Source organism: Gigantopelta aegis, unplaced genomic scaffold, assembly GCF_016097555.1.
Source record: "Gigantopelta aegis isolate Gae_Host unplaced genomic scaffold, Gae_host_genome ctg1719_pilon_pilon:::debris, whole genome shotgun sequence".
NCBI lineage: Eukaryota > Metazoa > Mollusca > Gastropoda > Neomphalida > Peltospiridae > Gigantopelta > Gigantopelta aegis.
Genome location: NW_024532779.1, coordinates 83,390 through 155,478, shown reverse-complemented (window position 1 = coordinate 155,478; position 72,089 = coordinate 83,390). Strand labels below are relative to the sequence as shown.

General features: G+C 34.2%; 1 protein-coding gene and 1 pseudogene across 1 annotated transcript; one reads left to right on the top strand and one right to left on the bottom strand.

The window, feature by feature from the left end:
• Nucleotides 1–26,100: 26,100 nt before the first annotated feature.
• Nucleotides 26,101–29,032, bottom strand: LOC121391105 (U2 small nuclear ribonucleoprotein auxiliary factor 35 kDa subunit-related protein 2-like). The gene is given in 9 exon segments (XM_041522848.1): nucleotides 26,101–26,530; nucleotides 26,585–26,699; nucleotides 26,776–26,833; nucleotides 26,835–26,886; nucleotides 26,973–27,028; nucleotides 27,087–27,170; nucleotides 27,314–27,508; nucleotides 28,054–28,162; nucleotides 28,992–29,032. Coding segments are annotated over 9 exon segments (1,140 nt in total).
• Nucleotides 29,033–29,407: 375 nt separating this feature from the next.
• LOC121391104 lies at nucleotides 29,408–56,251 on the top strand (annotated as a pseudogene).
• Nucleotides 56,252–72,089: the final 15,838 nt, after the last annotated feature.

Sequence of the window (72,089 nt, the reverse complement as noted above, 5' to 3'; positions counted from 1 at the left end):
TTAGTTAACAATCACTGGTATCTAGGACTCAATAAAGCTATTATCAAATTCATTTGAAATTATCAAACATTAATGGTTTGTAAACACTGTTTGGTATAGACTAACTGGCACTACTTTGCTAACTTGATAATTGACATGGATTTTGACTTGAAACCATGTTCACACAAATCCAGCTGGATTTTTTAAAAAAAACAGCACTCACATTAAAATTACAAAAAGCATATGCTATAATCCTCCAGTGTCTATTGCAATAAACATAGAAGAATTATGCAATCGTTTGTAGACACATGTGACTGGACACTATAAATAGTAAACTATAACATGTTGCAAAATACGCCAGAGAGCTTAGAACCACTTACTAAATGAAAGAAACACTTTGAGGAGGAGTCAGAAAGCTATGTGACTTGGTGTCAAGGGTTGGGGTAAACCACTTAGGTTGATGTTCTAATTGGAACTCTGTCATTTTGAAATTTGAAACTATCAAAGTGCTATTGTTAGATAGTGCCACATCAGCACACAGAAGACCTGAGTCATCACTGTGAGAAAATCTAAAAATATTAATCTACATTTGCCTTTTACGTATTATGTATATTAATGACTTATGTATCATAGGGTACAAATTTGGTATTCTCTGAGAGAGGGAGGGACACAAACATTGTGGACTCCTCCAGTGTGAGGAGGGGTCTAATTCTACTAAGTAAACCAAGGCTAGTCAATGAGGACAATTAAAAAAACTGACAATATAAGTGAATACGCTTAAACAAAAAACTATAACTATCTACTTGAGACAAGGACACAGCTCTTAACTAACAATTATCCTCTTGTCTACATTTTCTTTCATTCCTGGGCTCCACCTACAGACAGTCCAGATGGGGGAGCCAGTTCCTTAAACCCTTCCCTTCCTCAACCACAAGTAATGCCTTAATTTCCAAGCATGAAAAAACAAGATTGTTTGTCTATAAGAGTCTTTATTAAACCATTTCCTGCCTACATACCACAAATCTGGAAGGTGGGCAGGGAGATTGAACCAAGAAAGTCATCACAAGATAAAAACTACTGACTCTACCTCTACAACAAACAAGAAATGTTCGTGAGAACAGAGAGAGCTTTCTCTGTACAACATGTTCAAAGTGCTCCTCCGACAGGAAACAATTAGGCATTGGGCTTAGCACATAATTGTATGATAATGAATAGATCTACCACTCTGAATAATTAGTGAAGTCAATTACAGTGCATAAGTAATATTATGTATATAATTATTATATTACCATAACACGTTAACTATGGGCTGCCATTTCCCAATGTAAGTGTGTTCAGTTAACATACCTTTTTGATGCACAGTAATACCATAAATTCCTGGGCTCGGTCACAAGAGATTGAATAATAAAATATTGCCTCGTCTGTAATTGAAAACAATTTTAAATACATTGTTATATTAATGGAGTTAGTTACCTTTGTAATGGTATGCTGGTGATTCTAAAATCACTCCTTCTTTTTTCAAGTTGAGAGTGAGAGAATTTATAATACTCTCGTCTTACGAAACATACTGGCTTGTTGCTAGAGAGAAGAGGTCACAAAAAAGGGTATAGTAATAATAGTATACATTAAAGGGTTAGTTAAATGACCACCTTCACACTTTAATTATAGCTAACACTATACTGTCTTGGACATATAAAAGCGTCCAACAATACAGAATACATTATTAGTATTATAACATGGAACTATGACTAGAAGTTATACTAAAGTTTCTATATATGAAGTTTGATCTCGACAACTTTCACTTCCACTCTGGCTATAGGACTGAGTATGTCCCAGTTGTTGCTATAGCAACCAATAAACAAACACACAGTTACTCTCATGGGTTACTATGTGACATGTTGCCAAATTTAGATGGAGTTGGATGTCAATGTATGTGCACAGGTAAATAGACTAGGATTTAGTACTTGTGTTTCTATGGCAATAAACTATATCAGATCTGTTGTTTTAACCTTCTCGTAAATTACTACCAATCATGTGTGCATTATTATAAACTAAGACATAGTTACTCGTGAGAGCTATGATAGATAAATCAAAATTGATGTTTTCTAAGCACATTTTTTGTACAGATCATTTCCTCCATTGTCTATAGCTATGGGGGAGATTTTATGAGTTTAGTTTACATAACTTGTGAACTCAAAGTATTTTGTAAGCTATTTTTCATTACCAAAACAAAAGAAAATATAGTAGTTATATTATCCTCAATAGGTCAACTAACAAACAATGATGGGGATTATGTTTACACTATGGGATATCAGGATGAGATTAGAGTTACGATACTAATGGCTTCCTGATAAAAATGTACAATGTAATTTAGAGCAGGAATAATACACTAGTTTCAAGAGAAAATCCCTCAGCCTCTTTATACATTACTGACTTACCACTTCACCAACTTTAGCCGCACAGCACTCACGTACGCTAATACAGAAAAAAATGAAAGAAAAAAAAATATATGTGTATCTCTCACAACACATGTGGCACATGTTAGAGATAAGTAATAGGTCTTTACCTCCAACACCGTATAGAAAGTTACAAAGATGACAAGAACTTTAACCACTTTATCTGTTTGTGTTTTGGAACATACCCGGCGAACTCATGCATTAAACAAAATCCGTGACTTTAAAAGTTTCTTTATTTTTCCGCATCCCGAAGAACCCTACAGCTCCTTGTTGTTTTGATTTGTTTTTCGTGACTGGTGCGATCTCAGCACATACAAGCCACCTCCCTGGTCACCCGATGCAGCTCTACAGCTGCACTGACATTCTAATCATCCCAGTTTCAAAATCGTCTCCTCTCTAACATCAGTTGCGTTTTTGATTTCTATAACTCACATTCCATTTCATAGCATTGGTTCAATAAGTTCATGTACTGCTATTCTCTTGTACTTAATTAGGATCCATTTCAAAGATGTGTTACAACTCCCTATACAATGGTTTGTCTTATTGTTCTGTGGAGTGATTGATGGTTTTATAGTTCTCGTTTGACAATAATGAAACTATTATGTTTGTAGGCTGAGCTACAAACAAAATGCTAATGTCTAAGTGTGGCTATGATACGTTCCTGTATTGTGTCGGGAAGTGGGACAATCTATTCTGTTAAGCTTAAATTGGCAAAGATTATTGAAGTATATGTGGTGACTTACAAGTAGATTAAAATGAGATAATCAATTTTAAATATCTTTTTATTTAACTCTTATATTAGAGGTATGATAATCAGCTTGTTGACTTATTGTATTTCTAGCAATGAGAATAACTGTGTATGTAGAACAGTGATCATTTAGCATACACCTGGATGAACAAAATAATGCATCTGTGTAAGATTGGACCTATGGAGTTGTCTGGTATCTCGTTAGAGACTTTGTTCAACCTAACCACATCTTTGTGTTATAAGAGGCACTTGGAGAGAGGTGAGAGCTACTAGGTGCTGAACAGCTGTGGCCGACAAGAGGACACACCTGCTATCACAAAGCGAAGGTGATAAGTTTCTTAGAATGGGTGCAGAAAAATGACATGTGTATAATTAAGCTTCAGGAAATGGATATTTTAAATATTTCTGATAGAATACTTTTCTAATAAGCTATCATAATTCAAAGTTATCAATAAAACACTTGCAATTGCTATTTGAAAAGTCAGCTATGTTACATTATGAAATACTATTAATAATTGAATTAGGAATAATTACCTCTATAAGCCTAAGTTGTTCTTCAAGAAAATTCTGAATGCTCTCCTATGTCTAGTGGTGTGTGGGGTGTGTGGGTGAGAGAGAGAGAGAGAGAGAGGAGAACGAGAGAGAGAGAGAGGAGGAGCGAGAGAGAGAGATTCACTTTACAATAATATCAATTAATACTAAAATAATTTATATCACCTAAGATATCTAATAACCAATGAACTAAGTTGAATGGAGGCGTTGATATAATTATAAGCTTTCTTGTAGATGGTGTGAAAAGTGCATTTGAAGCCTTCTACTCTTTGATGTGTTGTTAGAGTACCTCTCAACTCAGCTGATGAGGAGTATTGTAGTACACTTTAACTAACCAGCTGACTCCATTGTATTCTATAATTTACAGTTTCCCTTTAGAATCAAGTCTAAACACAACCATTAGTGACTGTATGAATAATACAATACAGCATAATACAGGATAAATTCAAAAAGTATTGATTTAATTGACCCAGTGCCTTTTAATGGACCCCTCTTCAAAGATAAGTTTGAAATGGAATCTATGCCATGTGTGTGTACATGTGAATTAATTCCTTTTTCGCTAATTATAAAAAAAGGGCTTCTTGGCACTTGCCATCACATCTCCACAGCAATTGAGATTTCAAACTATAATTAGATTACATACCACCACAGAGAATATGGACTATTTTCTGTGGTTAATGGGCTCAACAAACAACAAGATAGAAACTTCCTTCCAATGGTCACATCTTAAGAAGTCACACTGAGAACATGTGGTGACCACTCACTAATGGAGAGCACTCCCCTCCTAACTACCCTTTTAATTCAAGGAAGATAAGTGTTGCTAAGCTAGGGGCCAGGGTTAGAAAAGACGACCTATAAGCATATGCAAATTATATATCCACACCCTGCCAGGTGTCAAAGGTAAGGACAATGGTAGTCATTCCTCATGTAGATGACCACCTATATCAATAGATTGAAAGAATTGGCTGAATGGATGGTCAAACGCCTTTCATTTGTTCAAAAATGAGATGACCCCACCTCTCTTTACACCCCACATAGAAATAAAAAAAAAAAAGGGGGAGACCCTTAACAATTCAACTAAATAAGTTTCTCTAAACCCCTCCCCCTCCTTATGATGACAGACATAGCATTTAGACATAGACTAGTAACTAGTAAGTCTTTTAAGAATTTACAGAATATGTATATAATATTCTGGCCAACTATTATAGTAATTTATTTAAGTGAATGTTAAATTTTATTTACATAATTGAAATGACAAAATCCTATGCAAAACAAACATTAATATTTAGTAATAGATTGTATTATTATAATCCTAACACTGTCAAGTGATATCAGTACATAACAGCAACCTATTTGTTGTATATACAATAAACAACCAATACAAAACAAACATTATGCACTAACAAACATTAAAGCTGTTTACACATGTTAAGTAATGTGCAACAGGACCTCTTTCATATCTGTCATAAATGTGCCCCAATACTACTTACCAATGTATAATCTCTCCAATACAAAAATTATGATTTCATTGTTCATTGAAATTATATACCAATCTCTACAATACAACCATTACTATGGCAACACAAGGTTACAAGCTCAGCAAAAAGAAGGTACAGTCAACTAATGGAAAGAAACATGTTAACATCACCTAGAGCACTTGGTTGATTTTGTTCCAGGTGAATGAGTTGTACAATATGTCAACATGAAAGCTACAAGTGTACCAGACAATCGTCTTGAATCATATTATGAATAGGTTTAAAGAGTAAGGTCTGGTTTACCTACCATACATCATACACTAATTCGTTTGCTATGATCATGAGTTATTTACTAATATAAAAAAAATATATTTGAGCTGTTAATTTTAATGGTTGTAATTCAGGAGCAAGTTACTTTATCCCCTCCCTTTACCTCTTGGACGCATCGTAGACTCTCTAGTTCAGATTCTACTTTTTTAATAGCATTTTTCTGGTCAGGAAGTATCTGAAAAAATGAAAAGATACTGATATATCTCCTCCCTTAATCCTCCCTCCATTCATCAGTTTCAACCCATGTATACTATACTTTGTTGTCATGGTAACATTGTAAGGTCACCCCATTGGGATACCCTTTAAATTTGGTTAAAAATATTTAATCTATGTAACTAAAAGACTCTTCATAGTAGGGACAGTTTCAAGGCTTCAAAGAGTCAGTTATGGAAGGCTTCAAGTGTCCTCTATAGAAAGGTTTTATAGTACATATTATTTAAATTACAATGTAGTATTAATTATATAAACACTAGGAAAGTACCTATCTTAGAACAGACAAAAATGTAGTAAGAATGTACACCCTTAAAGAGGTGAGAAAATAACAAGTAAACACTTCTAATTCACTCAATATTACACTCATCAACTGCTCATCACTACTCAGTAGAAAAATAGGCTGTAAAATGTACAAAGTACTTCACTTGTAAGGAGGTAATTACACATATAAAGGGTTAGTGGAATCAGTTACTAGATAGCATTATCATTAAGCTACATTAATAGAGTATGCAACAGCAAATATTTGAAATTGTAAACTCAGTGTACACACACACCACATATATATATAGTGTATTCATACACAGTATATAACATCAAATAGTACCATTACTCTGTCCTGAACTTGTCTCACAAACAACTGACCAAGTGATCACAAACACACATAGTCCAGCTTATATAAAAAGAGTTAATGACACATATGGGAAATACTAAAAGAGTTCAATTCACTGGAATTGGTCTTGAAATACACTACTACTTCTTACAGTACTCCAGTTCACCCTTTCCCACAAAATCTCTAGTGGAGGTTGGATAAACAAAACTAACTATTTCCTAATCTAATAAACCACCCCTTTAAAATGTGAACTCTTCATTCATGTAGGTCATGATAGCTAGTACAACCTTCAACACTTAGGCATAATAATTTATACATAAGACAAGACTATTGGGCTGGAAAACACAGACAGCTTATCACAGTATCATCTAACCTTGTATGCATTATGCACTGCAATAACCACAATATCCAAATGTATGCTATAGAAACATACACACTACCCCCACTGAAACAGCTACACACATATGACAAGCATTCCATTACATTTGCTCACTTTCTAGTGCAAATATCACTTTAATATCAAAACATCATTATAGGCATGATATCATCAATATTATCATTAATAAGTATCCATTACTCTAGTGTATTATCACTACTGGGGGGTTATTTTCACAATGAGGGTTGTTAATAGGGCAAAGGGTGGATGAAAATAACTTTATAATATAGAGATAACAAAGTCAAATAACTTACAGCTTTAATCTCATCATATAAATCTTGTCCGCCATTGCTAAAAACCTCCGAGTTCTTCAATAGTCCTTTAGTTGTTCGGCTATGGACATCAGCGTGTGTCACTACCTCTTCAATAGGAGAAGACGAGGCCATTTGAAGGCTTCATGTAATGTAGCACCTTCCATACAATTAGGAGACTACAGAGAATGGAAACAGGAAAGACTGATTTCAAGGAATTGCTCGGATAAAACAGTAATAGATGACATCAGATTTAGTTTCAAGAGAAAAGGTGTTGGGTGGAAAACAGACCCATTCTAGAGACAATATATAGTTGATATATCGTGCTACAAAATACTACAGAGGTACGTGTATAGAATTACATGTACACAATAGTAGGAGGTTTTGATAAAGTACTTATAATAATAAAAATAGCATCGTTGTTCTTTTTGTATTGGCATCGCTACCAAATAAAGTAGTACAATATTATATTATTATATTACAGACAAAAACTTCACACACAATTGTATAGCAGTTCAAATCTTCTACTTGCTGTTATAAAAAGTCACGTTAATGATTACAATAAATTTTAATGCACAAATGGGCCTTTATCGTTACAGACCAGACATAATTACTCCTATGTCATCTATTACTATAGCAATAGTTTAAAACTATTAGAGGTCTAATAGTTTTAAGTAACAGATTGATGGAACCAATACATCAGTCATGACTAATTGTCTATAACATACAATGTAATAATGACTACATGGGCTTGTGCGTTATACCTCTCAACTCATCTATTATCCATCATCTAACCATTAACTCATTTTACCCACATCACACAACCAGATACCTTGCACATGTCAAAAACATACATCCATGTGTGCACGTGTGTAGTGTATGTGGATACAAGTTATGTTAGTCGTATATTAATTCACTTGCTCATAAAGTATTAATATAGTATTAATTAAAGGTCAGAAAACATCAAAGATGATAGTAGTGGGTGACATTTTAAAATCACACCAGTTAATTTGGAGGCATGTTGAAAACTATAATACAAACAGTTGATCATGTGTAATGGAAGTATGTATGTACTACAATGTCAATAGAATTTAGGCAATCTCAATAACAAACTTTCCCCATATTCTAAGAGCCATTACAACACATTAAATACATAGCATTATGTTACAAAGGTACACTGACCACTAAACTATAGAATATGAACACATTTAGAAAATATCGCTGTGGTGTTTTTGAAAACAGAAGGCCTCAAGAGAATGACACTACTTGTTACATGACCAAGTGTAGTGGGTGAAATGAAGACATCATAACTGACTAATCATTTTAATTGAGTGTGTTAAACTTACTTCAGTTTTTCATATCATAGGGATCTTTCCAAACAGAATTAGGTTAGAGTTTTGTTTTAGGAAAATAATAGTAGTCTGTATATAAACTTATGTTAAATGCTAATGCTTAATAATCCTAGGTTACTGTGGTAGTACTGATGTTCACTAGTCTAATTGTAGCTAATCTAGGTCACTGTGGTAAGTACTGATGTTTGCTAGTCAAGAGTTTACTAATGGTAGGTATCCTAGGTCACTGTGGTAAGTACTGATGTTCGCTAGTCTAGAGTTTACTAATGGTAGCTATCCGGTTACTGTGGTAAGTACTGATGTTCTCTAGTCTAGAGCTTACTAATGGTAGCTATCCTAAGTAACTGTGGTAAGTACTGATATTCACCAGTTTAGAGCTTACTAATGGTAGCTATTCTAGGCATAGTAAGTAATAATATGGTAGACAATTATTCTTAATATAATTTACTAACCCACTTATGATAGCTATCCTAATCAAATTATCAAGTACTAGAAAATGATATTTCATCCTATTTCTAAAAGACAAACACACCCTTCAAAATATTCTAAGAAAACATACAGACGTGGTTTGTAACAGTAAAAGTGGGTGTGAGAAGGAGTGGTAAATGATAAAATACCAAGAACATATAAATGGTGTGTCTAATCAGCTGAACATCAAAGAGAGATGATGAAATCAAATCATTAAAATTGCTGAAGGGTTGCATTTAAGATACAAGATGCAAATAAGTGATAGAGTTAAAATGACCAGCAAACACTTTATTTATATAATAGGATATACTGATATTAATATTAACACTGTTATATAGACTACTGACATTAATATTAACACTGTTATATAGACTACTGACATTAATATTAACACTGTTTTATATAGACTACTGACATAATATTAACACTGCTATACAAACTACTGACATTAATATTAACACTGTTATATAGACTACTGACATTAATATTAACACTGCTATACAAAACTACTGACATTAATATTAACACTGCTATACAAACTACTGACATTAATATTAACACTGCTATACAAACTACTGACATTATATTAACACTGTTATATAGACTACTGACATTAATATTAACACTGCTATACAAACCTACTGACATTAATATTAACACTGCTATACAAACTACTGACATTATATTAACACTGTTATATCGACTACTGACATTAATATTAACACTGCTATACAAACTACTGACCTTAATATTAACACTGTTATATAGACTACTGAGACATTAATATTAACACTGCTATACAAACTACAGATATTAATATTAACACGTTATACAGGATACTGCTTACTAAATGCTTAATAGTTTGGAACAACAGACAATAGTCACAGTTTAATTACAAACAGCTTAACAAGGTTTCCCTAAGTAACTTTGATCTTATATTCCAAACATATTAGTGGAAACCCAGTACACAGATGACATGACCACACAAAATATATCAGAAGAGGTCATATATCTCTGTTTTCACCACGTCTGATCAGGTAGATACAAATATATGAGGTATAGCACGATGGTTATGATATTAGACATGAATAAGCCTTGTAAGTGTGTGGTTTATAAGTAGATTAGTAGTGATCATAGTAATATGATATTACTGCCAGCTGATAAGTATGGCTGTTGGCATGCGTCATGCTATTAATATAGCATAACATTATATGTGGGATGTAAAAAAAAGAACTAAAAACATCAATACCATGTTTGAAGATATAAGTAATCCACAACACTCTAAAATAAGTAAGTTATCATCAAAAGTGATATATCGGAGCAAAGAAAGAGACTAAGTTACAAGAAAACTATGTACACAGGCACATAGAGGCATCACACACCCATATAAGGCAAAATTAGTATATATTTATTAAGGAAACAACAGCCAAATAATTTTATTTAGTAAAAAATTATATAGATAAGATAATAGATAGTGGATTGCATTATAAATACACAGAGTACTACTAGAGTTGACATTATAATTGATATATACACACAGCTGTGTGTGTGCATGTGATTTCATATAATCACATGAGTCAACTGACATGTCCATACTAAAAACGGATCTTATACTAAACAGGTTTATCAGTTATATATTATGTAGTTTGGTAGTTAAATTTATTATGTAATTTTATAATTACCTCAAAATCTATAATGTAGCATTTTCAATTTGTGATATGTATCAAATATTGCACTTCCATTTAGTCAGTGTTGCTGTGAATATTACAGTATTATATGATGTTTTCAGAATAAAATGTGTCAGAAGAGAGAGTGTGTGTGTTTGTGTGTGTGTTGTGTGTGTTTGTGTGTGTGTTGTACAATGGGAGTACATATTTAAGATTAAAAGTAATTAAACCGACAACGACGAAAAGAGGGAGAGACAAGGGGGAGAAGAAGGCCGTCAATAATTGGCTTAATTACTTTGAAATGGACTCCATAACAAAATATAAACAAATAGTTAATAATTGTAGATATAATAAACACATTTAATAGAATAAAGTAACAATATAAACATGTACCAACATGATACCATCTAAGTGACTACATTACATTAAAGCATAATTCACAATAGACCTTACCACATTTTATATAACCATAACTTGTATAAACAACACATCTGTTTTTTAAAATAAACCTCAGACATCAATGAATATACTATTAGATGAACCAAGAGAGTGTTAGAGGCAAGGCCTAGTCTGTCAAAGATAGCACAACATTTTAAGCCCATGGCTCTCATCTTATTAGAGATATGTTAACCACCACCAACCCATATGTATTGAAAAAAGGTAAACCTAAGTCAAAGAGGCCTCAACCCCTTGGGACTAAGGGGCTGGTCTAAGACTATTGACTTTTAATACCACATAACTGGTCAGTCAAAAAACACATCAAAGATTGTCAGTTATAGTTAAGTCTTCACTGTATAATGACAATAGAACACACTCTAGAAGAGTTGGTATGTGTAAGAGGAGGACAAAATGAAGCACTTAGAATGATATATAGAGATAAGTGTTAGTTTTTATAATAAGATTTTTATAAGGTAATTTAATAATAACAACACAAAGTAATGTTTATTGATGAATGGATAGATATTTTAATTAATGGATACATGAACATGTGTTGCATGATAAATAACTTGTAAATGGACACATGGCTATGGCTAAATGGATTGATGTTTCAGTCAATGGACACATGATAAGTTAAAGATTACATGGTCAATGGATGAATGTATTAGATACTACTAATGCAGAGTGTACATATCTATAATAGTAAGATCATTTATTGGAAGTGAAGAACATTAGAGTACCTAAAAACATTCTATTGTGAGACTCAAAAACATCACAATTATAACAAAGGGTGAAAAGAGGCCATTTCCCTCTGGGGAGCTAACTATTGACATCATGTTGACAATTAAATCAATTAGTGACATTTTAAAACAACAACAATATCCAAACAAAAGGACTATGTTATTAGAAATAAACTATATCAAAAAATATTGAAAATAAATAGTTACACGATATTGTCATATTATTGACAAAATACACGTTAATAGTCTTCATCTATCCATCTATCCATCCATCCATCTATCTATCTATCTATCTATCTATCTATCCCCTATCCATCCATCCATCCATCCATCCATCCATCCATCCATCCATCCATCCATTCATCCATCTATCATGTCCATCAAATCATTAAGTATTTATAAATATTAACAATATGTTCTACCAAAAACTCTATTCAAAAAGTAGTTGTCTCTATTGTATTGTATAACAATTGTATAAACCTTTCTAAGTATAAAGAGCAAATGTGAATTACAACTAAAAAAGATCACACAATACAATAAATTTAGCAGGTGTAATATAAAGCACCTGTCATTATTACATCATCAAAAAAAAAAATATTATACAAGCCAAAAGATATAACTAATAGATTACATAACCATCTAGGTATGTAACTGTAATTGTTAGTGGCTTTATGATAAAAATATCATTATTTACTTAATTTATAAGTAATACATGCATTTATTAAGTAATATATAATGTAATTATATATTAACAAAATGTCATAAGATTTAAATACTTATATTCTAGAGAAAGCTTCACATCCTATAACTATTGTGCACACATAAAATATTGTCATGGTAACCTTTAGTCAACAAAAGCAAAGTTTATAGTCAACAAAGACAGAGAGAGGAGGTAGGGATTAACACTTTTAAATTGGCTTTTACAGTGGCAAAAGGAAGGATGGCTTTAGGCTGTGTAAGGAGGCCATAAGCTTAGAGATGACTTTAAAAAGGAGAGGAGCTTACATCCATCACCTTATTGTCAGATTAGTCTTTGAAGTGACTCTTGTTCTGAGAAAACCAAATTTTGAAATTCAAACATCAAGCTTTTGATCACTGCCCTCAGGCATGGCTTTACAACCTTCTGTGGGAGGCCACTGAGACCCACAAACAAACAAACCTCTACCACATCCAGCCCTCCATGGAGACAAACAACAGAAGAGGAGGATGTGTCCCCTTGACCCATGGTCTATTAACCAGCTGTAGTCTATGTGAGATGAAGCAACAAACATTGTCTCCAATATAAAAGTTAAACTCATAAAGGAAATGTTTCTACCCCATCTACTAGAATCTGTTCCTAAATCTATGTTATCCTAATACCTGCTATTATCTATTATCTTAATAACTATTAACAATAATAAACTGTTACTGTTGCCTTAACAACTGTTGCCATATCACAGACATGAACAATATTTTTAATCACATTATATTACTTAGACTTAGAGGCTAGACATGCTATTAATAGGTATTCCAAAAATGTCGAGAATGACTATTTTTTCAATTTGACACAAAAATGCCCCCCACTTGTTTTACTTGAAAAAAACAACAACATTGACCATTATATGAAATAATGGAGCGAAGCCATTAAATTCTATAATCTATATCATGACAGATAATATGTCAAACAATAGGATATTATGTAATCATTGATAGAACAAAACTACTAATATTAACAGTGTCTTAACAATGAGTGTATACATTTACATGGATACTGCTGCCCTCAGATACTTGCTAACATAGACAACATTAGTAGTAGTAATATTACCCTCCATAAAAGTACTTCAAACTATCCTATACATGTCATTGACTAAGCTGAACCAACAACCACTATATTACAGCTGTTATAAATAGAGAACATAGCATTGTGCTATAACTTTGTTAAAGGCTTAACTGAACAAAACATTACCATTTTAAACAAGTGGATCAGAAGATGCTTGCACTTTCTTCTAGCAGAGGCAAGCTGATCTGCTACATTCATAGTATTATTGTTAACAACCAGAGGTGAACGAGATGGGACTAGAGAAATGTAATGAAAAATAATAACTATTTTAAAAGGATCATAACTATTTTAAAAGGATGTTATCTTAGACTGGCTTCATAGCAACAATACCATAATCCCTCCTTGTATTTTATTAATCTGGCTTCATCTTTGTTTTTGGTTCATGAACATTCTTATATGCAAATAGTGGCAGCGATAAAAGGCAACACCTAACATTAAATACATAAAATATCCAAGAGCCTGGTAACAACACAAGCAACATAACTACTTACTACAGCTTATTAGCTACTAATGATTAGTGTGTGGTATAATGTAAGTTTAATGTAAAGTCTTTCTATTACCTCCTGGATCAGCTAAACGTTGGCTGAGTTTTAGTCTGAAAGGCTGTTGATTTTTCTCAATATCTTCTGAGAATGGAGCCATTTTAGTGAGGATACTACACAGCTTGTCAGTGGAAGAGGTAACCTATATAACAAAAATTATCATTATATTAAAAACAAAACACTACAATTAATACAATATAATAAATTGTAAATAGAATAGAAAAAATAATATTCTATTGTATTTTTGATCTAACTGATTGGTTTATCCCATTAATTATAACAATAATTAAATTATTTGTTAAAGTAATTGTTATATTACAACAATAGACTCACCACTTCATCTTTATACTTGAAAAGTAAATTCTGCAAAGTGGCTATTTCAGAGGGAGAAATCTCAATAGCAATATCCTTTCTACTGACAGCAATGTATTCCTCTAATTGTAACTGCTCATGGAAGTCAGATACTTCGCATAAATTGCTAAGAAATGTCTATAATGTATAGAACAAAGCAAACAATAAGTATTAATAGTTGAATAAGAGATTGAATACAAATATGAATAGAATATAATATAATTGAAAAGTCATCCCGCCTTTTAATGACTTGTATTGATTTATAGTAGTGGGTGTGGGTAAATACATTAGCGATTGGATGGTTGGATGTAGTGTGCGAATTGAACAAGGGAGCAACAACAGTGTGTTGAGGGAGGAGAGTGGAAAGTGGATATTATGACAAGGTGAGAGACGAAAGGAGGTTTAATTGGAGATGATAAGTAAAAAGTATGAATGGGATCAATGAATAGAGGGTGGTTATAACTGACACAATAATAGGCAATGGTTTTATTTAACAACTAGTGACCGCCTTCCTTTTGTATGTATGTGTGTGTGTGTGTGTGTGTCTATAATTTAAGTTGTGGTTAATATTATCTAATAATATATAAGGTGTACAATCAGACAATAAACAAGTTCTAATTATAATTAATACATTAATATTAATAGTATTCATATTATCTTCATGTTGAAGTAATGGACCATCTCTACATCATACAATTTCTCACTATTAACACACACAGACAATACTATTCAAGTTATTGTAATGTTTCCTTAATACTATATACATAATACTAACCTTCAATTCTTCATTATGTCTCTTCACAAATGGTTCTAGAGGAAGCATATAACTTTCTCGTACACTTGATGTATTTGCAAGTTTCTGTATTAACTTGGCAACCTACAGAATACATTTGATCAAATAAATTAATTAAAGTAAATATTGGATATATATTACTAAAGTAAAATTTCTTCTTGCTCGTTGTGTGGGTGTATTGGGAAGAAGACGATATGCTAGAGAGAGACAGAGAGAGACAGAGAGAGAGACAGACAGAGAGACAGAGAGATACAGAGAGAGACAGACAGAGAGAGAGACAGACGAGAGAGACAGAGAGAGAGAGAGAGAGAGACAGAGAGAGAGAGACAGAGAGACAGACAGAGAGACAGAAAGAGAGAGACAGACAGAGAGACAGAGACAGAGACAGAGAGACAGAGAAAAATGTTGGTAAGGCTGTTATATTGCATAGCAAAAGAATCAAATGTTATTAAAATGATTACAATAATTATATTTAGTATTATAGCAGATAATAATACAGTTCAAAATAATATGAAATGACTTTTACCATTCACAATGGTTTAGCTAATTATATTGTACAATATTTATTATATCAAAGATATCCATTCTACATATTATTTTAAAAAGTTATACTGTGTTCTGTCAATATAGAATTAGCATGCAAGATGTTAAAAGAGATGTGTGTGTGTGTGTGATAACTTACCATGAGGGGTGGCAATAATAGGATTGATGTACCTCAAGAAGAAAAATCCACCAATAAAAGAATTGATTCGATCAGATAAGGCATCCGGAAACTTCTCCTGTAATTTTTTTAAAATTTATAATTTGTTGAATATACCATTTATTTACAAGTATATTACAATACGTACTGATAAATTACAGCTGTATATACCTGTACTAAGACTTTGGTAGCTTTACATAGCCATCTTATACCATATGGTACTTTATCAATTGACATCTTAAGTTGCTCAAGTATTTTTAAAACAAAGTCTTCTAAAACTGGAGCTCTTAAAAAGACAACAAGTTAAGAAAAACAATAACAACAATCATAATAATTATTGTAGTTTGTAAATTTTCAAGGATATTTTCTTGTATTCTTGTCTGAACAACTGTGTTACTTTCAGCTTCATCCAAATATATACTAGACTCCTCAGTACGTATCACCTCTCCGTCCTCTATCATTTTCTGGTATATCTATAACATTCAAGTGTATATATATATATATATATTATAGACCAGAATTGAAGGACAAAAGAACAGAGCTCTTGCTTTGTTGCTGTTACTCCAAGTTTCACGCGTTATGCGATCATCAGACAGCTCTGATGATCGCATAACGCATGAAACTCGGAGTAACAGCAACAAAGCGAGAGCTCTGTTCTTTTGTCCTTCAATTCTGGTCTAACCCGCTCTGTCTAAATGATATCGAGCACTCTTCAACAGACTTAGATACTTTAGTATATATATATACTAAAATATCTATAACATTCAAGTGTATATATATATAATATATAAGTATAAAATAACATTACAAGGCAAAGGAGTTGTTAATATACCAGCAACAAACTTCAATAAGAAATTAGTCTTATATCCCCTGGACTTTAAAACCATGGGACTATTAAGGTATAACATTCTGCTGCTAGTATGTTAGGTACATTGTTAAGAACAAAGATAGAGGATTATTAACTCTGTTACATTATTACCTTAAGAGGATCTATTTCCAGCGGTTCATCATAAACTGCTAACTGCTCGATAACATCTTCTAATGTAATACGTACAAATTCTTGACCTGGACCACGTCTGGAGAAGGAAGGAGAGAGAGGCAGGGAAGGGAGGTGTGTGTTATAATTATACAGTGCTATTACACAATATACCTGCAGTATGTTGTCATCATTCTTGTAATGGCTGTATTAGCTCTCATTAAACTGTTGATTTCTGTTGCTTCTTGTACTTCATATGTTAGTGCATACTAAAATAAATAAATGTTAATAAAAAGTTGTGTTAAAATTATGAAATAAAATAAAGCAATGTCAAAAATTTGCAAAGTACTGTCAAAATTATAAAGGGATGTGTCAAAAATTTGTAAAGTACTGTCAAAATTATAAAGGGGCTGTGTCAAAAATTTGTAAAGTACTGTCAAAATTATAAAGGGCTGTGTCAAAAATTTGTAAAGTACTGTCAAAATTATAAAGGGGCCGTGTCAAAAATTTGTAAAGTACTGTCAAAATTATAAAGGGGCTGTGACAAAAATTTGTAAAGTATTCTCATAATTATAAAGAGGAAATGTCAAAAAAATGGAAATAAGAGAGGCATTGTCAAAAAAATTAAAGATCAATGGCCTTAAGAAATACAGGACAATGTTTATTACTTTAGAAAACAATAGATGACCTCATAAACAATGTCTAGAAACTATAACATAGCTAGTATATTCTCCTCACCTCAAAACATTGATAACAATAAATGTTCCTCTCTGTCTTCATACTGATTACCATATAATGAGAACATGACAATCTGTAAGAGACCTACAAAATAGAATAGGCTCCTTAAATCCATTCAAATCACATTCCTATACTATACAAGTCTCATTCCAACTCTCAAGTCTCATTCTCATACATAGCTGATTACATATAATACTAAAGTCTCATTCCCAATTTTGATTCTCATTCTCACATTTAGCTCAAAAAATTAGGCCTACAGTCTCATTCCCAGCATATTGACTTCATACTGAAGTCTCTATTCCCATACTTCAGTCTAATAACAGCAAATTAATTAATTATCTTACCATCAATCTCTTTCTGTGACACAAGTCGGGTTAGTTTTGCAATGTATTCTGGATTCGTTTGTAAGATCAAAAAAAGTTCTCCATAAACCTACAACACAACAATATATATCATCATTAATATTACATAATTATTGTACTGACCTCTAGATTGTGGGTTTCTTTTAGCGACCCTGAGAGAGAGAGAGAGAGAGAAAGAGAGAGAGAGAGAGAGAGAGAAGAGAGAGAGAGAGAGAGAGAGAGAGAGAGAGAGAGAGAGAGAGAGAGAGAGAGAGAGAGAGAGAGAGAGAGAGAGAGAGAGAGAGAGAGAGAGAGAGAGTGAGACGTTAAACCCTTATCATTTTATAATCTTACCTGACATTTGAGGAACAACATTTAAATGTCTCTCTACTTCCTATAAAGAGAACATATTATAATATTAACACATTAATAGAAACAATATCTTCTAATAAATAATTCATTTGACTGATTAATTCAGGACCACTACACTATAACAATAAAACAACAACTAATTGACTCAAACTATAATGATACTATTAGAGTTCTGTCCATTAAGGGAATATACAATATACTACACTAAGGTTTCTGATGACAGCAACATGGTAGACTCATATGCCAAGTCAATTTGTTATCACTTAACAATAAAATAATGACAACTTCTAAAAACCAATATTTGAAGCAGTAAAAAATGTCTATTTATAGAATTATTGTTCTATTTATAGAATTATTGTTCTATTTATAAAAATATTTATTTTATAATTATTGGTTTGAAATGTCAGTGATCTCAATAAAAAAATATATCTCAACTCTTTATTAATGTACTACATACCTCTAGAGATATCTTGTGAGTGATTAACAGTGCAATTTTGAGTCAAAAAAAATTGAGATCTTTTTCTAATTTGTAGTTCTTCTTACTCAATTGCGTAATTTGATCCTTTAATCTCCTCAATTCAGTTTGAACTTAATAACGAGAGGGAGAAAAGAGAGAGAGAGAAAGAGACAGAGAGGGAGAGAATGAGGGAGAAGAGAGAGAGAGAGAAATATTTACTCACACACACTGCACTGTTTGCACATATTTACACACACACACATATATATATATACATATGACCAACATAACCTCAGATATGTGCATCATCAGCACAATTTATTCTGTTAACATCACAACTGACAAATCTATTATTACAGATATTGTAAATTGCTTTTCTAATCTTGAAGGAGGAGGGTTGGTTTTTTGACAATTCCTATTACTAGAAGTAACAGAGATAAACTACAGTTCCTCAATATTTTATAATTTATTATATTTATCTCCTCACCAGAAGATGATGTATTTTATACTCTTAAGGAAAACTGCGTTAGTGTATCACTTAAAATATTATAATAAAATAATTAATTAATAATTAATGATTAATGTTTGAAATTAGTGAATACTGATATTAGCTTTTCTGTTGTGATAAGATTCAGAAAAGTTTTATTACAGAAAATAATTATTACAAATACAAAATAAAATAAAATGTTAATAGCTATTACTAATCAGTGATTATAGTTAACACACACATGTGATCCAGTTTTTATAATTTTACAAATTTGTGGTCAAAAGCGTTATTATATTGTAAAGATAATTGAGTTAAGAGACATGTTGTCTCATAATATAAAGTGTAAGGACAATGTATAACATATTAACTAATTTATCATATTATATAATGTTCAGATATCATGCACAATTAAATTTATGTTCTAGACAAATGAATATTGATACTTAACACAGCAACTTTTGATGACTATTCAAACATCAGTACTTACCACAGTGACCTACAATAGCTACCATTAGTAAGCTCTTCAGTACTTATCACAATGACCTACGATAACTACCATTAGTAAGCTCTAGACTAGTGAACATCAGTACTAACCACAGTGACCTACGATAGCTATTATTAGTAAGCTCTAGACTAGTGAACATCAGTACTTACCACAGTGACCTACAATAGCTACCATTAGTAAGCTCTTCAGTACTTATCACAATGACCTACGATAGCTATTATTAGTAAACTCTAGACTAGTGAACATCAGTACTTACCACAGTGACCTACGATAGCTATTATTAGTAAGTTCTAGACTAGTGAACATCAGTACTTACCACAGTGACCTACAATAGCTACCATTAGTAAGCTCTTCAGTACTTATCACAATGACCTACGATAGCTATTATTAGTAAACTCTAGACTAGTGAACATCAGTACTAACCACAGTGACCTAGGATAGCTATTATTAGTAAGCTCTAGACTAGTGAACATCAGTACTTATCACAGTGACCTACGATAGCTCTAGTTCGTAGCATAACTTAGAATATAGGCTACAGTCACTATTAGGTCTAGCACAACAGTAATGTAATATACATAGTGTATATTACATTGTGGTCTACTACTATAATTCATGTCAATGTGGGATGGAATATGTCCAAGGGTGTGTCACTTAACACTATTTATATTTGGACATCTGTACAGTTAATATGTACCAAGTGCTTATTAGCATAGAATTTAGCTATCCTAGGTCAATCTGGTAAGTACTAATGTTCACTAGTCTAGAGTTTACTAATGGTAGCTATCCTAGGTCACTGTGGTAAGTACTGATGTCTAACAGTCTTCTATACATAATATATTTTGCCAACATGTATTTAATGGTATTTCCAAACAAACCAGATATATGCTGAGACACCATCAGAGGTTATACTGTTTGCAAACAATACAAATGGAATGGCAGACAGCAACATATTACTGAGTACAATATACAAGTAAAAGAGTATAATGACATTACTATTCAAAGTTTGATAATTTTACATTAGAAGTAATATAATATAATTCTTAAGCCATTTGTTTCACACAAATATTACATTTATTCAAGAACTTACTTTCCAAATCTTACACTTAGAATAGCTATGATATATTGACAATACCAATATATCTTGTCTGTTACAAAGAGACTATGAACAGGATCATCATCACTTGATGTCTCATTATTAAAATTGATTACATTGACAATACGATTAACAGAAGCCTAACTAGATTTAAAAACATTATTAACACATGCACTTCATGTAATGACAAGTGAGACAAGCATATTAAGAATCATCAAACATGGAGTACCACTTAAAGATCAATCATTTAAGTATGTAGACTAGTTAGTCTGTATAATACACAGATAAGCAGAGAATAAAGATTCATTTACAAAGGTAGGATAGTCAGTAAGGATAGATACTACTATTAATATAATTGACATGCCAGAACATTATAAAATAAGTCATTATGCTGTTAAATTGCCAAAGTCTTTTAAAAAGCCAGTAATCGTGTAACATTTACAATCACACTGTAAGTTGTATACATATTATCTTCCTTTTTAAGTCATAGATTTAGACTAAAAATTTAGAAATAAACAAACTATTACAACGGATCTAAGATAATTATGATAACAAAACATGACAACTCCCTCATTAAACAACCTTGTTATCAAACTATCACTAGTAAAAAACAAACCTAGTTATTAGCTGCTTTCATTCATATAATCCATATAATATTTTCACTATACTTTAATGTTATCAACCAATACAGAATTACAGGCAAAGAATTCTAGTACTGTGATCTCATTTCAAAATCAACTGATACAAGTGTGTGTATCCATTCTCTTTAAAACTGATATAACAAAGCACTTCTATAATATATAATTAACTTAACAATGACTTCAATGACTCATTATGAAAAAGGATCTCAATGAAAACAACTATAGATCATCACATAGTATATAGCAGTGTGAAGGGAAGTCAAGGTCAAAGAAAAAACTAGACTCCTTCATTGTAATTTACAATAAGTACAAATTAGAGACTACAGACAGAATAGGAGACTATAGTTACTTATTCTTTTTGATCTTAAGGAGATATGAACAATAAATATTTTTTTTGTGTTAGATATATAGCATACACGGTGACCTAGGATAGCACTAGTGAACATCAGTACTTACCACAGTGACCTAGGATAGCTTCTAAACTAGTGAACATCAGTACTTACCACAGTGACCTAGGATAGCTACCATTAGTAAACTCTAGACTAGTGAACATCAGTACTTACCACAGTGACCTAGAATAGCTACCATAGTAAAGCTCTAGACTAGTGAACATCAGTACTTACCACAGTGACCTAGGATAGCTACCATTAGTAAGCTCTAAAACTAGTGAACATCAGTACTTACTACATTGACCTGGGACAGCTACCATTAGGTAAACTCTATGTTAAACATTATTATTTACCATAGTGACCTAGGATAGCTTAAGTTCTGACATCACTACTGTACTAACACTTCCTATACTTGATGTAACCAATCACATGTATATGTACTTAGTGATGTTATTTGATGACAATGAATAACAATTAAAGTATATCACTATAGAAGATGTTATATGTAATGAATAATGTTAAATAAATGATATTTATTATCAAATCATATGTAACACTAGAAGATCAGGAATTAGTTGAAGAGACAGAGAGAGAAGTACAGGAAAAGAGAGAGAAGTGATTGAGAGTGGGAAGGGAGGGAGGAAAGAGAGACAACATAACTACTCAACTCACATGATTGATATTCATCCTGATCAGACTGGGAATGTAATTTAAGTCTAATTTGACCAATATCCACACTTTTATTTCTGGTCTTGTCACAGCTATGGATATTTAAATCTTCTATACTGCCATTAGAGGATGGTACATCATCTATATCTGGTGGACTGCCATGATTATCCAAGTCAAGACTACCATTCATGTGACTTCTCACAATCATAGCTCTTCCATCATTTAAACTAAAACGAGGTGTCATGTCCAAATTTGATACAGAGTTATTTTGAGGCGACTCCATACTGGTGGCCATTGTTGTTGGTTACAGTGCTTCTCTTCTCTAAATATTAGTTAACTGCAAAAATATATAGAACTTTATTGAACAAGAAAATTATTTTAATATAGTAAGAAACATTCAGTACAACAAAAAGAAGTCTTACCAAACAATAAGAATACGAAAACTAGACAGTCATTTTTGCATGAGAAATATAAACTAGTTCCTCTCTAAAAGGAAAAGTCACGTGACTATAATATTTTAACCTCTGAATAGCAGTCCATATCAAGATGGCTACCAGTAGGAAACTGCCTATATTCGTCTTCCCCGAAGAGTTGAAATTTGATGAGACAAATCATAAACAAGTTCTCACAATATACAATCCTTATGATGTGCCTTTGAAGTATAAAAGTATTAATTTAACCATACAAGCTACTTGTATCAATATTTTTATCATTTTTTAGTATTATCTAATTCCCCTTTCAAATACAAAGTAATGGAACCTCAAGGCACAATACAATCACAATGCTGTGTAGATGTGTATGTAATATACATTCTATAAATTCCACAAGGCAATAAAAATGCTATTAATATATGTATTGTGGTCTAGTTGTTTTGTTTGTACGACAATAGCATAACTACATAACTTAATGTGTATTGTAAATCCATATTTGAGATAGTCTAATATCATCTAACTACGCTATGTGTACTTGAAGTTGTTGTCGTTAATTAATGTTAATGTGGCATTCCATTCTAGTGTCATTTGTCATTTACCTCAACAAAAAACGTGTAGTGAAGATCAGAAAGATAAATTTCGCATTGACTTGTATCAGGGAACAAAAAACTCATTGGACAAAAACAAGTCCACTCTCAACTGACCACTCATAGAACAGAAGTGATAAAAAAACAAGAGTGTGTGTGTGTGTGTAATTGACAATATTACAACATCAATTTAATACAATTGCAAAGTGATAGTCAAAAGCGTCTTATTTCCAATGAATTTATAGTACATCTTAATAAAGAGACATTGTATTTTTTAACTTCACAAACTATGTGCTCTATCTGTACACATATCTATCAACACGACTGACACGATGATGTGATAACAATAAATGATACTCTCAAGTGTTTCATTTCTTGTGAATGTGTTATTTGTTGCTATGGTTTCACATCACTTCATTAAAAAAAACACACTATGATGTAATCTAATGTGTACATTATTTAGGTTATTAATTCCAGTGATTTTAAAGAGTTCCCTTTCTTAACAAGAACAGAGAATAGGAACATACCGATTACCACAAGAGGAAATGGTAAATTCCTGAATTGTTAACAAGGAAAAAAATATTAAATGGTTCAGTAGAATGTCCTGTGTATTAATACATATCTTTCAATTACTTCACACAAGAACTATGCATGTTGACTTCCTGCTAAATGATTTCTTTGATTTCATAGGTCAGTCATCTCCGGGATGGTTAACAATATTAATAGGTGTATTGTCATTGTTTGTTCTCTCTTACCTCTTGATGGAGAGAGTCCTCCTGGCCTGACTGGATCCATGTAACAAATCAACATGAAGTTGATAGCATCATTTGTTTTAGGTAACAATGGGAAAATATGCCAAGTTAACAGTAGTCTAGATGTCATGGTGATGTTCACTAGTCTAGAGCTTACTAATGGTAGCTAACGTAGGTCACTGTGGTAAGTACTGATGTTCAATAGTCTAGAGCTTACTAATGGTAGCTAACGTAGGGCACAGTGGTAAGTACTGATGTTCACTAGTCTAGAGCTTACTAATGGTAGCTAACGTAGGTCATGTGGTAAGTATGATGTTTGCTAGTCTAGAGTTTTCTAATGGTAGCTATCCTAGGTCACTGTGGTAAGTACTGATGTTCACTAGTCTAGAGCTTACTAATGGTAGCTAACGTAGGTCACTGTGGTAAGTACTGATGTTCACTAGTCTAGAGCTTACTAATGGTAGCTAACGTAGGTCACTGTGGTAAGTACTGATGTTCACTAGTCTAGAGCTTACTAATGGTAGCTAACTAGGTCACTTTGTAAGTATTGATATTTGCTAATATAGAGTTACTGGTAGCTATCCTAGGTCAAGTGGTAAGTAATGATGTTCACTAGTCTAGAGCTTACTAATGGTAGCTAACGTAGGTCACTGTGGTAAGTATTGATGTTTGCTAGTCAGAGCTACTAATGGTAGCTATCCTAGATCACTGTGGTAAGTATTGATGTTGCTAGTCTAGAGTTACTAATGGTAGCTATCCTAGATCACTGTGGTAAGTACTGATGTTCACTAGTCTAGAGCTTACTAATGGTAGCTAACGTAGGTCACTGTGGTAAGTATTGATGTTTGCTAGTCTAGAGCTTACTAATGGTAGCTAACGTAGGTCACTTTGGTAAGTATTGATGTTTGCTAGTCTAGTTTACTAATGGTAGCTATCCTAGATCACTACTGTGGTAAGTATTGATGTTTGCTAGTCTAGAGCTTACTAATGGTGTAACGTAGGTCACTTTTGGTAAGTATTGATGTTTGCTAGTCTAGAGTTTACTAATGGTAGCTATCCTAGATCACTGTGGTAAGTACTGATGTTCACTAGTCTAGAGCTTACTAATGGTAGCTAACGTAGTCACTGTGGTAAGTATTGATGTTTGTAGTCTAGAGCTTACTAATGGTAGCTAACGTAGGTCACTTTGGTAAGTATTGATGTTTGCTAGTCTAGAGTTTACTAATGGTAGCTATCCTAGATCACTGTGGTAAGTACTGATGTTCACTAGTCTAGAGCTTACTAATGGTAGCTAACGTAGGTCACTTCTGGTAAGTATTGATGTTTGCTAGTCTAGAGCTTACTAATGGTAGCTAACGTAGGTCACTTTGGTAAGTATTGATGTTCACTAGTCTAGAGTTTACTAATGGTAGCTATCCTAGATCACTGTGGTAAGTGTCTATACTAATATTAGAGGTAGATGAATTATAATTTTAATAATCAGAAAATAGTAAAGAATACTTTACAATAAGATAGACATTACTGTTAATTTTATTTATAGGTCTCGTAACTATGGCTATCCTTGGATTATAACTACATGTATATTTTTGTATTTATCATCAATGAAGTACCCTCATTTGTTGAATTCTTAATTGTGTTTTTTTCTCATCTTCCATCTTCTTGTCTTTACCATTTGGACTGTGTCTGTGTTTATGTGTTTTTTTGTGACTTCGATGATGATGCTTCTTGTGTTCTTTTTATCACTATGTTTGTGGCGATGAGTTCCTGCATCGGAAAGTCTCCTTAGATCCCTTTCTCTTACGACTTCGTTTATCATCATGGCTGTCATCATCATCAGAGAGATGTCCATTGGACAGACTTCGGCGGTCAGAATCATCCTCAGAGGAGCTATCACTGCTATCACTTCTAGATTCTCTCCTACGATGGTGATGACCACGTCGTTCAGGAGAACGTGACCTCCTCATTCGTCTCCGTTCAGGTGATCGACTTCTCTTTCTAGGACGGGGAGAACGGTAACGGTAACCTCTTTCGTCTTCTCTCTGGAGAACCGAACCAGAATGAGATCTTCTGTTTCTGCGTCGTCTTTCAACAGAACGAGACCTACTCCTTGAATATCTCATTGGACGACGGTACCTTCCTCTCTCTTGAGGACTTCTGGACCTCTCTTTCTTTCTATCAAGTCATTAAAAGAAACTTAAAGGTTTATTTATTATATTTATTACTAACTTTGATTCCTCTTCATAATCTTTCTCAGGCCAATTAAAGCTTCCATCAGGATTACGAAAAACATGAAGAAAGTTACAATGTTTCCCCTTTGGACATCTTCGTAGATCATTAAGACCTGCAAAGAGACAATTTAACATCAAATAGTTCATTATTACACATATCAAAATTGTCTCTTGTTATATCCAACTCACCACAAATGGCTGTCTTCCACTTTTCAACTGGACAGAAGTGACAAGTCAATTGTTTTCCCAGCATAGTAACGGCCATTGAACTGCTGTAAGGCTCTTGCACACTCCTCTTCACTGAATGCATAAAATAAAGACAGGTTTAGGGACTGCTAAGTCTAAAAGAAATCTGTATGTGTGTAAATTTATTATAAGATACTAACGTGGAATATTGGACATATACGTTGCCACGGAGATGAGGCTCGTAATTACAAGAAACCTTTGATGAAGGGGGAGGAGACCAATAGATAATTGTTGTATTTATATTTTTGATTTACTTTGAATTGGACAATCTCTCCGTGTTTTTTGAATTCAGGGAAGACATCTTCATAGAACTCTTTAAAAATCTTGTAGCATATCATCTTCATCAAGCTAAGATCAAAATTCAAAAGACATTGGAACAAAATTATATAATGAAATCACTCTAAAATTTAAAAGTGTCCTCAATATAAAGATAGCCTCAACATAGATAATACATTCAAGTATATAGAATTAATACTAATACGTCAGAGATTGCTCTCACCTCTAATGCTACATCTTGGTCATGTTCATCTAATTGTAACTGTGTGAGTACAACATGACTATACATCCCTCGTATAATAAGAGTAGTACTAGAATCAGGGATAGGATGTGTACGAGAACACCCGTCGCCATAACGACATGCACCCGTCTTGATGAAGAAGGGACAATTGATTTTGTCCTTATAAGGAAATAATAATTGATAGCTATAAATAGTATGACTACCTACTTTTTCAGTGCCATATTTCACTTTCTCTGGCTCTTTTGGCGGAGGTGGTTCTGATTTTTCATCATCCCAATAATTTATTACTAATAGTTTTCATAATCTCAGTGACATCTATTGGAGCAATAGGATTGTGCCATGGCTTGAAGGAACATGGAAGGAGATAAAAATATGAATTAAAGGAGGAACAATAGACACCCTAATTACATGTAAAAGTAAATGTACATGTCATATCTTACCACATGTGTATCCATTAAGTTGTCCTCTGCTGACATTTTCTCCAAAGATTGATCGATAGATGATAGTGCCTCCTCTAACAATGTCTAGATATGTATTATTAAGAGCATTGTAAAGTTAATTATTTCTACCTCTTTCTCACGACGAGCTTGCTCTCGTTTTTCCTCTGCTTCTTTTTCCTTTCGTTCTAGTGCTCCCACTCTTCACGTAATCAACCGCTAGTCATGTGATTATCACATGGTTAAAGACTTGTAGAAAATCTTTACCTCTCGTTCTTCTCTCTCCTTTAATTTCTGGTCTTCTTTTTCTTTTTGTTTAATAAACAATTCGTGATTAATTCGATCTCTCTCTAACCACGCCTCGTGCTGTAGTTGTCTGATAAAAGTTAATAAACCATTAAATAAACATTCTCTTTTACTCACTGTTCAGCTTCTTCTCTTTGCAACTTTTCTCTACAATAAATATATTATTACTCAGTATATTAATCAGTATATTACTCAGTAAATTATTCAGTATATTACTCAGTATATTACTCATTATATTACTCATTATATATCTATAGTTATACTCATCCATCCATTAATGTATTAACTATTGTCTATCCATTTAAACATCCATTTAACGTGGTATGTATCCATAATGATGTACATATTTGATTTTTTCAATCAATTTATATATAATTCATCCATCCATCCATCCATGTGTTCATCCATCCATCCATCCCATCCATTCATCCATCCATCCATCATCATCCATCCATCCATCCATGTGTTCATCCATCCATCCATTCATCCATCCATCCATCCATGTGTTCATCCATCCATCCATGTGTTCATCCATCCATCCATTCATCATCCATCCATCCATCCATCCATTCATTCATTCATCCATTTCTTTTTTACCTGTAATTTGGTGACTCGTACAACTCTAATATTACACATTAAAAATGTCACTGTATAATTTTATTAACTAACCTTGTCTTCTTCTTTTCTCCTCAACTAATTGTCTCCGTACAATTATCTTTCTTTCTTTGTTAATGAGTACACGCCTTTGTTTATGACTGTTTCAAAAGATAAAAACAACAACATATTAATTTGTTGCAGTCATAGCTCATTATAGCTGGTACATGTAAGTATATCATATACATTTAACATCATATTGCGCTTTTTACTTTAAATATTGCTCATTTAACAAGTCTAGTAACCTTAATTTCCTCCACTCAATGACTGGAATCTCTAAAACCATCAGTAATTCCAAGGTCTCATGGCCGCCTTTAAAGGTCCCGATACTCACATGTCCTTGAGGCGTGGTCTGGGGGTAGGACAAGGTGTGGTTTCGTTATTAAAACGTGTCTCCAATGGATGAATCCCCTCTGTTTGAAAATGAAGGTATTACTGAACAAAAAGAAGACGAGAAGGTTGCTATGACAATCAATGATGATGAAGAATCAGACAACAGTATGAGACATATCTTAGAGTCTACTAAATAGAATGTACAAACTTTTCTAGATAATTCCAACACTGAAAAGGAACCAATCAGATCTCCAATCAGTGATGATGTAATGTCACATGACAAACACTGTTGAAGACACAGAAGAAGGACCGACAAACATCTGGCGAAATGGCATCTGATGCTCTGCCCCCACAATCTCCAGCTACTTCAGAGAATCCTTTTCTAATTGATGAACAAGTAATATAGGCAATGATAAACAAGGAGGCTTACCTCAAATAATAATGTATTATAACAGGGGCTTATCCTTAATATTAATGTACTATAGTGTGTATCCCAATGTTTTTAATACTTTATAGAGTGACGAAGAAGGGACTACCCCTATTAATAAGAGATCCCGTTTCAGTTGATAGCGAGGAGAGAGATGATGATCAAGAGACATCAGAAAAAAGACCAAGACAGATTAGCCAGTAATGATAGTGAGGAAGAAGGTGGTGACCAAGATGAATTAGAAGCTGAACTTGCCGATCTTCAACCACAAGATGATGAAGTAAATAGTTGATAAGAATGTACCAGAACGAAACAAGGAATCAAGTGATTCTGAGGTTGAAGACAAAAAGTGAACGATATAATTTGTCACATGACTATCACATGACTCAACTCTCACACAGAGATCCCGGTGTGTCCAGATTTTGACTTAATGATGCAAAGAAGGAAAGAAGCAATGGCTCGTGCGAGAAGAAGAAGAAAAGAGTAAGTTAACATAGACTAGTTTATTTGACTTTGTTTTTATTGTAGGACATTGATATCACAACCAATGATGACCATATTTTAGCAATGATCAAACAGATGAAGGAAGCAGCTGAAGTATTTTAATTGATATATTTTATAAATCATAAACTGTTTTTTTTTGTTTTTATAGGAAGGACAGAGCTTTGAATTTACAGCAAAAAGCCGCTGTTAAAAAAGATTCAAATGTTGCCAACAATTGTCAATCATTTGAAAAAGTATGTTCATAGATATATTAGTAAATATCAATAACTTTATTTCCCCCCCCCCCACCACCACCCTGGCTTTCTCATTGTATTTTCAGAGCAGACTTAATCACCACCTTTATAGAGTGTGGTATCTGTCCAGCTTTAGGCAGACGACTTAGGTTAAAACCTCTACCAGATCATTCTCTTCCTCACCTCAAAATCAGAGAAAGGCATTCTAGATACACTAAAATCAGTAAGTCATTCCAACATGACCTCTCTTCTATCTTTCATTTAGTTTCCTCCACTGGATGGTCATTTATTGAAGACCAGTGGATTAGGTAAAGCTGTGATGTTAATTTATAGACATCCAAAAGAAATTAAAAGGAACAGAGAGAAAGCTGGAAAATTGATCAGTAAGTAAAATTGCCTGCATTCTATAGTTACTGCATTATAATGACAAAACCATTGCTTCCTTTAGACATGTGGGCTCGACCTGTGTTTGGCTTAACATCAGATTTCAAAGCTCTCAGTAGAGATGAGAGAGAAGAACGTGACTGGGCCCACCTCTCACAAGCGGCAAGAAGAAGACTAAGGTACAACAAGTGATTATATAATGCAATTAACACAGTGTGGTCTCTTTCACATACACACACACACACACAGTTCTGGTAGCGGTGAATCTTCACAGATAAACTCAAGATGAAGCTGAGTGGGTTAAATAATTCAATATGACACTTTATTGTAACATACACAGACCTCAAAAACCAGGAGATAAAGGTTGGATTGGACGAGCTCGTGTCCCTATGCCATCTCATAAAGATTATGTTGTCAGACCTAAATGGAACATCCAACTGAGATTAATAAGGTATTGATTGAATCAAATTGACTTGATTGATTTGTAATGATAGGGGTCTTCGAAAAAGGTACTCAACAGATATGAAAAACAGGTTCAAAGGAAGAGAGACAAGTCAGCACTTAAAAAGAATACTCATGCTATTGCTATCAGTATTGAAGGCAGAAAAATGCCCCTTTAATTAGTGATCATTAATGATAAAATGATTTTATTATTGGCAAACCTGTTTACTACAATAATATTAGACATGCATCACTCACTCACTCATAACTCAGTTATTATGTATAAATGTATTTTCAATTTATTTCATTATGGGGAATATCATGATTATTAACTAGCTTGTTCTTCAGTTGGTTCTGGAATTTTGTAAAGGGTCCTTTATAAAGTTAGCTTCTTGTTTCTCAGTAGTACATATCTTATATAATATTGATCCCATTTGAAATTGTTGGTATGTAGAAGGCACGAGAGAGCGAACTTAATTTATTGGAGTCGAGAAAAAGGATAGGAGAGAATGAGGTCCCATTGGTCTCTGTTCTTTGAATATTGAGGTTCCATGGGTGACGATGAAGGTACATCCAAGTCAACCAGAAAATGACACTTGTTGACATCAAACTTGAAGGAAAAATGAATATGCTTATAATGCAGTAATCTCTCTGTCTCTCTCTGTCTCTCTCTCTCTCTCTCTCTCTCTCTCTCCCCTCACATATCTAGAAGGTTCTTCCTTGTTCCATATCATTCATATACAGTAGGAATAATAGAAGTAGCATTGGATGAGAACTATATGCTTTGGAAGTTGTCCTTTAAAATCTGACTGTATAAAACTTCAAATGCCATCTACAACACACAGGTAATAGTTACATGTATATATGTCATGTACATATACCTGGTACTTACCGAGCTCGTATGGTAGTATTCTTTATCAGGTAAAAAATAAACTACTTCCAAAATCGATACCACTCTTTACCAACACAGACATTAATCTCTCTCATTGTAGCCAGTAAAACTAAGTACTTGTTGAGAATTAATATCTCTGTACAGCTGCAAGAACGTATGGTAACCTAGAACACAATAACAATAGAACATCCAATATATAAGCACAAAACTCTATATTAAGATACTCGTTTAGTGTATTATTTATAGTCCACAGGCCTACACTCTATATTAACAGCTCGTTTAGTACTTTTATAGTACCAAACGATACTTACTAAGAACAATAACAGTACAATATGATGATAATATGGTAACTTCTACACTCTACCTAACTTCTATTATGAGACTGTTTCAGATGAGAATTATAGTAAACAATTTCATAGTCCAGTATTGTACATAGCTCTCTTCTTGAAAATAAAATAAAACTTACCATTATATAAAGCTAACGTACGAGAGATTCCCAATAAAGCATGAACAAGTCCAAATAACACAGGACTCCCATTTATATCCAATGAAAAACGTTCCAAATTTGACGAGACGTGAAACCTTTTATAAAACAATTCTTGTAGTATTAACACTCCTATAGCTCCTGATAAACAGATCAATGGATAAATAGGGAAAAGAAACCCTCTCCTCCTATAATTAAATAATAATATTAATAACTATTATTATTATTAACAAAATTAATTGCTTATAAGAGAGTATATTGTACAAAATTTATTTCCTGATAATTTATTTACTGCCTTAATCTCACTTTATTGGGGGTCTTGTAAAAGAATATTGCTATCCATATGACCATTGGTAAAAACAGCACGTCTCCATAGTGTACCTAGGTACATATCATATAACAATTATATATTGAGTGACTTACCACGACTTTTCTGACTCTCTGATCCAAATAACACCTACATACATTAACAAAATCTATTAATATTAATGTTAATAAATTAATTAATTACCTCGTATTCAATCAGAATCCAACTCATTAAGGCAAATAAAAACACAATATTAAAGTTTAGAAAACTATTAGCAAAATAATATGTCCATGGCTCAGTACCATATAATTCAGGACCTCCTTTACCAAATACATTATATAATATAATATTTAATGATGAAAAAACAAAATTTGCCATAGAAACGGGAATCAATGTATATTGTTGGAACCTAAATGGATGGATGGATAGATGAATGGACGAAATGGATATACTAATGGATCTTATGAAGATGGATGGTTTCAATGGAAACAACTTACAGCTGTAATTATGAATGGATATACTAATGGATCTATGAGATGGATGGTTCAATGGAAAACAACTTACAGCTGTAATTATGAATGGATATACTAATGGATCTTATGAAGATGGATGGTTCAATGGAAACAACTTACAGCTGTAATTATGAATGGATATACTAATGGATCTTATGAAGATGGATGGTTTCAATGGAAACAACTTACAGCTGTAATTATGAATGGATATACTAATGGATCTTATGAAGATGGATGGTTTCAATGGAAACAACTTACAGCTGTAATTATAAAACTTAGAAGACACCAAAAACAGAAAAAATAAGACACGTCTTTGACAAAATATAATATCAAAAGCAATAGGTATTCTATAACAAGGGCATATCATGTGATAATCATGAGATTGTCATGTGACAGACCTACCCTAATGCAGCTGCAAATGGCCATCCAACAATAGCACCTATAGCTGTAGCCAAAATTGATATCTGCAAAACTTAAAATAATTTAAAGTAACTAATAATGATTACCTCTTCTCGTCCATTAAACCATGCTGCCATGGCAAACCAAACCACAATACATTGTGAAGGAAGACGGCAAAAATGCTGATGAAAGCTATAAACATTCCATTACTTGGAACTAAAAAATATCAATGTCAAAAATGCAACTTTACATCCAAACATTTTCTTTATTGCACTAAAATAAGAAACATTTATTTTACTATAATATACAGACTTATACAGGTTAATATACCAAATTTGACATTCTAATATACAGAATTGTACATGCTAATATACAGAGTTGTACATTCTAATATACAGAGTTGTACATGCTAACCTGTAAAAGTATGTTTCACAAAATTGTGCATACAATGACTAATGAGACTCTTAAAGCATAAAAACTGAACTATCTAAGGTAGGAAATAACATATCAATGTGATCATGTGATCATCACATGACCTTATTTATTGTCCCAAACAAGATTAATGGTAACACGTTTAAAAGGATATATGCATCGATCGAATAGCATAAGCTGGTGAATATTCCCATGTTTGAAATCCTGTACCGTGCATCAAAAATGAGCCTAGCAGCACATGAAATATTCAAAATTATAATGGATAATCATATCAAAAATAATAACTCACTGGTTCCCCAGTAGTTGTATGTTTCATCGCAATCATTAATATTGTTGTAAAAAGAACTTATGAGCCTAAAAATAAACAAAATATGAAATGCAAAGAAAGTTGAGGGCGCCCAGCCTGAGCTAAGATTGGAAGAAGCGGCTAAAGACAGGAAAGTTTCCATAGGAATGTTCCAATAGGAATAGGTCTATGACAACTTTGATCAATCAATGGGTGGAGTAAAAGTAACTACCACGTGTATTAAAAATTCAGCCATTGGCGACTATTATGATCATTTCTCTATTTGAATGACTTTATTTTAATGTAACTCGAGCAATTCCATGCAGTAGTTGGTGGAATGTCCATCATGTCCTACAAAGTAGAAGGTGAACTATTGATGTGTTAATTCTTGGTATATGTGTTTTGTAGTATATATATATTAATATACTTACAGTGAAAACCATCTACAAAGTCTCCATGTTTCTATGTGTTGCAGATAGTTGAAGATTTAGTACTTACTTTAGTTTTGTGTTAATGATATTAATTCAGTATAATACCACCTTACCTATACTTGTTATAATACTTCCATGCTTCTTTTGTCATGTAATCCTGTATGTTAGTTATATTGAAGTCAATTATTTCATCTGGTAGGTTGTTCAATTCCTTTTCAATTTGTACCAGTGTTTTCCTGTCTTAATGGTACAGTGTTTGATACTTATTATTAATGGTCATCTGTAATCACAATGGCTATTTCATAAATTTCTGATGGAAACATTCCTATCTTTAGTCATATGTCATCATAAGTCTCCCAATATCTCTAACTTCTATAATTTGTAGTTCTATTTTTATTAGTTATTGTTGTTCTCTATTTAGTAGCAGTTTGTCTGAGACCATTTCTAATCTTAGCTAGCTCTTTATATTTATTCTCTAATCTTGTCTTTTATCGCAAGATCTTGAAGAGCAATCTTGTTTCTTGTCAGCATTTATAAAATCAACTTTCTAGTTTATCTAATAATTGTATTTAATTGATATAATATTTTATTTCTTTGCAGTTATTCATGAAATTGTTCTCCTTTGACTTTAATAATGGTAACAAGAACAGTATTAAGAAAACAAGAGTAAGTAGAACCTCTTCCTTCTGTTGCTGATGAAGATGCAACAACAAATGAAGCATTTATAGAGGAACAATCAGCAAAACTTGAACAATTAGCAGAGTACCCTCTAGACCCAGAAGGAAGGGTTTGGAAAAGAAAATGTCATCGTTAGGTTCAAATGTCCATGACATGAGAAAGTCAATAAAATGGATCACATTATCAGCATCAGTTAATAAAGAAGTTATAGTGACCATGGTCCAAGATGGCATGTAATGAATCACTTAAAATTTATGAAGTTAATGACATAATCCTCATTAAGTAGAGAAATAAAAGGTTCTTAAAAATTTTGCTAAAATGTATAAAAAAGATGTATTAATTTATATGTACATGTACTATTAAAAACAAGGGAGATTATTTTTAAAATTACTACAAACATTTAAGAGCAGTAATATTAATGTCACTTAACATGGACCAATATAGCTAAATCTAGAAAAAAATTCAAGTGACTTGATAAGTTAAACCATTTTCAATTATTTTAAAAAGACCATTGACTTAGTCCATTGTTCCAATTAAAATGGTAAGAAAGAAAATGACTTGAATTTTTTAAAAAGTTAGTTATCCCTTTCAGTAGCAAAATATAACCATTATTTAACCTTTCATTGGCTATAATTCTGACAGTGGTTGGCAATGAGGTAATAGTTGTTGGCAATCCCACCCACGTGGTTGGTACTCTAATTAATACCCACCACCACTATGACGTCATAGTACTCAGCATGTGGTGAGTTTTCTAGTAAAAGGAAGGGCTTGCTGTACTTTCAAGATGGTTACTGGTACAAACTTAACTTCAGCAGGTAATAAATATTGTCAAGTTATATTCTTCAAAGTTGTTTTTTAGGAGGAGTATTATCTCTGTTGGATGAACCAGAAGAAGATGTTCAGATATTTGCTTAGCAAAGACTCAATGAACTAGTGGATTTATTTTGGGCAGAAATATCAGAGTCCATTAGTAAAATGTAAGTAACAAATATAAAATTATATTTACTTGTGTTTGCTATACATTAATGTTTCAGCTGTCTTAATTATCTCATGACCTAATCTTATATTCTAATTATAAGTACTTTATAACAAATAATTTCTGTTGTACAGTGAGTCTCTTTATGAAAACCCTCAGTTTCCACAACGAGAGCTGTCAGCATTGGTAGCATCCAAGGTACTCGTGCCACTATGATATATTAATCTATCTTGTGTATATGAATAGGTGTATTATCATTTGGGATCCCTTAAAGATTCTTTGCTCTATGCTCTCCATGCTGGTCAATGTTTGATGTAAATAACACCTCTGAATACACAGAAACTATCATTTGTAAGTGTTGCCGTTTTTATTATGGGGTATAGTTCTCTCTATCTCTCTCTCTCCAGCTGAATGCATTGATCATTATACTACACTCCGAGTAAAGAAATTCGAAGATACTCTAGTTCTAGATGATGTTATTGACCCTCGCCTAGAGTCTGTGGTTGATCGGATGTTTGAAAATGTTTTTGTCGAAGGACGTTATCAACAAGCAGCTGGCATTGCTTTTGAAACCAGAAGAATTGATGTACTAGAGCGAGCAATCATGGAATCGGTGATGTTACCTTTACACTGGTCTTAATTGTGATTGTTTCTATAGAAGGATCGTAAAATGATGCTCTCATATTGTTTGAAAGTGACTATGTCTCTATTAAACACGTAAAAAATTTCAGACTATGGTGAATATTAGAATGTGTGGTTTATTTAAATATTTATCTTTTTTTTTGATTAGGTTTTTGCAAATTTTAGTTCGAATATATTCCAATCTCAAATCTCCAGACTATATTAATATTTGTCAAGTAAGTCCTTCTCCTCCTCTGTCCCTCCTCTCTCTCCTTCTCCTCCCTCCTTGACAATCTTTTTTGTTAGTGCTATATTTTCTTGGATGAAGCTGAGAGCACTGCTCAAATCCTAGAAAAAACTCTGTCGAGGAAGTCACGATGATCTCTTGTCTGCATACCAGATAGCTTTTGATCTTTATGAGAGTGCAACACAATACTACCTTGCTCGAGTATCAGAAGCCATTAATGGAGTTCTTCCTAATCCTAAGCCACTCCCCTCACAAACTGAGGCCCAATCCTCTAATAATGACAAAAAATCTGAAGACATAACGAAAAAATGGAAGTCTCTGGACAAGAAAAAGAGAAAACTGATGAAGATGAAGCAAAACCTGAAGAGGTTGATGATAAATCTAAACAAGATGAAAGCCAGTTCTAAGTTAGTTTCATTTTAGTCTGTGAATCATCTTATACTCAATTTCGTAGAGAGGAACCCATGGATGTTGTAGAAGAAAGTGAAAAACCCTCTGAGACTACTGTCACTTCTAATGAAAAAGTTTGTATCTCTTGAGTTTGTTTACCTGTTATTTTCCTTTCTAGACTGTAGATCTTGAGCCTGAGCCTGAGTCCTGAGCCTGAAGAAGAATGGATGACTCGATTGAGATCAGTAGTCAATGTATTGAGTGGTCGAAGGACAGTTGCTTTGCATCAAGAGTTTTTTCTGATTCGTACAATCACACTGATCTACAGATCTTGAAGAATACTAAAGTACAGAAACTTTTATCTAAACATTTACTCTCTCCCTCCCTCCTCTCTCTCTCTCTCTCTCTCTCTCTCTCTCTCCCTCCCTCTCTTAGGAAGCTGGTCGTAACTCTATTACACATATGCTACATTAATAGCCAATGGTTTCATGCATTATGGTACAACAAGTGACATATTTTTTACGAGAAAAATTTAGACCTGGTTGAAACGGGCATCAAATTGGGGCAAATTTATAGCTCTGCTAGTTTAGGAGTTATACATTATGTTAGTTAATAAATTATTAATAGTTATTTAATTTATTGTTAATTTTATAGGGACATGAAAAAGAAGCGCTCATCTCATGAGTTCTTACCTACCAAAGGACTCATCTGGAAGCCCTTTTCAGAGGAGGTGGACTCTATGCTTTAGGTGGGTGTGACCATGTTTTCTTTTCTAATAAATGAATATTTTACAATTTTTCAGGCTTAATACATGCCAATCATGGTCAAAATATAGTTGAAGTATTTAACAAAGGAATTAGTAACTAATCAACATGAGGTAATAATGACATCATCAATAATGTATTACACATCTTTAGGTGGTACGACATGGAGGCTGTTGGGACTTGGACTGGCTGCCATGGGAACAGCCAATCTTGGTAAGAAGGGTGTGGTTTCACTTCTCTGATTTATTTTTTTCTAAGATGTCTATCAACTTTTGAAAGATAATCTCTGTCAGGATGATGCTGTTGTCGGAGAAGCAGCTGGAGTTGCAATGGGACTAGTTATGTTAGGTACTACTCGTTCATCTGCAGCTGTAAAAGACATGATAGAGTAAATGTTATTTTATTTAACATATTTTATTACTTGTTACATGTAGTATGCTCAAGAAACTCAACATGAGAAGATACAGAGAGGATTAGCACTAGGCATTGCCATGTAAAACCAATGATACATGTATATAATTTTACTAAGATTCTCTCTGTCTCTCTCTCTCCTCTCTGTCTCTCTCTCTGTCTCTCTCTTCGTCTCTCTCTCTTTCCTGTCTCTCTCTCTCTCTCTCTCCTCTCCTCTCTCTCTCTCTCTCTTCTCTCTCTCTCTCCTCTCTCTCTCCTCTCTCTCCGTTTGTTTTATGGACAGTTAGAAGAAGCTAATACAGCAATTGAACAACTCTGTCATCATAAGGTTAAATGGATAAGTGGATGATATATAGACAAAATCATTTTTATCTATTCAGGACCCTTTGCTGAGGAGGGCTGGAATGTTTACATAGGAATGGCTTATTGTGGTACTGGAGACAACAATTCCGTTTAGAAGACTTCTTTCATGTTGCTGTAAGTATACTGACTTTTACTGGAATATCCTCAGTTTACATTGTCTAATTAGGTCAGTGATGTAGACAGGATGTAGAAGAGCAGCTGTTATTAATATTGGATTTATTTTGTTCAGGTCAGACGACAATCATGTGAGAATCACATGATTTTAACATATACATTTATAGAAATCCTGAGCAATGCCCAATGTTGTTTTCTCTTTTTGGCTGAAAGTTTCAATCCTCATGTTCGATGTGGTGCTGCTGGGGCACTAGGGGTTGCTTGTGCAGCTAGTGGTAGCAAGGTATTGCATCATATGGTTATCATGTGATTATCATATGATTGTAGGAAGCATTGTCTATTCTTGAACCAATGTTGAGTGATCCTGTAGCATTTGTACAACAGGTAATGCCATTATTACTGTAAGTATCTATTGGCCATCTTAGTATTAAGTGTGCTAATATTTTTCTATTTATTATTACAGGGAGCACTGGTAGCCTCTGCAATGATCATAATACAACATACTGAAACAATGACTAAGACGACTCTAAAGTTATGGAAATTAGAAAGAAATATGCTAAGTTGATCAGCGACAGACTTGAAGACACTGTCGCTAAATTTGGTGCTATCTTGGCACAGGGAATTGTGGATGCAGGTATATACTCGTTAATTATTCATTGATAGTTACCATAGATACAAAGTACATGTATATCTTGTATTTTGATAGGTGGTCGTAACGTAACTATTTGTCTTCAAATCTCGTACTGGCCACACCCCCAGATGCAAACTGTAGTTGGACTTCTTGTATTTCGACTCAATTTTTGGTTCTGGTTTCCTTTCTCTCATTTTCTTTCTCTTGCCTTCTCACCCACGGCTATTATTGGATTAAACTGTGACCTTCAGGTTAATATATCCATTCATCCATCTATCATGTACAATTATCTGATACATTTAATGATATATTATGTGATAAATGTTACTTAAGATATGATTTCTCTATATTAGATGCCAAAATTAAAATTAAAGTCTAATACTAGACCATCTCAATATGGTTATTATACCACACTTAGAGAAAGAGAAAGGAAAAGCAGAGAAAAGGTCAGCAAACTACAAACTGTTATGATACTTAATTCATTTGTTATACAGGTAGCTACTGCTATATTATCAGTAACAGCAAAGAAAACTAAAGGGAGCTGAAAAAACAACAATCTGGACTTAACACGGGAGATAAAAAGGCGAGGAAACACAGACTGATAGGGGGGAGGAGAAGGGTTGGAAATCATGGAAGTGGTAAGTGAAACCTCTCTCTGTAATATGGAAACCATTGGAAATGACTTTAGTATAAGATAAAAACAAGTGTCTTAAACATAGAGCATCCTTGTTAATTTTTTTTATTATATAGTTCCTTGTTAAGTAGAGTAACTGATTATGCTCAGAAATGTTTTTTAAAATATGTAAAATAAATAACAAGATTCATTAATTTACATGTACATGTACCAATAGAACAAAGGATATTATTATAACAGTTTTTTAAAATGTAATGAGACATTTAGAGCAGTAATACTAATGTCACTTAACAAGGACCTATATAGCTAACTTCATAAAAAAATTCCAAGTGATTTTGTGATGCAGGCCAATTTTTCATGTACTATATATAGTAATATAGTCCATGTACTATATATAGTATATAGTCCATGGTTCAAATAAATGAATGAATATTATAGCAATTTAATGTAAATTAATAATAATAAACAATCTTGAAGGTTCCTAAGTTTTATTCTAGCAATCTATCTTTTGATAGGATCCGTCTGGACCCCCCTGATGCTAAAAGAAGAAAGAATCTGATGATCTTCTTGATCCACCTCTCGAGGAGTGAAGGGAACTGGAGAAGGGTCCAGAGACTAAAGGGTCTGAAAATATTGAAGACAAAGTTTCTACTAAAGAGGACAGTGGAGATGGAGACAAAGAAAAGAAATCAGAACCTGAACCTCTGTTTGAAATGTTGTCTAATCCTGCACGAGTTCTTCCTCAACAAGTATGTACCTTGAACATCAGCATTCACAAGTCATGACAATGTATAGAAATTGAGCAATGCATATGAATTTAATATCTGTAGGTTTTGGCATTGTTTGTAAACAAATTGAAAACTTAATGCTACAAAACAAGTAGTTTTGGCTTATGGTCCATAAGGTTTGTTGCTATGGTAACTGTTATACTATGGTAATATATATATGCATGTATGTTATTTCTATGGTAATGTTTTTATGGTGATTGTTACCATGGTAATATTGATTTAACCCCTAATGAGTGAGCAAACGGGACAACAGAACACACTTTTTAGTTGTATCATTAATTAAAGGATATTACCCTTCAAGATGTATTCAGTATAGCTAATGACTATGCTATATTGAAGAGAGGTGTGAAGACAGGTGACAATATTACTTGGATCTAAACACAGACATATTTATTACATTCTAGTGAAATGACCACATTTCATTCTAGAAACATGACTAATTACAATTATGAATAGTTTCTATGTTTGTATTCAACAATTATAGGAATATCCTGTTATTTATAGCACATGAAATAACATTACAATAAATAAACTTACACAGAAATGTACGTGTATGCTAGTAATATATATATGTACATGTACACTAGGAATATATATATATATATATATATATATATATATATATATATATATATATATACACATGTATGCTGAGAATAGATACATGATATCAGAGAGAGAGTAAATAAACACAGACAACAAATAGTACCTTTTCTTATAAAATTTATTAACATTTTTATAATACCTTTATATGAAGTACCTTATATACAATAATATGATGACGTATTTATGTACTAGTAGTATATGTCATTTGATATAATATAATTATTGTTGATGGATTAATGCCAAACCAATTGACAAGCTATGCTCTCAACCGTTAACCCACTTTCTAATAGTTTTCCATTACCCACCCTCATATCTATGAGATTATTAACCACCCGCCCACCATATGGGATATATTACTCTAAATATTATATATAATAATGATAGATTTGTTAATTTTTTTTTTTTTGATTTAGTTGAAAGTCATTAGCTTGGATTCATCCTGCCGTTACAAGCCATTGAAAACCAGTAAGACTAGTTTAAACTTGATTATTTTCATCTAATGCAAATTCACAATATGCGTATATGTAAATGTCATGTGATGCATGACTATCTATGTAATATCAGTAGCCCAATGATGTCATCAATTAAGTTATCCCTGTCTTAGCACAGAAACTATGCTGAGAAATTACAACAGCTGATGGCTACAGTTATACATATTGGGCATACATAGTCATACATACGTGAGTGCACATAGCAACACCACCTGGTTGGTTGTAAGAGACATACTGAAGAATATACACTATATCAAGGAGATGTATATTTCTTTATTATAAGTTGTAGTAAAATAGTATACTGTGTTGTATGCACTATGGCAACGATATTTAGCGAATTATATTCTAAGGGATATCATATTCTGCTGACTATGAACATTGTAGCCTCTGGACATAAGTTAGAGTAAAATTTAATTTACCTACTATTGCCTGTAGTGTTTTGCCCTGCTGAAAGAACCATCATTAAGAATGTCGGCATGCAGCGCTAATTACTATAAAACTAATTATTAGTGTCATGCTTGTTCATGGACCATCTTTTGCATCACTCTCTGGATGTTTCCTAGCGACGATATTTGTGGTTAGATAGCTATCACTCCCTCTGATGACTGGTATTAGACTCCTACGACTCAACTACCAACTGCCTAGAATAATTAAACATTTTTTTTGTCTGTGGGTTTATCTGCTTTGTCCTCTTTGGTATGCTTACAATGAAAGTACATTTATGTTTGTGTAAATAACGATATACATACTTTTGTTGTTCATTATCAATGTAACAAGTATTAAGTAAATGAGACTTGTGCATTGTGACAGTATTTGTTGCCAAGTTTCCAGTTGGTTTGTTGGGATAATAGTAATGGATTTTTTTGTGGTTTTGTTGTCATGGTGACATTTGTTTAGAAATAAAAGAGCTAGTTGTACACAAGTAGGAGAGGACATTGTGATACACTAAGTGAAGTTAGTATGATTATTAAATAACTCAATTTTGTAAGTCTATTGTTCCATTTTATTCCTCCTCTGTTACTCCTTTGATTTCACCTTTGTTCTCCTCTTTTACTCCTTTGATTTCACCTTTGTTCCTCCTCTTTTACTCCTTTGATTTCACCTTTGTTCCTCCTCTTTTACTCCTTTGATTTCACCTTTGTTTTTTCCTCTTTTTACTCCTTTGATTTCACCTTTGTTTTCCTCTTTTACTCCTTTGATTTCACCTTTGTTTCTCCTCTTTTACTCCTTTGGTTTCACCTTTGTTTTTCCTCTTTTACTCCTTTGGTTTTCACCTTTGTTTTCCTCTTTTACTCCTTTGGTTTCACCTTTGTTTTTTTCCTCTTTTTACTTCTTTGGTTTCACCTTTGTTCCTCCCCATCATGTATATGTATGTGTACCTAATGACATGTTACAAATTCGATATAGTTACAGTTGGGGGAAATTATTGTTACATAGTGTCAAGTCAGAGCTTGTCATGTGAGAACCACCTGTAGTCGTTTCCATGTAATCCAAACCATAAAAATCCGTCGCTGTCGTAATAAGATACTTCTCAAATTTAATTAAGTAAGACCACAAAACTAGTGGTAATTAGTTATGACATGATCCACATTTCATATATAAGAGAAAACCTTGGAATTCAAGAGGTTAGTCCATCAAGTCTGTTGTGTCTTGAGGTTATAGAGTTGCAACCCATCGATTCATTAATCTAAGTGGTGTCTAGGAGGTATAGAATTTGCTATGGTTATCACTAATGGTATGGCTAATGATAATTGTTGCTTAAATAACTCACTCTTTTATTGATGTATTATGAAGTAGTTGTATCTTGTCATTATAGACTGTATTGATGTACTGTGGCCTTATTGGATGGATGGATAGATGAGAGGGAAGGAGAGAGAAAGAGAAGGAGAGAGAGAGGGAGAGGGAGAGAGGGGGGGAGAAGAGAGCTTTTACAATATACTACATTAAATCATCGAAGTTACTGGAAACATAATTTGTAGCCAATTAATAATATATATATGTTATGTCTTTATTTATTGTATCACTTTAGTGTTAGTCACCCATATAATTACATGAAGGCTCTATGGCCAACACCATGTGTGTTTATCATTGTGTGCGATGGGAAAGTTTGCACCATCACTCTGACCAGCTCAGCTTGCTTCAATTTGTCATTTATTACCTTAAAAGGTCATTGAAGTATACTGTTCTCAAGCCAACCCGTGCCACTCTGTCGCTGTATTTAATAATATAAATATTACATTCATTTAGTGTGTTTTTCTCTGTAATGATCTCATAGTCAACATGTCTGACAATTTGATTACTGTTTTGTCGGGCAAATGTTGTTGTAGAAGTCATTAAAATTTCCTTTTAAAAAGTTATTTCAAAAATTTGAACCTCAATAACTTGTTTAAGTAGTTAGGTCAGAAGTTATATGTTATTTAATTGTGTAATTAATTGTTGTTACTCGAGGTGTTTTCCTTCGTGAAAAAATGTTCCATACATACTTGACTTGTAGTTCAGTCTGACCCTGCTAAGTTTATTTAGGAATAAAAGTGTTTCATAATGTGTCAGTTATCAAATACAGTAATTATAAAGTGGTTAATTACTGTGATCAACATAACTTAGAGAAACGTAAAACATTTGGTATGAACAAACAGACATTGCTAACAGTACTACTACATATGTATGCTCTATCTCTAGACATAATATCATATTTAGATACAACATTGACAATCCGATCAATCTAAATGAGACTTCAGTTATGTCTTGTGGTTAATTTGTTAGCTTTTTCTATGTTTCTAAAAGTAATAAGTTGATAAGTACTTCCCACTAGTAATGTACGTATTTGGATATGAGGAGTGTGTTGTTGTTTTTAATGAGATATGTCATTACACTCCTACTACAATATAACAATTGGTTAAAATTAGTAACGAGCAGTTAAGTATACTAATAATATACTAATGTATGTTAATAATATATAGTTATCACAAATGTCATTTCAACTATTGGATGTTGTGTTGTCAATGATCTTATAAGAGTTTTGATTATATTCATATTTTCCAGACTGTTAGTTTTATATTGAGGGTTAACTTGCTATAGTCTTTGAAAGATAATACAAATAAAGTTCAAAGTCAATGACATTATCTTTATGGTCGTGAATTTATATGTTCTTTAATGAGAGCAAATTACTTTGTGATTACAAAGTGCTCCTTACTCTTTGAGTAAAGCAAGTATTAATTTTGTAGAGCAAAAAATGTTATTTTTAAAAATTGATTTCTGTCAGTACTCTCTGTACATCATCACATAATGGCGAAAAGTACTTTTTGAATTAACTGATAGTGGTTACTAGCGTGTCGGGATTTCCATTACGTAAATCCTTAGAAATTAGTCGATGCATTATAAGTCGTATCGTATTACGACAGTAGGAGGTATTATAGTTGCCACAATGACCAAAGGCGGGTGACCATAGTAGCCATACTAATGTTACCCTTAGCACTTTGTCTCATGAAGTGCTTACCGCAGCAACGTAACACTCACTGTTTTACCGAACCGAATATAATATGTATTGTATTAATGAATGTAACTGATCTATATATTACTCACTTAGATAAACTCGGGAGGTATTCTTTTACTAAAGATACTGAATCAGATCAACCAGAAGTATTGATTGAACCATTGAAAGGTATTACTTGTATTAATGGACATAGTTGGTTAATATCTAATATACATATACAACAATGTTTAACATTGTTGTATCTTATTTTTCTAACATGTTTTTCTCACATCCCCTCTCAATGGAATCCTTATAATATTGACCGATCAGATACAATGCTTCTTATACTCAAAAGTTACACTCATTAATTACCCACTGACTTCTGCTAAGCTCTATTTAACAAGACGCTATCAGTTGTCCAATAAACCTGTGTATGATATAGGTGTATTTAAGTTATAGTATGCATACTGTTCTTTGTTGTGTTACATCGTTTGAAATGATTGAGCCTCCCTCTGTCTGTGTTGTTCAGTTTTTGATTGGTCACTAGTGACATAGCTTATTGTTTAAGTTGATGATTATATTATTTTTTCTATTCTTTTTTAGTCAGTTTCTATAGTAACACCTTTCTTTGATGTGTAAATGTCATGTGATCTTTTAATTTAATATACCCATTGTTTTTTGTCTAATATCTTACTGCTCTCTCTCTCTCTCTCTCTCTCTCTCTCTCTCTCTCTCTCTCTCTCTCTCTCTCTCTCTCTCCTCTCTCTCTCTCTCTCTCTCCCTCCCTCCCCCCCCTCCTCTCTCTCTCTCTCTCACACACCACACACACACATATGTACAGTTGTTTTACCAGGACAAGATGATGAAGAGGAAGAGCCTTTGCCTCCAGAACCATTTGAATACATTGAAGAAGATGATAACTAAATTAAATTATACCATTGGAGTCATAGACACTTATATAGTTAGTATTTACTTATTATTATTATTGTTATTATAAATCACTGTTCTTTAAATTGAATTTTCATTTTTGCATTAGCTTATAGTAAATGTGTACTGTATGACTACAGACAAGGAATAGTCAAATGATCAACTCTATGAATTAATAATAATATTATAATGAAGAAGGGTACACCTTATTACCCCATAATTTTGAATGAACTCTGGTTTGGTTTGAGATTGGAGATTTGATTTTTAACAATAGCTCAGAGTTAAATTTTTATATCAATGGATTCTCACATTCTTGTGTCTTTGTATTAATATTCACAAGTGGTCAGTGTTTTGTAAGTATTCTTTTTAATAAACCTCCAAATGAAATGAGTTTGTGTAAAAACAATTATATATTATTATTCCTAATTGAATTAAGTTGATTAATAGCTACTATATTAATATTCTTTAATATGGTTGATAAAACATTATTTTGATGTTGGTCCCAATATGGGTAAGACTAAATGTTTTTCAATAACAATGACATAATTGAGTATTACATCATAAATTACTCCCTCCCTCTCCTAAAAGTTTATTATTTTATTACTGCTTTTTTAAAACTTCTCATACATCTGTCAACAATCTCTGTTTCTTGGCAAAGATGGGATATTCTATACGCACTATATTATATCTGTTTATTTAAACGATTGATATGAACAATCATTGACTCAAATGTCATCTTTCATATATTACTCATACACGTCCCGGCATGTGGGTATAGTGATGTTCACAAAACGCCCTAAGCAAAAATTCACACATCATCACACACATACGTGTATAGTATAATAAATAGCCATGTGATTGATGGTTTTAACTACCTCAAAATTTATGAGGCATGAAAAACACACTTATTGTAGATGGTTACTATAAATAGACCTCCTAGTCTTCAATCAACTGTAGTCAAAGCTGATCGACTTTTGTATTTCTTCATTAACAACTTATCACTTAACATTGCTAAGTAATCAAATGATGGCTGTATATTGTTCAAGATTTATTTTTACTCTTATTGCTCTCTGCTCATTAAAGTTCAAGTTGGTAATGTATGGCTCTATTCCCACAGCAAAATTTAAAATGTAGTTAAAATATGGTGTTTTAAAAATTTTTTTCCTAACTTCTACCTAGCTCACTCCCAACCACTACTACTGCCTGGTTTTGGTACATGCAACTTTCAAAACAAGACTTACACGATTGGACAAAAATTTCAGCCTGCCTTGATATTTGGTGGAAAGATCTATAAAGCTGCCTGTATTTACTGCACTTGCAAACCAGTTAGTTCATATCCTATAGTATAGTATCTTATTGCACATAATATTAAATGTGGTTATGGAAATATTTGAAAGCAGTGGTCTCACTATAAAAAGAGCATACGTGAGTAGTAGTATGAGCTAAGTAGTGTCACAGCCATAATCACTTAGCTCAAGTGGCTGTGAAATAAGCATTGATGAATATCAAATTATTTATTTTGTGTTTTTTCTCTCCTCTTATCTCTGGTGCAAAAATTGTGCAGACTACTTTAGTACAATGTACTCCTGTAGTCTGTCCTACTTTAAGTTGTGCTAATCCTATCAGACTAGAAGGTGAATGTTGCGATAACATGTCCCAATGAAGGTGAGTTGATCCAGCTTATATGACAAGAATTTATTTTTATTTCTCCTGTATTAAAGTCATAGTTAAATTGATTCCTGGGACTACATAAATTGTCCATAATGGAGTGACCTATGAAACTGGTGGTATTTTCCATCCTTCAATGTCACTAATGGAACCAATCAATACTGTGCCAGCTGTTCATGCAAAGTAAGTTTAAACTCTAAATTGTTTCTTTCTGATTTTAAATACACAGTAAAAATGTACAATTTTTCTTTATAGAATGGATCTGTCTCTTGCAAAGATGTCTATAATTCTTGTCGTAAACCAGTTTGGATGTAAGCCTTCTGAACAGTACATCCCAGAAGGACACTGCTGCAAAGCCTGTCCAAAACGTACGTAAACAAATCATTTGATCTTTTAACATGTACATTGCAAGTTGATCATTTTCGTTGTCGAGTATCATCAAATTTGTGCATTCCAATATAGTATGCAAGTAGCCACATGTTATACTACTGTATGTAACCTTACACCTTAAATCATTCTCATTTTTTATTGATTTTTATGCGTATCTATATAGCTGACCACAAAAAGGGAGTATGTAATAAATAACTTTTGCACAAATGGATTTCATTTTCTATTTCACTTCATTGTTACAGAATGTTTTGATGAAAATGGTAAAATCCGTCAACCATGGAGAACATTGGCATCCTTTCTTACTTAAAAAACTGCATACTTGTTTGAACTGTACATGCAATGTAAGGAAAACAACAGCATATAACAGATTGAATTCTGTATAATTATTGTGCATTTTCATCTCGATAGAACACAGCGCTATGAATGCCGAAGATTCCCTTGTCCACCTGTACCTCTATGTACTGGTAATAATTCAGAGAATAACTTTGTAGATTGTTGTCCCTACATGTTCCAAAAATGTTGGAAGTAAGTGAATGGACAAATAATATATAAATGGATGTATGCATGATACTTGTTATTACCAGATGGAGAGATTGGTTGGTACCAAACCATTCTCATGAATTTAAACTAATTCCTGTTAGTTTTTTAGCTTAAGTTAACAATTACTCATCTGTCACTATGAAACAATAGTTTAGTGGACTTCTTACAAATGTGTATGTAGACTGACCTACCAAAGTGTGTAAATGTCCATTTTATTATACTGATTACTCAAAAATATACTAACCCACTCTACCATAACAAAGCAATTACTTTACAATTTTTCTTAGCTAACCCACACCAAAAACTCAACACCAAACCTACTCCAACTGGCAATTCTACTACATCATCTATATCTACTCAACTACTCCACCACCTACAATAATCAAGTCTTGTGAAACCCAAATATACTCCACAATATATACTTGTGTAGTGTCAATACATTGGCCATAGAAATGTAAAAACAAAAACAGTTGTTATATGCACCTGGCTTACAGGTGGAGTGAAAGATGTTAATATTGTATCTTCTCAGTTATTCCTTCAGAGTCCTGCAGTTTAAAGATGATAGGAAGTACCATAGAAAGTAAGTCATTGGAAATATATCAGTGCTTTATTTTGCTGTACAACACTCTTTAAAATACCTATTTGTAATGAATAAAAGAGCATGTATAATTATAATTGTTTTATCATGTAGGAAAGAGTGAGAGGACTTCACTCTAAACCAACCAAAAGAGAAAAAATACAAAAATGTAAAAAAAATTGTGCAGAGTTGGTTGCCAGAATGCTTAGACCGGTTTCTATAACGGAACAAGAATGCTAAGCAGTCAAACCAGTTCTATTATCCTGTTCATAATTTATGCCAGGCCATTAAAATGCAGTGTGTAATGATAATTGAGGACAATTTGTTTACTACTATATAATATATATATATATATAAATTTTTTGTTACTTTACAATTTAACTACTAAATTAATAATTACACTGCTATTTCAAATCTTAACTATAATTATATTTTTGTTAATGATTAATAATATTCTATACAATCTGTTAGGGTTTAGGTTAAATATTTTTTACCTTTAGAAGTTAATAAGTTACTCTTTCAATAAATTCTTTAATACCTTAAAAAGTCCATTGATCCATAGACAATGCATTCTCTGAAGTAAATAAACCTTTGTCTTGTACGACAGAGACTACTCAAATAAGCCACGAGTACCTAATTTATGACCAATATCGTGTATTAATTTACGAACGTAAGTGCCTGAAGAAAGATACCATCAGAGTGAACTTTGGTGGTTGAAAATAATTTAGAGTTATATCATAAATTTTAATAGATCTCTGCGGGAAGTCATTTTTCAATGTGTTGTAGACCATCCTTGCCGGGCTAAGTCCGAAGCACGTTTGCCTTTTATCTTTAAACTAGAGTACAGGGGTGGGGTCTGAAGATGTTCTCCTTTGAAATCATTTTAGAATTCTTTTAATCTAAGTTCAGAGACCTGATCATAGGGTTGCTGATCAATTTACAGGACCTTCTCTATCATGAGTATCAGTAGCTATGCCTAAAGTACCCTCAGCAATATAGGTCTTAACACCATGGAGATAAAAGACCTAAATTTTTACAATCATCTCCCAGCCAATCACCTAAAACTCCCTCAGCAGCTTTGTCTAATGTTCCACCACGTGACCCACTTTCAAGTAGCTGAGAAGGTATATTACCTTGGGCCAGACCTGGTGTGGTACATTCTACTTTTGCAAATGGAGATTGTCTCTTTAGATAACCATATTCTCCTGTCAGTTCTTTACGTATTATGTTTGTTACATCTGAAGATGTTAATCTCTGGTGGATTATAAACTGCAAATATCCTCTTCATGAAGATTGTTGCAAAATGCAAATAGTTACTAATGAAAGCCACGCCCTACTCAATTTAAATAATGTCAGACTTTATAGGTCCTGCTTTACCAAAGTCATTTACAACAAGGTTAGTTAATAATTAGGAATTATATATACAATTTATTGTTCATGTACAGATGTTAATCAGCTATAGGACCACAAATACCAGTAGAACTAGTAGACTCAAAAAAGTCATCAAAAGACATTGCGGACACAAAACCAATTGCAGAAGATGATGTCTCATTTGGGTCCAGCTTTACCCCGCTGAGCTTCTCCCAGAATGTGGTTCCCCCGAGGCCATGAGTGATTGGTTCCATGTTACCAGCTCATCTAAGAGAAATGGAAATGGACAATGGTATATAAAAAATTATATGGGGTTAGTCCCATTTCGCCTACTCCCCTTTGCCTACTCACATTGCCTACTAATGAAAACCCAGTGCCATTTTGCCTACTCATACAAAATGCTATACAAGCATGGAATACCATAAATACTATCATTTTTCATCAAGTTTTGCATTGAGTAGCAAAATGGCACTGGTCGTCACTTAGTAGGCGAAACGGGAGTAGGCAAAATGGCACCAATTCACTTATATATAGTCCCATTCCAGAATTTGAGGATTTAGACTACAATGTTGTTGGCTTGATCTTCAGTAAAATGTTAAATACAATTAGAAATGAGTATAATGATATGATCAATAACCTATTGTTACTTTTAAGTCTAAAAATATAATTTTTTGATAGAAAATCATGTCATAATTAAGTTCAAATATTTCCATAAGATGACCAAAAGAAATATATTAAATAATAACTTACTATTGTACAATTAATCAGCTAATGTTTATTCTAATTTTAGAAAGAATTCAAGAGGAGGAGAAATTCAGAAGGAGGAGAGGTCATAGGTCCCTTACCACCTGGTACACACCAATTGACACCAAAGTAAATACTTTATTGTGCTCTTTACAAACAACCTTTATATTGTCTTAGGTATCAGAGATGAGAACTACGTAAAGTGATTATTAGAAGCTAGATCAAAGCTCCTGAAAGAAAAGACTAGATCGAGAAAGTAAGAATGTGACAGTAAATTGATCTCCTGGTTTTAACTAACATGCAGACAACACACATGTTGTGCTAATGTATACGAAAATATTTTGTCTAATCCTATGGTCATGGTAACAGCAACCCTATATTAATAAGGTTACTATATGTAAAAAAACAGCTGCAATATTTTACAGTCTTATCAAATCGATGATGTAGCATTATCTATCTCATATCGCTATATTTTACCCATGATAGTAGCAACAGCTGCTAGAACTTTATCTATTCTTGTTTTTTTTCCACTCGTCATTTTAGTTATATGAAGTCTAAATCGTTAACCACTAAATAATGAATTATCAATTATCATTTCAGTCAAAATTTTTAAATAATTGTTTATTATTAACTCACAATATTTTATGTAATATGAGCTGGGAAACTAAAGTGGATGGAATCATGGAGGGACTATTCACTAGTACTATAATACTGTAACAAAGTCACATATATACGTGAATATTCCATGAAACTATTTTGACCAGTACATACAACAAAGTACAATTACATTAATCAGAAGCTTTGACCTGGATATTCAATACATCACAGACTCTTTGATTTTTATGTAATTTATTTTTGGTGGTAACAAAAGCTGCTTGTATGAATTATCAGGTTACATTTCTTATTTAGGCTGGTGGTAATGTCAAAACCAAGTGAGGAGGAATGGATGATGAAATTACTTGATGGAAATCAGACCTATTGGTATGAATTTTTTAGTTAATTCGATCATTTCCTCTAAACACAATTACATTATCATCATATTAACCATACGTTTTTGTTCATTTAGGGTGTGAGCATGACTCCAAGGAAAATTGCGTACAACTTACATTGATCCAGGAGGAGCGTTCTGTATGGACCGATACTCCTGCTAAAAGGCCAGGCAGAAAGTTACAAGTTTGTTTCAAAATATAATTAATTTATGCTTTAATTGTAGTGTTTCTAGGAAGGAGAAAAGAAAAAAAAGTGGAGACAGAAGTTCTTGTTAATCTGCAAGGGGATCGAAAATTAGCATTCAGAAGTGGAGAAAATATAATGTAATTTTAAGATAACAAAATTACTAACATTCTTTTTTATAGAAGGAACACGAAAGAGTCTCTTGGATATACACAGAAAAGAAAAGCAAAAGTGATGTTTGTTAACAATGAGAACTTTATTATTTCTCATGTATGGATTAGGAACAACCAGAAGTTAAAGAAAGGAAGCCATTTTTTAATCGACGATACTGACTTACAACTTCCTCAAAATTTGATTACATCCACTAAACGAAAAGCTCTTATTAAGGTGGAAACTCTTTTTTCGAAATCCTTAGAGAGTAAGTTACTCATGGCAACAAGTCCTTCCTGTAATACTAAATAATACTACAGCAATATTTCATATTAATGTTATTAACTGTAAAGTTATAGAATAGAATAATATATAATTGACATAATAAACTTATAAAGATTATGTTTACATAAAACTCTTCCTGTGGATTTTTCAAGTGAATTTTTGCTGATGAGAATGAAAGAAAGGAATGTTAGCTACATAAATATCATCTATAACTAACTCATTTTCACTTCATTTCATTACCTAGCTGCTGTTGTGTCCTCTAGACATGTTTATTTTCTACTTGACTACCATTAGACTTTGTAAATGAAGATAACGCGTACATGAACATATGAAATTGATATGTCACTACTACCACTATGAGGAGCAAACTCTAAAGTAAGTGTTGCCTTAGTTATGTTTTTAATTCCTCAATGATGTCTTAGTATCTCCAAGTGTTTTCAGCTTGTTTGCTTGAGCATTGATACTCACTGAGATTAAATAATATGCCAATGAGAATTTTTATCAATGTCTACTGCCAATAGGCAATCTCTCGGTCAGTACTAACATAACCTCATACTCTGTCCCCAATGGTAGCTTGAACATACATGTATGGCAAGTTAATGATACTAGGACCAGCACAAACATGTCTTCTTCTGCAAAGTAATCTGAGAAAATAATGAAAAAATTATATTATATTTTCATTTTATCTTCATTTACCTGATAAATTTTATCTACGATGGCTGCAGAGTTTTCTTTTTCAATGTAAGCACAGCTCTTGTAAAATTGTGCTCTTTTAAATTTGGTGTCTCTTAAATCCAACTGAGTTAATTATATCAATGACCAGTTTGTGAAACTAATTGAAACACAACAACAACTGTTTAGTCACAATTCCCAGTAGACAATTTTTCCTACACAGTCAACATACTTCTAGCATACCTGTGTCCTCACTCTCAGAATGAGGGACACTTTGCATTGGGTTGTTTCAACCACGCCTGCTACAGCACTCAATTACACTCATACCAAAATAGACATTCCAGTCAAGTAACAAGACAGACCCAATATTGTGACCTTTGACTCTCAGTAGTAGGTTCTCTTGATAGGAAACATGTTCCGGATCTAATGATAATCGCTCCATATAGCTGCAATGCTTGATGCAAAAATTAGTTACAGAACGAAGAATCCACCAGATACACTGGATAACTAATGAGGTCACACCGCGTCCCAGACCCCACTATGAAAAAAGTCCCGGACCTCGTGAAGACCTTCATAAGGGAGACTAACGAAATCGTGGACTCCTGACACTTAATTAATTAAAGAGGAGGGTAGGGCTACCGATGACGTTCTAATGGATTCTAGGAGCCAAAACCAGCCTGCAAAAAACGTGATGGGGTATAGGGGGCCTGCCAGATGATTGAGACAGTTCTATACAATTTGAGTAGATATGATTGGAATTGTAGAGGTGAGGAAGAGATATGACGATAGCAATACAGGAGATGATTATGACCTGTGTTAAATGAAGCACTAAGATAGATAGTTAGAGACGTCGATTATTAAAACACCAGTAATTGTCAAAACTATTTCTGTCCCGTTCTGCCTCTTCCAGTACAAACTGAAGGAAACTAGAAGTCGAACAAATTTACAACATTAATTTACATAGAGGTGTAGAGTATGAATGTTTAGGAAATGAGGATGTATATAATACAACACAATATGACCAACCCTTTTGTCTTGGCTTTTACCAGCTAATGATGGGATATTTGAGCTCAAAGATAACTGATAACTCCTTTCATTAACCGTGTACAATTTGTTGATATAAGACATCAGCCCACTTGTTAATGTGAAGGCTGAGATGTAAATATGAATTTTAGGTGAAAGTGGTCCTCCTAAGGGGACCCAATCAACAGTGGACACAAGGACAGGGTGAAGATCCGAGGGGTACTCTATCTGAAGAGGAGGATTATGATGATCATAACGGAGGTAATCCCATACTGTCATACGAAGAGGGCCTTTTCAAAGTAACGGGGCGACATTGTCAAGTTTGAACTGACTTTACTTTTTAACGGAAATATGGTTATCCACAGCTGAATAATATAACATAGATCTATAGGTTTGATCTCCAGTAACCCTAAGAACAGGGTCAAAATGTTGTTTGATACAATCTTCAATATCAAAAGATAGAACAAAATGTTCTATATTAAGATTTGCAAACAAATATTCTCTTGCAAAATCTTTAGTCGGTAGTGCTTTAAAGACTGTGTTAAAGATACATGTCTGACCATGAAAGGTACGAGAGAGACTAAGAGAGAGATGTAACAAGTACCATATTGATATGATGCTGAGAATAAACAACTTTCCTCCATAAATTGATATTCTGCTCAATATCGTGTGTCAATTTAACAGGGTTACTCCATGATGACCCTGGCTTCTCAGATAAGACTGGGTCTTATTGAATATAGACATATAGAGTGTCTTAAACACTGGTGGTCTCTCATTTATTCCATCTTGGTCTTCAATTAAAGGATAAATTTAGCAAGTGAAGATGGCTCAAAGAAATCTCAGACCCAGAATATAGGTTCTGGGGATGGGCATGAATTGCTCTGATATGAGCTCTTTAATTGGTGTAAGTTTGTAGATGTGAGATGGTCAGAATGAGTGTGGTTTTGATCAAGACCTATTACAAATAGTACCATTTTCATACTCATGTGTTGTTAGAACACTACGCTTCATTTGTTTTTTCCTGAGGACAACGGAAGGGAAAAAGAGCAGCGAACATAACGTTGATGACAGTGGTATAGACCAACACTCTTCTGTATTAGAAGCTGTTATGTAGATAGCAAAATGTCAACTTAGTTCCTCCCATTTACTCGCCAAGTTAAAAAGTGGTCGAGTAATCATTTTGAATGGTATAGTAATAGTGCTGGTCATGTGGACGTATACAATGGCTACCATTATGTAAATATGGTGATATGGAGAGACAATAAGATGTACGATTAGCAATAATGAACAGGGTTTCAATGTTGCTATGAGACAGGTATAATGAAATGTATATTCAATAGTAGTTCACATATCCACTAGAGAGATAGATAGGATAACACAATGTGTGTGGCTGTATGTGTGTGATACTATGTGAGGGTGATGTTTGTGTGATATGCTTGAGGTGGTGATGTGTGTGTGTGATATGTGAGGGTGATGTTTTGTGGATTGATATGTGAGGGGTGATGTGTGTGTGAGAAATATGACCATTGTGTGTGATGTTTGTATTGCACTATGGTTCTTATCGCTTTGACTGACCTGGTTTATCCGTACTGGACACAATAAATTTAGGGTTTACATTTCTCCTGCTCTTTAGTCATGGATATCGAGATAAGTTTTAAAATAACAAACAAACAAAAAAAAAAATTAACTGGGTGGGGTACTGAGTTCTATACCATTAAATTTTAATAGACCTTAGTACACAGATCCTACAAAATAATAATTTATTAAAATATTCAGTATATTATATTAATTTTTTATACCTAATTTAAAGTTTAAAGCTAACCTATCATGATTTCTCAATAGTAACAATTCTCCGTTACTCTTCTGTAACATAATGTGTCGCAGATCATCAAGATTCATTTCCCCCCCCAATCACTTCAGGTTTTTTTTTTTTACAAGAATTAATACAAGATTCTGATTGATCCTCTTTCTTTCTTTGTACTAGCAGCTGAACTGCAACTCTCACCATCTTTAAGAGGTAAAGAACAATGATTGCTCAGGATGATGACTGGGAGTACTGTTACCAAAGATCTGAAATAACATCATTCTATTATATTAATAACATAATATAACTTACCCTGTAATGTGGTTTTACAGGATTTATATGGCACACATACTCCGGAAATCATCATCTCAAAATACTGGTACCTGATCTGACTGGTTTGTTGACATGGAATCTGTCCACTATGAGATACGTCATCAGATACACAAAGAGTGAATTAGATATTGTTTTATTTTCCATTAATGTTGACAGTGCTGTGATTTGACCTTTACTCAGGTAACATGTACAAGTAAGAGGACTGATGTATTCTCTTTCATTTGAATAAATACTTTGAATATCGAATGGTAATATATTATGAACCTCAACTAACGGAGATAAAATGATCTATAGATAATATATAATTTATAAGAACATATCACAGTCATTTTATTATTATTATTTGTTACCTTTAATGTGTTGGAATTATACACAGATAGAAGATGTACTGTTAATTGAAGGTACTATTACCAGCAATGATATAGTTCAGTATCAGATAAAGGATCTAAATAAAATTAATGACAAAGTTTTTCAGTTTTTTAAATACAAAATGTACAATTATTTTCTTAATTATAATAATTTAATACATTAATTAACCTGTATGAAATTGGTTCCATTAGTAATATTCCAATCAAAATCAATTGTACAATATTTTGAGTGAGATCGGATTGAATTGCCCAAATTAAGTTGAGTGTCTTTTCTTGTCACAACTCCTTCTAATGTACCACAGCGGCTATTAATGTTGTATAAAGAGATCACTCCCTAGACTCAGATCCATACTCAGAAAGAGACTGGGTTTCATTCTGGTTGTTATAAAAAACGGTCTGAGTCTAGACAAGGTACTTTATAATGGAAGTGGGATAGAAAGATAAGAACAAATAATAGACAATGGCCCTTTTATGGTGACCTAAATGAAAACAGGATAAACCAGTTTGAATGAAATACAAAACCTTGTTCATACCAGTTTTGTGCATGCCTCAGTTTGATACAGTTTCTATAAACACAACATATATTGGATTTGCTGTCGTCCCCTAACCCAATAGAAACCTAATATACAATGATATATTATTAATAATAAACAATAATATTTATTACCTCTTGTGTTCAATAAAGTCAATGTTGAAAACTCACATACTCCATTGCCCCAGTGATGATCACCAACACAAAACAAAGATGTAAATGACTATAATTATAAATAAAATGTTAATTGTACAATAAAAAAATAATTACAGAAAAATAATAAACATAATAATCAGAATCTGTAATTGTAACATACTATAATACTTAATAATACTTTATTAATACTTAATAATACTTTTTAATATACTACTTAACAATACTTTAATAATACTTTAATAATACTTAACAATCTACTTAATAATACTTTAATAATACTTAACAATACGTTAATATACTTTAATAATACTTATATATACGCCTTAAATATAATACTTTATTAATACTTAATAATACTTTTAATATAACTAATTAACAATACTTTAATAATACTTTAATAATACTTAACAATACTTAATAATACTTTAATCATACTATATTAATACTATTCATATTAATACTTTATAATACTTTAAACTATTTCTTTACTTTTGTTGATCTGTATGTTTCTCCAAAACTATAAGCATTACAACTTGGACTTGGAAGACAGAATCCTTCAATGGTGGATACCTGATATGATAGTAAGTTAAATTAAATATGTCTTTTCTATTTAAATAAATGGAAAGTAATTTGTTATTTATATCTCGTATCCTCTTTTTTAAGTAGGGATTGACAAATAGAAGAAATGACATGGATGGATTACCAGACAACTGAATGAATAGATCTTCAACCTCTTCTACTATACAATAATGTCAATACCTGTTCCATATTTAAATCATCATAGTGTTATTACATAACATAAGGTGCACGATAGTGTCTTCCATTAATATTCCCATTATATTGTCTTAAAACAATAGTAGTTGCCATATTTATTAAGTAAATGAGGAAGGAGATAACCCGTAATGAGAACTGGTTTACACGACATTTTAATGTTTAATTCAGTTGTATTACGGGAATTCCCTTGAAGTTTTATTATCTCTGAGAACTAAATGAATAAAACAAAATGGTTGTGTAGATGAAACTAGTTAGGACAAAACCTGTTTAACTGGATTTGTTGTCATTTGGACTGTCATTTGAGTAGGATATAGAGAGCATGTTCCAAAACAAAATCTCTCATGTCCAAAAAAGATAGCGAACCAGGATCCTTCCAACTGGAAAAATTATGTAACCTTATAAAAAAACATTTAAACATACGTTAATATCAAATGATGAATCAACTTTCACTCTATAATATCCATTGAAGTCAGCAGCTGTAAGTTGGAAGATGTCAAGGATGTTGGTCAAAGTCATCTATAACATGATATTGTTTGAATTTACCTTGGTAGTTCCTACTGGAGAACAATAGAATAACTACTTACACAAGTAATACAAATGTTGAATAGAGTTAAACACAATATTGCTGTACACATATACATTTGCAGGTAGCCGCTGATCTAAACAGGTAAGAGATGAGTACCATACATGAATATGTGTGTGTTCTTCATTTTACACCAAATTTTCATTTCTGAGAACTAAATCAAACTTTCTTATATCAAAGTTCAATGTTATCAAATGATAATGATGATTTGTTTAAAGATAGAGTCCTAACATGTGTACAACAGCAAAGCTAATGGGAGACAAAAACTGAAAGAGAAGAATCTAAAGAGGGTAACTCAGTCCTGAAACCAAAATAATAAAATTTATTTACTGATCGTCCATCTATTTGTCCATTATCTAACCTGAAGATAAAGTATTCTCCGTCTTCTTCCTCAGACCATTCTAGAGCAGTTAGTGTGGGAGTTGCCACACCTTACAACTCTAGCACAATGATTTCAAATGACCGATACTGACTCTACTTCTACTCAGGGGTTCAGTTTTCCTGATAAATGTAAAGTTGCTATACAGGTATCCATAATCCACTGTATCTTTAAAATAGGATAATTCCAAATTCCTAGAGAGAGAGAGAGAGAAAGAGAGAGAGAGAGAGAGAGGAGAGATAATGTTTTGTACATTATTATAGATTTCTTTAGACATTAAAATCTACAATTATATTTATTCAAATAAAAACACTCTTACTTTAAGATCAGTAGGACAGTCTTCTTCTGAAGTAATTTCAAAAGGTATAGCAAGTATATGTATTTTAGTATATCATGGTTCTTATAGCAATATATCATTGATGGGGGGATGTCTTCTGTCACTGCTATTGATACCATAAAAAACCTAACTTCACCAGAAGATGGGGTGTATTAGTTATACCAGAGAGGAGCGAGAGAGAGATCATATAGTTAAAAGTACAGTTTTCAATAAGTGGGGCAGTTTGAAAGGTACAACTTACTATCAATATCTTCAGTAATAATGACTAACTCTCCACGCCTCCAGATCATCATGAAATAACTAATGCCTCTCAAATCTTTATGCTGTCTTCATCTTCTTTCTCTTCAGTCTCTTTCAATGACTCTTGTATGTGCATTTATAATCATAAGTATTCTCTAAGTATTTATAATAATGACTCATAGTGTTTTACTCCAACAAACAATTTGATGAAAATCACTTGAAAAGAAGATTGCCAAAGTTACCTCTAAAAAAAATACAGCAATTTTTAAATGATAAATTTGACTCCTTTTTTCATAATACAGTTATAATACATTATAATTAAATTATATCAATAAAATATAGAATAGATAATGTCACTTTTCACTTGCCCATAACAAAACAATGATTAAAATAACACTCTATAAGCTACAATTCTAATAACCTATCATATTGTGATCCTGGAAGATGATAGATCAAATAGCAATCTACTAATGTGTATGGCACAGAGTTGTACACATGATCCTGTCTCTCGTAAGATAGAGAGAGACCCCTCAATATAAATCTGGTTCATTGTTAATGTCATTATTTCCAGATCCAGTAAACAGAAGATTTTTACTCGGTCCCAATTGAGGGTGCTTATTTTTAGGTGGTATGAGACATAGTATGCTTTCACAACAGATTATGACATCTCCAGACCTTATAGAGGCCGTATCAGACCCTTAGCTGAGTCCACGGTAGGTAATGAGTTGCCTTGAATGCTACAGACTGTGCTTGTTTGTAGACAACGAACATATTATATTTGATAAGAAAGGAGACAATGGATCCTGTCTTACATCAGAGATGGTAAATGAGGACAAGGTAGTGTTTTGATGACATAAATACCAAGTCTTTGAATGATTTGTAGTGTTAAACAAAAGAAGAATCAACGTTGGACTACAAGAGATCGTGATTGATTCGACTTATATCAACAAAAATTGAAATGACCTATTAACAAAATAAAAAATTATAGTAAAATTGTATTATGTCATCTGAGGTATCATGCATTAAGCATTACTAGTGAGTGCTGCCTAGCAGCCAGAGTAGTGGTTAGCTCTAGCAAAGGAATCTTGCATACTAAGTAGGTTAGGTTGCTTTTACAGTGAGGGGTAATACTGCAGCCAATAAACCCTCATCTGAGGGTTATCATGAGTGCTGCTTTGCAGCCGGAGCAGTGGCTTAGCATCTATCTAGGAATCTGCATACTACGTAGTCACTTAAAACAAGGACCTATATAGCTAACTCCAAATTGATTGTTGCTCACAAATGCAATACATTAGTACAAACATTATGTCCACAAGAGACAGGAGCGAAACTAATTGTTAATTCTCACCATTTTCTTTGTGACATTTCCATTTCATGATAATAAACCATTTGGTAAACCAGTCATCCTCATTTAAAGACCCTCACTAGTTTCAAGCAAAGGAATAAATGATTGTGCTTGCAATATTTAGCTAACAAATTAAAAACATTGACACATCGATAGCTGTAAACCATCATTTGCAATTGTTGCCAATGAGAACTGGGTTGAATACAGACAAGTTTATGCCTTAAAGATGGCTTCTCCCCGCTCCACTTGCAGTATAAATCAGAGAAGAAGAGGTAGTTCCAGTGTGACAGTAACATGAATGGCTTTGCTTGTGAATAGAACTGAAACGAAAGGAGTACAGACATCTTATGTTCTAGTTTAACGGTTTTATTAAACTGGTTACTGATGCTTTGAAATAGCTTGCTTTTGACATCATTGGACTATTTCTGATATGCAATGAACCTAAAAAACAAAAGAACATATTAAGTGCGAATGAAGTCATGTAATAATCACCGATCAGGTCCGCAAAGTAAAATACTTCAGTATCTAAATGTATTTTCCAAAGGAATGTCCAGGAGATGCAATACTAAAAAATTACTAATATAAGTAAAAAAATAACGAAATTTTAAACCTCACACTCACTAACAAAAATACAAAAACATTTACTTTTTCTAATATTGATGGTTGAAGACAACACAGGACCTCCCTCTCGGTAACCAGGGAAAGAGGTGAGCGAAAAGAGTCACTCTCACATTAATAGGCAATGAAAAACATCGTTGTTTCTGAAAACTACAGATGGATGGATGGAATCATGGAGAATAGATGGATGAATGGACAGTGAATGGATGAAGTGAAAGCATTAGACAGTCAATTTACCTATCTCCTTTAATACCAAGTAGTTGTGAGATACCACTTTTAACTGGTATCCAGGAAGGGAGGAGCTTGTCTCTCAGACACTAAGATATTCAACTTCCTCATAGCAAAGAATTAACAACCATTTAGATAGTGGGAAACTCCAAATAACTAACAAAATAGATATTTTGCAATATAACGAGAAGAGCAGAAGATTGGAGGGAAAAGAACTTGGAACTGTGTGAGATTATATCCAAAGATGGATAGATGCGTTAACCTCAATCTCAGGCTCTGGTCAAAAAATAAATACAAATTAATAAGCAATTAATTATAATTAAGTGACATCTCCTGCTATTATAATTGTATAATTACTTGTCACCTACATTTCCTCATTAACTCAGATCCATATTCTATTGTCTTTGCGGGGGTGTTCTGACTACATCTTTACCTCCTTGTTTAGTTTCCATTGTCATAATCTTCGCAAAGGAGATATTATATATGTCGAATAATACTGCGTAAACCAACCCACAAATGGCAACCCAAAGAACCACTTCAAAGTTTTAACATGCACTTCACCTCTGTAGGCTTCATGGTCATCAGAATGAGTCATAACCATAGGAGGAGAAAAAAAAAAGAAAGGGAGTAGAGGGTGAGAGAGAGCCTTGAATGAATGTTCTTGCATAGTCTTCAATACTCTTCCAGACAAGTTTCAAATTTCCGTTAGCAACTGTGTTGTTCTTCTATGACAACAGAAGTTTCAGAGGAAAACAGGTTTGGTAAAAAGAACGGTTTGTCTTAGTATCAATGGACTACCTCATGTGCTTCCATTGTAAGATAGGCTTTAACTGACAATTGTACCTTCCTTGCATATTCAAAATAAAATGAATATTTCCTCAGGGACTCCATCCACAAACTTTGTGTTTCTCAAGTCACTCCCATCACTCTGAGGACATGCCTCTCAGGACCTCACACCCACTACTACTTTACCCCATGTCAATTGGAAGAGCCATAATGAGTGGATCTGATCCATTGATAGAGAGGATTGGATATAGAACTCTCGAGGAGCATGCGCATTATGGAGCAGGACGATGTGAGATATGCTAAGGAGGGAGGAGCAGTTGGATGGTTTGTTCCACATTGTCGACCTCCAATGTGGATTAGTGAGAGAAGATAGTACAGTTTTTAATGGAGGATGTTATCTCTTCTATAAGAATTACACCTTAAAATACTTAAAAACCACTACAACCTTAAGGATCAACATCTATTTAACAAACCCTGTACGCCCATTTCCAATTATCACATGTCCCATTACCATCCATCCATTTGAGGGGGGGGGGGGGGGTTGAGTGTGTTTTTTTGGGGGGGGGGGGGGGTGTGTTTTGGGGGGTGTTTGTGTGTGTGTGGTGGTGGGGGGTTGTGGGGGGGGGTGGGGGGTGTTTTGTTGTTGTGGGTTGGGGGGGGGGGGGGGGGGGGGGGGGGGGGGGGGGGGGGGGAGGGGGGGGGGGGGGAGGGGGGGGGGGGGGGGGGGGGGGGGGGGGGGGACGGGGGGGGGGGGGGGGGGGGGGGGGCGGGGGGGGGGGGGGGGGTGGGGGGGGGGGGGGGGGGGGGGGGGGGGGGGGGGGGGGGGGGGGGGTGGGGGGGGGGGGGGGGGGGGGGGGGGGGGGGGGGGGGGGGGGGGGGGGAGGGGAGGGGGAGGGGGGGGGGTGGGGGGGGGGGGGGGGGGGGGGGGGAGGGGGGCGGGGGGGGGGGGGGGGTGGGGGTTGGGGGGGGGGGGGGGGGGTGGGGGGGGGGGGGGGGGGGGGTGGGTGGGGGGGGGAGGGGGGGGGGGAGGGGTGGGGGGGGGGGGGGGGGGGGGGGGGGGGGGGGGGGGGGGGAGGGGGGGGGGGGGGGGGGGGGGGGGGGGGGGGGGGGGGGGCACAAGGGGGGGGGGGGGGGGGGGGGGGGGGGGGGGGGGGGGGGGGAGGGGGGGTGGGGGGGGGGGGGGGGGGGGGGGGGGGGGGGGGGGGGGGGGGGGGGGGGGGGGGGAAGGGGGGGGAGGGGGGGGGGGGGGGGGGGGGGGGGGGCGGGGGGCGGCGGGGGGGGGGGGGGGGGGGCGGGGGGGGAGGGGGGGGAGGGGGGGGGGGGGGGGGGGGGGTGGGGGGGGGGGGGGGGGGGGGGGGGGGGGGGGGGGGGGGGGGGGGGGGGGGGGGGGGGGGGGGGGGGGGAGGGGGGGGGGGGGGGGGGGGGGGGGGGGGGGGGGGGGGGGGGGGGGGGGGGGGGATTTTTGGGTTGGTGGGGGGGGGGGGGGGGAGGGGGGGGGGGGGGTGAGAGACCTCATCCAGGAAAGACTCCTATCGGTAACAAACCGTTGCTTAGAAAACTGTAAATTGAAGGACTGAATATCACAGGACTCCAAACCTGTCCAGCCACCCTTACAATGAGGGAGAGTTGGATTGGGAGCAACCGATACATCTATACTCAATGGGTGGAGCATGTATGAAGCTCCACCCCATAACAGTAAAAAAATTGGGCCTCGATCAATGAAATTTGCCATGATCCAGCAGTCTCACTTACAGATAGGGATAAAAATATGCGTGTACCTGATTCCATTTTAATCTCTGGTAAAGTAAAGACAACAATATTATTGTCCTTGTTTAGTACACTGTGTCAGAGAGAGAGAGGTGTAGTAGGTGTGGTTTCTCAGGGGTATGTGGTGGTTTGTGATGGACTATTATAATGATATGTGTTGATGAAGACCTAATAAACAAAGATATAAAAAAGATCCATAATACATGTCTATATGTCATAACTCATGTCTATGTGTCCATCTTACCTCATGTCTGTGGTGTCCATTACTACTTGTCTATGCGTCCATCTAAAGCTGAAACAATATTTATTCTTATGTGTAGATGAATTTTTCATACTTCAAGTTAAAACCAATTGTACCCAGAGAGTCACAATATCTATAACACAATGTACAACTAATTATGTAAAACATTAAATTAATTGGTTTATAATGTAATGTTTTCATTTGTTACAAACAAAACCTAAAATTAACAGATATTTAATTCACACGATTGTTTAATTCCTATACATATTGGCAAGTTTGGCTAAAAAAAGATAGGAGACAGTTTATCCTGTAACTATCCCAAATTTGTCAGAAACAATATTAAAACCTCTAGATATTGAATTTATATGCACTGTTACAATGCATGCATAATCACCAAGTTTTAATAAAAAATAATTTTTCTACAAAAAATTAAAAATTTTAGTCACAGTACACATTAGATAATATAGTCTATATAACAGTACATTCTAATAATAACACTCCCATTTAAATTATAGGCCTGCATAGCTGACAACATAGCTGTTCCCCATTTTCCTTTTTGACTCCAATTCTTGTTATGCTCCTCCCCTTCTTTTATCTCATCTTTTTGCACTCTCATGAGCTAGAGACAGGAGTTAAAGGAAGTATTTCAAGAGCAGATAAACCCTCATTATCAGGACGCTCTGGTAAAGTATCTAAATCAATAGTCATAAAGCCACCCAAGTAATAGATATTACAAACCTGTGAAATAATTTAGAGTTCTCTCCTCTGTCTTTATATGAGAATGTAACTCCATTAAAGTGAGAAATATATTATTGAAGAACTTTAAAAAGGTAGGGTCAATATAACCAGCTGTACCTCCAGTTCTCAATTGAATTGATGGGGTTTTCCCTACAAACACTATTATACATGACTATTGCATACTTGTATGTGTGTCTTACTTTCCATTGGTAAAACAATATGCACTTCAATTGCTTTGTCTCGTTGTCATCATCCGTCAATGACCAGTCACATGATCAATGGTATTAATTTGATCCACTTTTGTAAAAGAAACCACAACAACTGGACTTTGAAGGAGTGGAAAACATTGACATCAGGCGAGCTAAGGCATGCAGAAACTTGCTCAATAATTACTGAAAATGTCTTGCACCATCCAATACAGAATAATCAAAGTTACGCCATAATGATCTATCTTGATCATTTTCGTTACTTGATAATGACAGGGCAAAGGGAGAAATATCTCTTCTGAATGACGATCTTTCAGAATCCATGAATGGATAACAGTGTAATAACACAAATCTCTCTCCAACTAAATGCCATACATATTCAGATGCTGATATCAACATATACTGGTTATTAGCAGCTGTATCAGTATAACTTCTAATACTTTATGTAACATTGTCTTCCATGTGGGGATGTGTAAAACCAGTTTTACCAGTATTCTCTAAACCTGTCACAACAGGTTTGTTTACTCCTGAACCAGTCATAACAAGTCACATTTCAATTGTTTAACATCTCCATATACAACCAATCTTGATGACATTGGGGGTGTGCATTACCACATCCATTGCCGCTATAGCAACTGTCATATCGACTGTATCAATAGTGACTGCCCACACTTGGTATAGGTAGGGTGTGAATCAGCATTTGCTAGTTACCAGATTGAGTCAGAAGATGGTTATTGAGTTGTCAGACGATCTGACTGATGCTGAGACAACATAGAGATCAGTTTTGGCACGAGGATCACCAAATAACAATTACCCCTAAGGAAAAGCCTTGTTAATGTTGTGTACTGTACCACTTCTTCTTACCTTGAGATATAAGGGGCGTGACATCTAAGACCCTAAGAAATCTTTCAATATAAAACTCAAGACGGTGGATCACGTCTGCTAGAGCAAAACTCTTTGTTCTCCAAGCCGTACCTCTTCATTACAAATTTCCACCTCGTCGTTCGTTAGGATATCATAATATTCCTAGCGTAAACCATACAGCTGAATACTCTGATTTATATTGGAGCAATAACGAGGAGAAGGTGTGTGAGAGGGACATCTACATCAGTCCCTTTACAATACAAGAGTTGACTAGAAGAGCATCACAACTATGTTTATCACGACATGTTCCCATTGAATAAATATTTACCTAAGTACAGGAAGGGGACTAAATTATATCCATTCATCCATCTGTCTGTCGATCCATTCATCCTTCCATTATAATACTTACAGAATTGTCTTCGCTTCTCAAATCATGATGCCTTTTCCTTTGTTGTCATAGCAACCACATTACATGGACACACTCCATTCATCCATCCATTAACAGACATTATTCCCACAGCATACTCCTAACAGAGTTGACGTAGGTACTCGATCACTCGAGCTATACATCCAAAAACTCAATCAGCATTTACTGATCTGGAAGATTTCCTAACACTTGAAAAGAACACAGGATGAGGTCGTTTTTGAGTCACTTTAAAGTCTATTGTTAGAACTTGGGTATACAATCCAAGTGATAAACTAGGAGAGGATGGGCGGTGTGGTCAGTCCCTGTTTCATCATTGTTGTCTTCAGAAGGGGAGCCACCAAGACATAAACCATCCCCCCAACTGTCTTGAGTTTGTTCCAAATCATCTGATTTTATAGATGCCTCAGAGAACTCCTAATACTGTTGGTTCAGTACTGGGATGGACTACCTCTCTCTTCAGTATCTTGAGACCTTTCTGAGATCATCTCGTCCTTTTAACTTTTTGAAAGAGTAATACATGGCCAGAAACCATCTATAAGATGGAGAAGATGAGAATTGTTGCTCTGAGACTGAAAAAATGCAATTTCCTTTGCTAAAATTTCCACTCTATTCTCAACAAGAGTATTGCCATGGTAACTTGCCATCCAACGACATTCAAAATCACATTGAGGTAGGATTGGTTCGTCATACACCCTCAACCTGTCCGCTGTTACCAATAACATCCAAACATACTGTTTGCCCCAGAAACAACAGCCACTTTTTGCAGTGAGTGTGCTTCCTGTAATTGATCAGTATAAATAAATTTGACGTTTCCAATATTCATCAGCTGCAAACATGTGTAATTCTTTTTATGGAAATAGACAATAATATATCTGTTTCCTCTTCAATTACTTTTAGTATCAAATTATTTCCACGGATTATAATATTATTAGATATGCGACTCAAAAGACCACGTACATATCCAGGTGCTTGTGGTTGATCAGTTTGTCACTCTGGTGTGTGCGTTTTCTCCAGAGGAATTGCCATGGTTGTCAAAGATGATAGTTGCTGTGTCGAAGATTACATAATTTAATGGTACATTCCACAGAGTCTAGTATCAATTCAATTGCTTCAGAACCTATTGCCGTCAAGGAATGTGAATTGTTAACTGTTTGACACGTCCACTTTTTAATTCAAATGGTACGACACCACACGTAAGGCCTCTTCGATTGCATCCAGCTTAAGTTCAAGGTTCTTTAAGGACGCATCTCCGCCCCAGAATGACAACTGAAGATCAGATGGTTTGAGATTTTTAATATATTTATTGAGATATGACGTCAGTTAGTGGAGTAATATAACCTTCCAACATCTCTTTTTTTTGAAGTTCCCACTATTGTTCCTTCCTCATTGAAATGGCAGGAGTGGCTTATGGTGCGGTATTTGTTAGTGACGCCCCTACTAAACTTGGGTGGAGCTGATGGTTGCAAATTCTCACTAGAAAAATGCCTAGAAAAAAGCTAAGAAAGGAGGAAGAGAAAAAAAAAAGGTAGAAAGAAAAGCGATAAAGAAACAAACAGAGACTGAAAAAAGTGAAATGATCAAAGAAACCGAAAGACCTGTTAAAAATTTTATCCAGCAAATTGCAGTAAATACAACAGTTCCAGTGGAGCCTACATAATTACTACATTAAACAATGTATTGAGGTTAAAAACCTCTAGCTAAGGTACGTATCTAGCTTGAATTGTAGACTCTCATTATTATACACAGATAATTCTTGATCCACAAATCTCAAGATCAGGTGTCAATCAAAAGGTGGCAAAAAAAAACTCTAAAAAGAGTAAAGCAGGGTACTATTCCAAGCACAAATCCTGTCTCTGATGTCAAAAGAACAACTTCAAAATTGTCAGCTCCCATCTGTTCAGTCCAGCCTCTTCTATGCAGTCTTAATGAATTAAAATATCATTACATACGATGTCTCCATGTTTTGGCATCTTGAGCTGACTGAGGAAGATCTTGTCTCTCTGGTACACTTCATTAACACTTTATTATCTCAATTAGTAAATGTTCTCTTAGGCTTTTATTTATGGTTGTGGTATTGCAGGTATTCAAATAAGAGTGTTAGATCTCACTAACAACAATGTCACCTCATGGGGTATCCAGAGATTAATCAAGGTAACATTAAAGAGAGGTAGAAAAAGAGAGATGATACAACTTCTAAATTCTCTTTAGAACCTTCACTACCAACGTCAAATTGTCATCTAACACTGGACTACAACAGGTACATGCATGCATACTAATTCAGGATAACACAATGTTGCATACACTACAGGCTAACAGTAAGACTCCATAGCAGCAATTTGTCATAACTTTAAGAAACTCTATCAGTCTCATTTTCTCTCAACCTAAACTATTGTCACCTCACATGCAAAATGTGAGAACCATTAGGATCTTTAGTCACCACAACTCAACTCAGGTTTAATAATAATATATTTTAAAAGTAGTACTAGTTTTCCAGGTATCTTAGTCTTCGAGGCAATAACCTTCAAAGTAAAGGAGTTGAGGATTTTCTTGGCGTTTAGTGGCTGTGTCCCAGAACGCAATGAAATGATGCCACTTTAGGGCGACTGTTCTTACAGGATAATGCTATTGATGGATGTGGAGCTACTAAAGAAGCCGAGTGGATATGCTGCTTCTGTATCATGCCAGCAAGTTATGAGAAGGTAGCAGAGAATATTCTTCAAACGAAGCCCTTATTGTTTACTAGGTGGATTGCTAGCTGTAAGAACATTGAGAAGTGAGATTAGAAGGCATCTGCTAGGAGATGCCAGTGGTAGAGAAATACTGCAAGGCTTGCAAAGAGAAAAGAAGGTCTACTACTATGTATTGATAACTTTATAGAGTTGCAGGGGCCTACCATTATTGCAAATCATGTAGCTGGTTATCCTGCTTTGAAGTTAGGGCTTACAAATAATGATAAGTACAGAAATATTTAGCAGTATAAATGGCATTATGCAGTGCAGGAGGTAAAAGAAAAGAAAAGGAAAGAAAAAAGGAAAAAAGGTTAGTTACATAATTAATGTATAGTGTATAACGTTAGAATATCATCAATTTTTCTTCAGAAAAAATGATTTCAGCAGTTGCCAAAAAGCAAATCATTATTAATGACAACATACAAATCATTTCTTTTCTTTTGTTCATATTTCTTTTGCACTATTGCTATGATGGAACTCTTCCCACACCAAATATCCTGGATAGTAATGTCTGCCACACTATCAAATGAACTATTTATATACAATCTTCTATTCAATAGCGGATCTTACTTATAAATCCCAATTGATGTGCAATATCAAGAGCAGTCCCTGCCTCCTAATACCTGATCTGCAATGAAAGATTATATGGTATCTTCAATAGATGGGTTTTTTAAATGCCACCAATTGTGTTTTGAAATCTTCATAGTCAAAGACAGAGCTTCACCAACTTGACCCAGTCTGAACGAGTGAGTGATACATAATATCTACCTGACATAATGAATAATTTAATTGAGTCTAGTAATAAAGGAAATACATGTAACAGAATGGGGATGAGTCTTGTAAAACTATCAAATGAGAATAGTCTAGACTAGTTTATGCAGAATGGAAATAATGTCTGGTATAAAAATGCAAGTAATTTAAAGCCACTATAAGTACTTACATGGTATATATAATAGAGTTAGGATCCTTCCATCTTCAATAATTCATAATGTTTCCCGTACATCATAAGTTGTAGGTTTTGATTGACACCACAATGTTTTTTTAACTCATCAGCCTACCCACGTCCACCCAAGTAAGTCATTTGTTAAGTCATCAGCTCCATTAGAAGAAAATGCTT